The 72089-nt window shown below is 35.2% G+C and overlaps 1 protein-coding gene and 1 long non-coding RNA gene across 2 annotated transcripts; one reads left to right on the plus strand and one right to left on the minus strand.

Moving 5' to 3' along the window:
- Nucleotides 1-4945: 4945 nt before the first annotated feature.
- On the plus strand, nt 4946-5782 carry LOC149237480 (uncharacterized). The gene is made up of 3 exons (XR_016245275.1): nt 4946-5032; nt 5130-5327; nt 5430-5782. It is a non-coding gene; the product is annotated as an uncharacterized LOC149237480 (long non-coding RNA).
- A 22715-nt stretch (nt 5783-28497) lies between these two features.
- LOC149237481 (1-aminocyclopropane-1-carboxylate oxidase homolog 1-like) lies at nt 28498-29865 on the minus strand. Its single transcript, XM_089369291.1, has 3 exons — nt 29462-29865; nt 29029-29350; nt 28498-28719 (listed from the first exon to the last, which is right to left on the minus strand). The coding sequence occupies exons 1-3, from the start codon at nt 29860-29862 to the stop codon at nt 28498-28500; spliced, it is 945 nt and encodes a 314-aa protein (XP_089225417.1). The 5' UTR covers nt 29863-29865.
- Between the last annotated feature and the right edge of the window lie 42224 nt (nt 29866-72089).

Below are 72089 nucleotides of genomic sequence, written 5' to 3' on the forward strand. Positions count from 1 at the left end.
AATTTGTGTGCGACACATTGTTATGAGTTTCAAATAATTAGACATAGTTTCATTGTGGACATTATTAATTAGCTGATGTTGAAGTTGTTGAAAGTATCAAATTTAATAATGGATGAAGATTTTAAAATTTCAAATCTACGTATCATTAATATGTTCTGTCACCCCCTTTTTCTCACTTTTTAGGCCGATAGGTCTTTTTATTGAAAAAGACTTTCGTCGTCCTTTTCATTGTCAGGTTAACACCTGGCGCGACCCACTGACATACGATATTCGTTATTCGTCATGGTCCATTCAATTACTATGGCCTCAACCGAGAACCTCTGCAGCTAGCGCGAGTTGTATTGCCCAGGTCTCGCAAAACCTCTGCAGCTGGCGCGAGTTGTATTGCTCGAGTCTTGCTAAACCTCAACGGAAACCCTCTCAAGGTTGCACAATTGCAGTTCTTCTTATCGATTTTGGGGGAGTGCTTATTAGCTGACTCTGTATGTCTCAGGTTCAAAGGTATTTTGCAGATGAAATCGCAGCTGTAGGCGCTTGGGCGGGTTACCACCTACTCTGGCTCTCAAGAATGGGGAGGCGGTGGTTTTTGGGCACGGGGATGCCTCGCATGCTACCTATGTTTCTCTCAAAGACGAAGATGTCGACCTGGTGTTGAGTAACAAGCTTCAGCTCGGCCAATTCGTGTACGTCGACAGGCTCGAACCTGGGTCCCCTGTCCCGGTCTTGCACGGCGTCAGGCCTCTGCAAGGCAGGCACCCGTTCATCGGGAGTCCCCAGGATTTGATCGCCATTCACGAGAATGAAAAACAGGTAGCGGTGACGAATTCGGGGCCTAAACCGATCGAGAAGGGCTTGCAGAGGCGCGACCTGTGGGCGTCCGAGGTAGCTGCCAAGAAGTTGTCGGTTCGATCGTTGTCGTCGTCGTGTTGTGATGCTGTCAGTTCGAGCAAGGATTATCTGAGGTCTCTGTCGTTGTCCAGGGTCGGCAGGAGCTCTGTGGTTAGGACTTCTGTCAGCGGGCTCTTCAGAGCGGATTCGAAGGTTTTGAGAAACAGCAATGGTGAAGATGTTAAGGGCTGGGAATTTTCATCCTCCTACTTGATTATGATAAATATATGTTCAAACTTTCGAATCGGCAACACCAGCAAGGTTTCAAAGGCAGCTAAACAGGGTACTGTCATCCTCCTCCTCAGATAATGGTAAATTTCTGTTCGATACTTTTGTTATTGTTTTATTTCTTTATGATAAATTAGAAATGACATTACATTAATTAATTCCATTTTAGTGATTTCAGACACCAAGAAGGTGAGGTGAATTACACTCTCATCCTGATCCTGGTAAATAAATCTATGCTCATTGTCTTTTTAGGTCTTCTTTTATTTATTTTTTCTTTACTCTAAATAAATTGTAGATCAAAAAATAGTTTACCCAGTGAATGAGATCTGGGGTCTTCTTTTCTTTTTATCAGAAAGTATACGTCTCTTGAAGATGTGAAGACCGGCTTCCCCCAGTCTCAAAATCACTCAGAAGAGGACAACCATGCAGTTGATACGATGGGGAAAGAATTTTCTCTTTGAAAGATGGCTGTAGAGGAGGTGGACCTGTCATAGAACGAGAAAGTACGAAAAAATAGGCCTGCTAAGGCTCTGGTCGTGGTCGTACCAAGTTTTCTGTGACTGCTCATTCTGGAGAAGATGGAAAAGGGGATTGGGAAAGACGTTTGCGTGGAATCCGAAACAAAAAGATAAACAAATACCCGAGTAGAGGGTTGGCCTGCTCCAGAATATGGGTACGCAGGTAGAACGTTATATTTATGACCGTGGGTAACTTGTCTTCTACAGAAACAGAGATATAGGGTTCATTCTTTTTGCATTTTTTGTTGTTACAATGCATTTTGATTTCATTGTTGATCGTGATGGGGAGCAACTACTTCTCTCATTTAATCAAACTGGTACGTCTCTCCCCGGTTCAAATGAATTTATCTTTGGCAGTTTATTTTTGTTTCTTTGTATTCTTTGACAGTGTAGATGTTTATGGATTCTGGATACCCAGGTATATATAATGTTATATTTATCACAGTGGCTAACTTGTCTTCTACAGAAACAGAGATATAGGGTTCATTCTTTTTTCATTTTTTCTTGTTACGGTGTATTTGGATTTCATTGTTGATCATGATGGGGAGCAACTACTTCTCTCATTCAATGGAACTGGTACGTCTCTCCCCGGTTAAAATGAATTTATCTTTGGCAGTTTATTTTTATTTCTTTGAATTCTTTGACAGTGTAGATGTTTATGGATTCTGGATACCAGGTATACTGTTATATTTATGACTGTGGGTAACTTGTCTTCTACAGAAACAGAGATACATGGTTCATTCTTTTTTCATTTTTTGTTGTTACAGTGTATTTGAATTTCATTGTTGATCATGATGAGGAGCAACTACTTCTCTCATTCAATGGAACTGGTACGTCTCTCCCCGGTTCAAATGAATTTATCTTTAGCGGTTTATTTTCTTTTCTTTGTATTCTTTGACAGTGTAGATGTTTGTGGATTCTTTGAGAATTAAAGTATTTCAAATCATTTGAAAATAGCCACATAACAACTCTCTGAGTAGTGCCATCGAATTTGCTGCTCCCCTTCATATCTCTGAGTACGGCCATCAAATTTGCTGCTCCCTTTCATACCCAACTGGGCAAATTTCCTCTGCAACAGCCTTATAGAGTCATCCCAATAATTAACAAGCACTTTCCATTATTGTTGCTAACACTGGCAATAACTGTCTCACCACAGGAGGGCGTGCTCCAATAGTTTTAAGAGTGCAAAGGTAATTTTCTTCATCTTCTTATATCCCTGATAGTTGAAATACACCTCAAACGTCCTTAGACATTTATTAAATTTCTCTATGCTCACAAGCCCATTAAATAGCTGAATATCGAGCTTCACTTCTACCCTAGAAAAAAATTGGCAACATGCCAGCCTTACTTTTTTCGAATAAACATTCCAGACCTATGCCTGACTCTTTCAGGTCTGCTTTCTTCTCATTTTCACGAGTCCTCTGTTCCAGTAGGGTGGACACCAAATAAGAAACCACCCACTGTAAGGCTTAAATACTTGCTTCTATCTGGGAAAATCTGGCCTCGGGGGAGTCATCTTCTTCTTTATTGGAAAGTAGCTACCTAACTCTGCTTTGTTCTAATCCTTCCCGGGGCATCCCACCTTCCAATAGACACCAACGTTTGATTTTAACCATCTATCAAACACACTTTACAGCATGGGAACTAAACTGCTGATGCAATGGGAACTATATCACTGTAACAATGACGACTCTGTTCTGTTCTTTGTATCAATAATATTGTATTCTGTTCTGTTATCTGTATCAGCATTGCTTGATATTCCTCATGTCCAATTGAATTGATTTTGGTAGTTGTAATCCATATTTTTTTATGGTATTTATTTATCGGATGCTTGTAGCCATGGCCAGTACGAAATCGAATCTAGAGTTCGCTTTTCGTGATTTCTAAGGAACCAAAATTAACATTAATACAAGCGTCCTACATGTAAACGCAAAATCCCCCCCAAAAAATCCACCTATAAACTCCGAGACCGAGCATTGGGGATGTCTGCGTAGACCACAAATCCGTCGGTTTTATAAAAAGTTTATAAAGAAAAAAATAAAAATATTTAAACTGCTAACTTTAAACTGCTTTCTCAGTAATTTGTAACGGTTTGTTCAGGGATTACAGGAATACGTGCCCTTCTCTGTCACAGTGGACACCATTGAAGGCACATGGAGAATCGCTGCTAACTTTAAACTGCTTTCTCAGTAATTTGTAACGATTTGTTCAGGAATTACAGGAATTTGTAACAAATTTGCGGATATTTCTGCTGGCTTCATGCAGTGGGTGAAGATTCGAGCCCACCATCATTATGGAGAGAGGCGTTGGCATAACAGTTTTCCTTTGAGGTTTAGAACTCGCACCGGGTTTTTAGTAATTATTGAAGTGGGCGTAACGTTTTATATTTGGTATTGTAGGAAAATAATTCTGCAATTCATGCAAGACCATGCCTCGGACCTAACGAGAGATCAGGACGGAACAATGATGTTTCTGATCACAATGGAGACATGGCTGGGGAGGGTTTCAGCACAATTTTGCCGGAGAAGCTAGCAGCCCTAGGAAAGGTATGTGATTTTTTCTTTTAGGGTTGAGAAAATTTTAATATTTGACATGTTAGTAAGTATACTCGGGGATCCTTAACCGGGTTTTGGATTTATGGTTAAGCGGAGGGGATAATATTACTCACCGAGGTTTAAATTCTTTATAGACATATTTTACTCTGCATGACCTGTCTCAGCTGTGCAAGCTATGAGTGACAGTCTTAGAAGGAGTTTTCCTGGTAAGAAATCTTCTAAAAATCGCTGAGTTGATATTATGAGGAACACAAGATTTCTGATAGATTAGGGAGATTATTGGTTATGTATATGTTCAAAACTTTCTTCATTGCTAGGAAGATAAATTGCTTTACATTGAACAACATATTTCTGTCATGTATTTGAAATGAAATATGCTTTTGGATGATCTATGTTGTTGTATGTTTGTCCACTCGTCTGTGATTGGCATGCTGTTACCCAGTTTCAGTGAACTGAAATTGTATTCTTTCAGAGATTTTCTAGAAGGATCTAAAGTTTATGTTGTTTGAGGAAAACTTCTTAGAATGTTATGTTGGAGTCTGGACCATAGAATGCCTGTATAGAATCACAAGAGAAAAAATTGTATGAAAATGTTGAATGATTCCTGAATTATAGGAAGGACAGTAATTCATTGAAGAGGTTCTATAAAATCTGATAAACCTAACAACATTCAGCCAATATTAAGGTACTCTAAGTTTGATAACCGGCATAAAACTTTAGTAAGCTTTTGTCTCTGAAACTGAGTTCTGATGTTGTCTTCGTGCAGCTAGTATGTACATTGGTGGCCTTGCTTCAATGCCATTAGCAGAGCTTTTCTTTTTTCATATTACACTGATTAAAAAGGTTAGTTTTATTTAAAAATCCATATGGTTCTCAACAATCTTTTGTCGATATATATTCACTAAACTTAACATCCTTTCACAAGAGTACTGAATAGCAGGGAATTACGACATATGAATATGTAGTGGCAATGAGGTCACAAAGTGAGCTGCCAGGAGTTTCTGTTGAGGGTGATGCATGAAGTATACCTTCCTCTCCAAGTGGTTCAACTGCCACTGGTTTAAGTGGAGGAAGTTCTCTTGGTTTGCAGTATAAAGGTGCATGGTGTACACCACTTAGAATATTTGTTGAGCATCAGGTATCTAAATTTGTTATCCACAATTTCAAATCTTGGTTTAGGTCTGTAATTTGGTCAGACTATAGTAGTACAGGCTGACATGTATTGTGTGTTAAATGGCAGGATGAAGTTATTCCACACCCGTCCACTATTGATCCTGATGATATCGAGGTTGTAAATAGGATGGAAAACAGGATGCAGAAGCGTCTTGTTAGAATCAGTGCCTGGAGGCTAGCCAAATTGAATCCAGATGAAGCTATGCGAGCAGCGGCAAAGCCTAGGGAGTCTTCATCTGTTTTGTGTCCAGTTGGTGCTCGAGGAGTCCCTCATACTGATTATAGCTCAATTGTTGGTCTTCTTTACTTAGCTGTGTTCAATTTCAATCACTCTGCATAATGGCTGAAGCTGTGTTTGAAGTTGAGTGGAGTCCATGTAAAGTCCCTTGCCCACTTGATCTACTTGGAGCAAACTTTTAGAGAACAAGAACATGATAATAACAAACCTCGGGGAAAAACCTTTTGCTTTGCAAATTCCAGTTGGGGTCCTTAATAAATATAGTTAAAGTATATAAGCACTTTTTAAGGCATTTCAGCACACCTCAGTAACTAATTTAATCATTTGCACATCTCTTTTGTTTTGGTGAGCATTTATTGTCTTTTCTCTTGTGTTTCTTTACTTGTTTAAAACTTTTGAACAATTGATATCATTCAACTTTTTTGTGAATTAATTAAAGTCTGGCCAATTTTCACTGATGAATCCATTGCTACTGCGTTGTACCATTTCTTTTTGCATCCTGATCGGGTAAAGCAGTAAACCTTGATGCATGTTTAGCTATAATGGCCCTAGTGTCTTTTAACTCCTCAATTTATATTTTATGTGACAACCAAAGAACTGGTAGCTTGTTAATTGAAAAGAAAAACTTATTGTTGGATGATACAGCTTGACATTATTCTTGTGGTTGATCTATATTGGATGAGTTTATAATTACACTCCATTGGCTGACATTGGAATGATGGCCATTTTAATTACACTTCATTGGCTCACTGAAGAGTAAAATATGTAAACAACTTAATAGTGATTATTGATGAGAGGATGAGATTTACTGTTTTGTTCTTTATGTTATCTGCGAAACATAAAACACATATAGTTGAATAGAAAATATTGATTGTGAACCAAACAAGTTCGAATTGATCTAATAAAATTGAAACTTGAATGGCCACTGTAAATGCACATGATAACAAACACTACTTATGAGAACAATAGTGTTTGACCATAGATTTCTAATTAGCAACTTTGTATTTTCTTTCGATTGATACAATTGTGTCTCTTCTTGTGGTCACTCATTTTAGTGACCCACTGGTGCCTTTGGAGCAATTGTATGTATGTGGAAGGAAAAGCAAGTATGATATCACTATTGATTTGCCAGACCATTGTTATGTACTTTTTCAGGTCTAAAGATGTGTAACTTGTGGTTTAGCTTGATACATTCTCTTGTGTACCACTTTACTTTAACCTTGTCAATATCATAAGTCCAGTAGCGATTTAAGTGTATGCCTGCATGGCAGAACTGCATTGGGCTTGAACTTTTATAAAAAATTACATTGTATTTAAAGAAATATGATGTCCAGATAGCATAGAACTCCAAACATCAAATCTCGTTGCTCCTTGTAGGCTTCAATCAATATCTCTTTTAGAGAAATTCAACAACTCTAATTTAATAATCCTATCGGCCTCTCTTTGTACCTTTTGAGACAATTGCTAGTTTAAATACAATTGTCTATCCACTCGTCTAAAATAACATTTAATATTATCCTTTCAAATCCGATAACTTACATATTACGAGCCACAAGCAACGACATTGAATACTACCGGGGTAATTAAATAAATATAGAGAAAAAAAAAAGTTGTTAAACAGCCTGTTGAATTTTTCTGAAAAAAAATTCTACCATATCCAAGCCTTCAATCGCAGCATTTATAACTGACAACCTCCACATCTTCAACGTGTCATATTTATAAGAACATGCATGACCCGCAAACAATGTTATTAAAAAATTAAAACAAAAAGCAATTGACATGAGATGGGTTGACACTGGAACGTAACACATGTCATGGATTGTGATGACTTAACAATGCTTTTAATATATATATATGATTAAATATTTTTAATTTATTTTGTTTAAAATTTTATACAGTTTTTTCAAGAATCGTATTTATATTATTTATATATTATTTAAAGGTTGTACAGATATTTCATAACAAGTATATTTTAAATTAATTAATTAATTAATTATATATATATATATATATATATATATATATATATTTTTTGTAATTTATTTATTTATATATTTATATAGTTTTTATATTATTATTATTTTTAACATTATTTTTAATTTTAAATATGTTTTAAAAATGTACATTTTTAAATTATTATTTGTTATTTAGGAAAGGAAATGAATATTATAAAATTTTAAAATAATAGTCACATGTTCAAATATTTATCAACTTTAAATATCCTATTTTTATCAACTTTCATATTATATAAGGGTAGATGTGGATCATGAAAAATATTTAAAATTTGATCCTCTTTATTTTTGTGTAACTTACTCGAACAAAATCATTTCTAATCTAGTTAGTTTTCGACTATTTCTTAATATAATATACATTTTCATGACATAAACTCTATCAAAAACATATGCCTAAAGAATCCTATAATTGTAATCCATCATTTTAAGTGTTACTTAATGTATGACGCCTTATCCTTTTGAAACCCTAATTGAATTCATGTTTCAAATGCAGTTTATACTTGACCATATTATAATTAATATGTTGTTTAATATCTATATTTAATAAGTTTAATGCCTAAATCAACATAATGTAAATTCCTTTGTTATATTTGCATGGACTCTTAGGCTTTATAAAATACCAAAATTATTAGTCATAGATTATGGGTGTAAAGTGTAATGGTATTACAAATTTATATGTTAGATTCATTACAATCATATAGTTTAATGATAACTTGAAAAACTAAACATTAGACATCCTCTAAAACCTACAAAATAATTTCATCTCTCTTTCTTTGTGTCATATAATATTGACTCTCCATGCAAACATGTAACCTATTGATAAATCTAACATGTTTGTTGGAATGGTAATTCCAACTGCAGGCGGACAGGGACAGCGATGGCAGCCGACTCAGTCAGCACGATGCATCCAAAAACCACCGAACGAAACCATAAAACCGTCCAGATCATATCGGCATATCGGCAAGTCGGCATATCGGCGGGTTGGAGCATCGGAGGCAGGCAGTGGCAGCAATATGAAACATCGTCGATGAGCGATCGCCGATATCGCATCAGCACATCGCTATCGGCAATGTCATAGGGTCGGGGTCTTTGACATGAGTAAAGTTGCGATGCGATGAAGCGCGGACCCGATGGCTTCCCAAAACCAAATTGTATAATGTTTGTCCTTTTTGTTGACCGCCGAGAATGAAAGAATTAATGGAGTTGGTGGTTGTACGTACTTTTTGGTGGCCCTTTTAAATGATTATGGGCACACACGTTTTATATTTTTTTATGTGTACGTAGTTTAGTTGGGCCTTTAATATTAGTATGGGCCACGTTTTTTTATGTATGTTTTGTATTAAGTTTTTATATATATGAGCCATGTGAAAATGTGCTTGTGGTTGTAGTGTTGACTATTGTAAAAGAAACGACGGAGCAGTAAACAAAATGTGCTCTGTATTGTTTTCGTTACACATGGGAGATATGTAAAGTGCAGCAGCGAAAGAGTATAGAGCGAGCCAAATGAAAGGAGCTCGTGGGTTGAAATTTTTGTGTGGAGCATTGTAAAACGAAGGTGCAATAAAAGCGAAAACAATGTGTGGTATGTATTGAACACACAGCAGTGTGTAAAAAGATAAGAACCAGGTGATGTAATTTTTGGAGTTGTAAGAAAACCATGTGTGGTTTTTGCACAAGCAGTGCATAAAGAAAATGGTGAAGTTTTTTTTTGTAAGTCTGTGTGAATTTTGTTTACAGCAGTAAACTTATGTAAACTTTTATTACAGCAGTAAGTTGTTTTCACTGCAGTGAATGTAAAAAGGGATTTACAGCAGTTAACCCAGTAATTTCTCTGAAATATTTTATGGTGAAATACTCTGTTTCTCTGTGAAATTTTTTTCTTAAGTTTTCCTGTGCTTAAAAGATCTTGTGGAGGTAAAACAGAGCATTACCTCTGTGTGTTTGTTCATTTGGTTTTTGGTATTTTCTCCATGGAAAAATACCCAATAGTGGTATCAGAGCTAGTCCAGGCTCTTTGAAGACTCAAAGAAGCTGAAGGAAGGTGTGGTTGCAGCAGTCAAACTTCTCCAGCAGTGTGAAGCCACAGCCAAAAGGGGTAAGGTATTTGTCAAAGCTTTCCTTTGTGTTATTGTTATAGAAACAGTAAGTGATTAAAAAAACACAGTCAAGTATTTGAAGCCTAGTTAAAAATGGCAAGGTCAAAGAAGAAAGCCTCCAGGACTGTTAAAAATGTGTCTCCCTCTTCTACTAAACTAGAAGGCAATCCATTAGAATACATTCTATTTGAAACTCCAAAGTTTCATGGAAACTTTGATGTATGGGAAATAATGATGAGGGCTTTTCTAATGTCTGAGGGGATTGAAGTCTGGGAGTCAGTGATTGATGATAGTAAGATGGATGAAGAATCCATGGAGTATGATGCACAAGCAGTAAAACTAATCTTGGATGGACTCCCTGATTCTGTGAAGAAGAATCTAGGAAAATATTCATCAGCAAAGGATATATGGGACAGAATGCATGACCTTCATGCAAAGGGATCACTGACCATGAAAATGAGTCAATAAGAAAGTCATGAACCCATCATAGAAGCTGAGAATGAAAAGCTTGACCTCATCAAGCTTCAAGTAAAAGAAAGGGATGAAGAGCTAGCCAAGCTCAAGAAGGAACTTGATCAATGCAAGAGGAAACATCATGAAGAAGTCATGTCTATGACAAATCAGCTGAATGAAGCAAACAAGCAGGCAGATGCCTTGACAAGTCAACTTGAACAAAGACACAAGAGAGAGAATAAGCTTGTGGAAGAGATTGGACAGTACAAGGTAGAGGTCTCCTCCCTTAAGTCCGAACTACAAGAAGCCAAGAAGCAGGCACAAGGAGCTGAAAAGAAAATGAAGAGCAGTCAAGCAAATGATGAATAAATCTCCAAAATAAAGACAGAGATTATCTCCTTCAAAATAGTAGCAGCTGAAGCTACTCGTAGCAAGGAAGAAACTGAGGGACAACTAGCAAAGAAAAATAATGAATGTGAAAAGTTAGAAGAAGAGATTGTCCTCCTTAGGAAGAAGGTTGAAGGGATGAACAAAATGATGAAGAGCTCTCAAGCTTTGGAAGACATGCTCAGCTATCACAGATCTCCATTTGATAAATCAGGACTTGGGTATGTAGGTGAACCCTCAAACAAGGATGAGGATGTTTTAAGCAAAGGAGATGTGAAGAAGCCAGAAAGAGATGGTGATGCTCCTAGTTCCGGCAAAGGCAAGGAGAAAAATGAAGGCAACAATAGAAGGAATCCTGCTCCAAGTAGAAAATCAGCTCCAAGAAGAAATGTAGCTGATGGCAAGAAGGCAAGAGACAATGGTCATCATCAAAGGATCTCAAGGCAGCAAAGCTTCAGAAGTACATCAAGGAAACCTCCATCTCCCAGGTACCAAAGTTCATTTTATGGTTATTGTTACTCTTGTTCAAACTTTGGTCATATGGCAAGAGACTGTAGATCATTTCATGGAGATAGATGTTGTGGTCCTCGACAATCTCCAAGAAATAATTTCACAAGAAGAAATCATGAATTCTTATTCATGAATAAAGTTGAATGCTTTAAGTGTCATAACATAGGGCATATGGCACGAGACTGTAACTTAAGATGGGCTCCTATGCAAGCTAGACCCACAGAAAAGAAGAAAGTTACACAAGTATGGAGAAGAAAAGAAATACAGTGTGAAAGCCCCTTAAGCAACGTAGCTGATCTAAGTTTGTTTTGAGAAAAATTGTTAAAAGAAGACAAGCATACATTAAAGGGGAGCTTGTAATTTTTGTTACTGGACTGTATTAACAGTCATTTGTTGATGGAGGATGTATTGCAGCACAGCAGTTGCAAATGAAATCTTTGTTAATCCCTCTGAAAGGTAATATGCAGCAGTGATGAAATCAGCAATGTTTTTGCTTTGTGTTCATGCAATATGCACAGAAATGCGTAAGGAAGAAAAGATGGCAGCGCTGAAATGTAAAGAGCAGCAGCGAGGTAAGAGAAAAATTCAAAGCATGGAGACCCTCACAGCAGTGGGAAGATAGAACATGAACAACAGTTTGAAATTTTTTTTGTGGTGCACATGCATTGAAATGCATAGCAATCGAATGTAGTTTTCCTTTTATGCAAAGTGAGAGAATACACTCACAGCAGATTGAGTGTAATGCACAACAGATGAAATGCTTTGTATTGGAAGTGAAAATGCAAAGCAATGAGAATAAATGAGAAGAAGGCAAAACGCAGCAGAGCATAAATGCCCAGTGGCTGAGAATGCAATAAAATTCTTCCACACAACAGTAAAAAAAATGTAATGTTTTTTTTGTATGCAATGCAACATGCAAAGAAATGCATAAAGAAAAACAGGGACAACAGATTTTTAATGCACACTGGATGTATAAGAATGTGTGTGGCAGCAGAAAGCCAAAGGAATTGCACACTAGTGCATTGTGTAAAAAAAATGAAGACTAAGATTGTGTGAAGCAAGGGTGCATAAGAAAAGGCAGCAGCCTGTGTTATTTTTGTAGAGAATGAAGTGCCAAGAGTATGGGCACACAGCAGTATGATGAAACAAAAAGGCAGCGACAGTGCAAATTGCAGAGGCAACGCAGCAGCAAATAAAAACCCAGGGATGACAGTCTATGGTTATGGGTATGGACAGCAGTGAATATGAAAAAAATGCAGCAGCAGGAAGTTATGGACAGCAGCATGATGGCAAGAAGGAGAAGCACACAGCGATGCAAATAAGTGAAGTGCAGCAACACAACAGCAAGTGTAGACACAGCAGTGTGGGGTAGACGCAGTAAAGAAGATGGCACAACAATGCAGCAGAGAATATGCATCAGCATAAGAGAACATTGTAATGAGTTTGCACACACAACAGTGCAACGATTGTTTGTTTTGGAACTGCATGTAAAGCAGTGTCTGTTTGTAATCCCTCTATTAAAGAGGAAGGTGCTTTTCAGCACAGTGTCGTGGTGAATCCCTCTATCAAGAGGATGATGCTTTTCAGCATAGTCACAGGTGAATCCCTCTGTCAAGAGGAAGGTGCTTTTCAGCACATTGTTATGGTGAATCCCTCTGTCATAAGGAAGGTGCTCTTAAGCACAGTTTCAGGTTAATCCCTCTATTAAGAGGAAGACAACATTGTTTGTTTATGAACTGCATCAGAAGCAGTTAGTGAATCCCTCCATGTGAGGAAGTGCTTGGGTAAGATTGAATGCCCAGCAGTTGAAATTAAAGGGGAGTGTTGGAATGGTAATTCCAACTGCAGGCGGACAGGGACAGCGATGGCAGCCGACTCAGTCAGCACGCTGCATCCAAAAACCACCGAACGAAACCATAAAACCGTCCAGATCATATCGGCATATCGGCAAGTCGGCATATCGGCGGGTTGGAGCATCGAAGGCAGGCAGTGGCAGTAATATGAAACATCGCCGAGGGTCGGGGTCTTTGACATGAGTAAAGTTGCGATGCGATGAAGCGCGGACCCGATGGCTTCCCAAAACCAAATTGTATAATGTTTGTCCTTTTTGTTGACCGCCGAGAATGAAAGAATTAATGGAGTTGGTGGTTGTACGTACTTTTTGGTGGCCCTTTTAAATGATTATGGGCACACATGTTTTATATTTTTTTATGTGTATGTAGTTTAGGTGGGCCTTTAATATTAGTATGGGCCACGTTTTTTTATGTATGTTTTGTATTAAGTTTTTATATATATGAGCCATGTGAAAATGTGCTTGTGGTTGTAGTGCTGACTATTGTAAAAGAAACGACGGAGCAGTAAACAAAATGTGCTCTGTATTGTTTTCGTTACACATGGGAGATATGTAAAGTGCAGCAACGAAAGAGTATAGAGCGAGCCAAATGAAAGGAGCTCGTGGGTTGAAATTTTTGTGTGGAGCATTGTAAAACGAAGGTGCAGTAAAAGCGAAAACAATGTGTGGTATGTATTGAACACACAGCAGCGTGTAAAAAGATAAGAACCAGGTGATGTAATTTTTGGAGTTGTAAGAAAACCATGTGTGGTTTTTGCACAAGCAGTGCATAAAGAAAATGGTGAAGTTTTTTTTTGTAAGTCTGTGTGAATTTTGTTTACAGCAGTAAACTTATGTAAACTTTTATTACAGCAGTAAGTTGTTTTCACTGCAGTGAATGTAAAAAGGGATTTACAGCAGTTAACCCAGTAATTTCTCAGAAATATTTTATGGTGAAATACTCTGTTTCTCTGTGAATTTTTTTTTTTAAGTTTTCCTGTGCTTAAAAGATCCTGTGGAGGTAAAACAGAGCATTGCCTCTGTGTGTTTGTTCATTTGGTTTTTGGTATTTTCTCCATGGAAAAATACCCAACAGTGGTATCAGAGCTAGTCCAGGCTCTTTGAAGACTCAAAGAAGCTGAAGGAAGGTGTGGTTGCAGCAGTCAAACTTCTCCAGCAGTGTGAAGCCACAGCCAAAAGGGGTAAGGTATTTGTCAAAGCTTTCCTTTGTGTTATTGTTATAGAAACAGTCAGTGATTAAAAAAACACAGTCAAGTATTTGAAGCCTAGTTAAAAATGGCAAGGTCAAAGAAGAAAGCCTCCAGGACTGTTAAAAATGTGTCTCCCTCTTCTACTAAACTAGAAGGCAATCCATTAGAATACATTCTATTTGAAACCCCAAAGTTTCATGGAAACTTTGATGTATGGGAAATAATGATGAGGGCTTTTCTAATGTCTGAGGGGATTGAAGTCTGGGAGTCAGTGATTGATGACAGTAAGATGGATGAAGAATCCATGGAGTATGATGCACAAGCAGTAAAACTAATCTTGGATGGACTCCCTGATTCTGTGAAGAAGAATCTAGGAAAATATTCATCAGCAAAGGATATATGGGACAGACTGCATGACCTTCATGCAAAGGGAGCACTGACCATGAAAATGAGTCAAGAAGAAAGTCATGAACCCATCATAGAAGCTGAGAATGAAAAGCTTGACCTCATCAAGCTTCAAGTAAAAGAAAGGGATGAAGAGCTAGCCAAGCTCAAGAAGGAACTTGATCAATGCAAGAGGAAACATCATGAAGAAGTCATGTCTATGACAAATCAACTGAATGAAGCAAACAAGCAGCCAGATGCCTTGACAAGTCAACTTGAACAAAGACACAAGAGAGTGAATAAGCTTGTGGAAGAGATTGGACAGTACAAGGTAGAGGTCTCCTCCCTTAAGTCCGAACTACAAGAAGCCAAGAAGCAGGCACAAGGAGCTGAAAAGAAAATGAAGAGCAGTCAAGCAAATGATGAAGAAATCTCCAAAATAAAGACAGAGATTATCTCCTTCAAAATAGTAGCAGCTGAAGCCACTCGTAGCAAGGAAGAAACTGAGGGACAACTAGCAAAGAAAAATAATGAATGTGAAAAGTTAGAAGAAGAGATTGTCCTCCTCAGGAAGAAGGTTGAAGGGATGAACAAAATGATGAAGAGCTCTCAAGCTTTGGAAGACATGCTCAGCTATCACAGATCTCCATTTGATAAATCAGGACTTGGGTATGTAGGTGAACCCTCAAACAAGGATGAGGATGTTTTAAGCAAAGGAGATGTGAAGAAGCCAGAAAGAGATGGTGATGCTCCTAGTTCCGGCAAAGGTAAGGAGAAAAATGAAGGCAACAATAGAAGGAATCCTGCTCCAAGTAGAAAATCAGCTCCAAGAAGAAATGTAGCTGATGGCAAGAAGGCAAGAGACAATGGTCATCATCTAAGGATCTCAAGGCAGCAAAGCTTCAGAAGTACATCAAGGAAACCTCCATCTCCCAGGTACCAAAGTTCATTTTATGGTTATTGTTACTCTTGTTCAAACTTTGGTCATATGGCAAGAGACTGTAGATCATTTCATGGAGATAGATGTTGTGGTCCTCGACAATCTCCAAGAAATAATTTCACAAGAAGAAATCATGAATTCTTATTCATGAATAAAGTTGAATGCTTTAAGTGTCATAACATAGGGCATATGGCACGAGACTGTAACTTAAGATGGGCTCCTATGCAAGCTAGACCCACAGAAAAGAAGAAAGTTACACAAGTATGGAGAAGAAAAGAAATACAGTGTGAAAGCCCCTTAAGCAACGCAGCTGATCTAAGTTTGTTTTGAGAAAACTTGTTAAAAGAAGACAAGCATACATTAAAGGGGAGCTTGTAATTTTTGTTACTGGACTGTATTAACAGTCATTTGTTGATGGAGGATGTATTGCAGCACAGGAGTTGCAAATGAAATCTTTGTTAATCCCTCTGAAAGGTAATATGCAGCAGTGATGAAATCAGCAATGTTTTTGCTTTGTGTTCATGCAATATGCACAGAAATGCATAAGGAAGAAAAGATGGCAGCGCTGAAATGTAAAGAGCAGCAGCGAGATAAGAGAAAAATTCAAAGCATGGAGACCCTCACAGCAGTGGGAAGATAGAACATGAACATCAGTTTGAATTTTTTTTTGTGGTGCACATGCATTGAAATGCATAGCAATGGAATGTAGTTTTCCTTTTATGCAAAGTGAGAGAATACACTCACAGCAGATTGAGTGTAATGCACAACAGATGAAATGCTTTGTATTGGAAGTGAAAATGCAAAGCAATGAGAAGAAATGAGAAGAAGGCAAAATGCAGCAGAGCATAAATGCCCAGTGGCTGAGAATGCAATAAAATTCTTCCACACAACAGTAAAAAAAATGTAATGTTTTTTTTGTATGCAATGCAACATGCAAAGAAATGCATAAAGAAAAACAGGAACAAAAGATTTTTAATGCACACTGGATGTATAAGAATGTGTGTGGCAGCAGAAAGCCAAAGGAATTGCACACTAGTGCATTGTGTAAAAAATATGAAGACTAATATTGTGTGAAGCAAGGGTGCATAAGAAAAGGCAGCAGCCTGTGTTATTTTTGTAGAGAATGAAGTGCCAAGAGTATGGGCACACAGCAGTATGATGAAACAAAAAGGCAGCGACAGTGCAAATTGCAGAGGCAACGCAGCAGCAAATAAAAACCCAGGGATGACAGTCTATGGTTATGGGTATGGACAGCAGTGAATATGAAAAAAATGCAGCAGCAGGAAGTTATGGATAGCAGCATGATGGCAAGAAGGAGAAGCACACATCGATGCAAATAAGTGAAGTGCAGCAACACAACAGCAAGTGTAGACACAGCAGTGTGGGGTAGACGCAGTAAAGAAGATGGCACAACAGTGCAGCAGAGAATATGCATCAGCATAAGAGAACATTGTAATGAGTTTGCACACACAACAATGCAACGATTGTTTGTTTTGGAACTGCATGTAAAGCAGTGTCTGTTTGTAATCCCTCTATTAAAGAGGAAGGTGCTTTTCAGCACAGTGTCGTGGTGAATCCCTCTATCAAGAGGATGATGCTTTTCAGCATAGTCACAGGTGAATCCCTCTGTCAAGAGGAAGGTGCTTTTCAGCACATTGTTATGGTGAATCCCTCTGTCATAAGGAAGGTGCTCTTAAGCACAGTTTCAGGTTAATCCCTCTATTAAGAGGAAGACAACATTGTTTGTTTATGAACTGCATCAGAAGCAGTTAGTGAATCCCTCCATGTGAGGAAGTGCTTGGGTAAGATTGAATGCCCAGCAGTTGAAATTAAAGGGGAGTGTTGAAATGGTAATTCCAACTGCAGGCGGACAGGGACAGCGATGGCAGCCGACTCAGTCAGCACGCTGCATCCAAAAACCACCGAACGAAACCATAAAACCGTCCAGATCATATCGGCATATCGGCAAGTCGGCATATCGGCGGGTTGGAGCATCGGAGGCAGGCAGTGGCAGCAATATGAAACATCGCCGATGAGCGATCGCCGATATCGCATCACCACATCGCTATCGGCAATGTCATAGGGTCGGGGTCTTTGACATGAGTAAAGTTGCGATGCGATGAAGCACGGACCCGATGGCTTCCCAAAACCAAATTGTATAATGTTTGTCCTTTTTGTTGACCGCCGAGAATGAAAGAATTAATGGAGTTGGTGGTTGTACGTACTTTTTGGTGGCCCTTTTAAATGATTATGGGCACACACGTTTTATATTTTTTTATGTGTACGTAGTTTAGGTGGGCCTTTAATATTAGTATGGGCCACGTTTTTTTATGTATGTTTTGTATTAAGTTTTTATATATATGAGCCATGTGAAAATGTTCTTGTGGTTGTAGTGGTGACTATTGTAAAAGAAACGACGGAGCAGTAAACAAAATGTGCTCTGTATTGTTTTTGTTACACATGGGAGATATGTAAAGTGCAGCAGCGAAAGAGTATAGAGCGAGCCAAATGAAAGGAGCTCGTGGGTTGAAATTTTTGTGTGGAGCATTGTAAAACGAAGGTGCATTAAAAGCGAAAACAATGTGTGGTATGTATTGAACACACAACAGTGTGTAAAAAGATAAGAACCAGGTGATGTAATTTTTGGAGTTGTAAGAAAACCATGTGTGGTTTTTGCACAAGCAGTGCATAAAGAAAATGGTGAAGTTTTTTTTTGTAAGTCTGTGTGAATTTTGTTTACAGCAGTAAACTTATGTAAACTTTTATTACAGCAGTAAGTTGTTTTCACTGCAGTGAATGTAAAAAGGGATTTACAGCAGTTAACCCAGTAATTTCTCAGAAATATTTTATGGTGAAATACTCTGTTTCTCTGTGAATTTTTTTTTTTAAGTTTTCCTGTGCTTAAAAGATATTGTGGAGGTAAAACAGAGCATTACCTCTGTGTGTTTGTTCATTTGGTTTTTGGTATTTTCTCCATGGAAAAATACCCAATAGTGGTATCAGAGCTAGTCCAGGCTCTTTGAAGACTCAAAGAAGCTGAAGGAAGGTGTGGTTGCAGCAGTCAAACTTCTCCAGCAGTGTGAAGCCACAGCCAAAAGGGGTAAGGTATTTGTCAAAGCTTTCCTTTGTGTTATTGTTATAGAAACAGTCAGTGATTAAAAAAACACAGTCAAGTATTTGAAGCCTAGTTAAAAATGGCAAGGTCAAAGAAGAAAGCCTCCAGGACTGTTAAAAATGTGTCTCCCTCTTCTACTAAACTAGAAGGCAATCCATTAGAATACATTCTATTTGAAACTCCAAAGTTTCATGGAAACTTTGATGTATGGGAAATAATGATGAGGGCTTTTCTAATGTCTGAGGGGATTGAAGTCTGGGAGTCAGTGATTGATGACAGTAAGATGGATGAAGAATCCATGGAGTATGATGCACAAGCAGTAAAACTAATCTTGGATGGACTCCCTGATTCTGTGAAGAAGAATCTAGGAAAATATTCATCAGCAAAGGATATATGGGACAGACTGCATGACCTTCATGCAAAGGGAGCACTGACCATGAAAATGAGTCAAGAAGAAAGTCATGAACCCATCATAGAAGCTGAGAATGAAAAGCTTGACCTCATCAAGCTTCAAGTAAAAGAAAGGGATGAAGAGCTAGCCAAGCTCAAGAAGGAACTTGATCAATGCAAGAGGAAACATCATGAAGAAGTCATGTCTATGACAAATCAGCTGAATGAAGCAAACAAGCAACCAGATGCCTTGACAAGTCAACTTGAACAAAGACACAAGAGAGTGAATAAGCTTGTGGAAGAGATTGGACAGTACAAGGTAGAGGTCTCCTCCCTTAAGTCCGAACTACAAGAAGCCAAGAAGCAGGCACAAGGAGCTGAAAAGAAAATGAAGAGCAGTCAAGCAAATGATGAAGAAATCTCCAAAATAAAGACAGAGATTATCTCCTTCAAAATAGTAGCAGCTGAAGCCACTCGTAGCAAGGAAGATACTGAGGGACAACTAGCAAAGAAAAATAATGAATGTGAAAAGTTAGAAGAAGAGATTGTCCTCCTCAGGAAGAAGGTTGAAGGGATGAACAAAATGATGAAGAGCTCTCAAGCTTTGGAAGACATGCTCAGCTATCACAGATCTCCATTTGATAAATCAGGACTTGGGTATGTAGGTGAACCCTCAAACAAGGATGAGGATGTTTTAAGCAAAGGAGATGTGAAGAAGCCAGAAAGAGATGGTGATGCTCCTAGTTCCGGCAAAGGCAAGGAGAAAAATGAAGGCAACAATAGAACGAATCCTGCTCCAAGTAGAAAATCAGCTCCAAGAAGAAATGTAGCTGATGGCAAGAAGGCAAGAGACAATGGTCATCATCAAAGGATCTCAAGGCAGCAAAGCTTCAGAAGTACATCAAGGAAACCTCCATCTCCCAGGTACCAAAGTTCATTTTATGGTTATTGTTACTCTTGTTCAAACTTTGGTCATATGGCAAGAGACTGTAGATCATTTCATGGAGATAGATGTTGTGGTCCTCGACAATCTCCAAGAAATAATTTCACAAGAAGAAATCATGAATTCTTATTCATGAATAAAGTTGAATGCTTTAAGTGTCATAACATAGGGCATATGGCACGAGACTGTAACTTAAGATGGGCTCCTATGCAAGCTAGACCCACAGAAAAGAAGAAAGTTACACAAGTATGGAGAAGAAAAGAAATACAGTGTGAAAGCCCCTTAAGCAACGCAGCTGATCTAAGTTTGTTTTGAGAAAACTTGTTAAAAGAAGACAAGCATACATTAAAGGGGAGCTTGTAATTTTTGTTACTGGACTGTATTAACAGTCATTTGTTGATGGAGGATGTATTGCAGCACAGCAGTTGCAAATGAAATCTTTGTTAATCCCTCTGAAAGGTAATATGCAGCAGTGATGAAATCAGCAATGTTTTTGCTTTGTGTTCATGCAATATGCACAGAAATGCATAAGGAAGAAAAGATGGCAGCGCTGAAATGTAAAGAGCAGCAGCGAGATAAGAGAAAAATTCAAAGCATGGAGACCCTCACAGCAGTGGGAAGATAGAACATGAACAGCAGTTTGAATTTTTTTTTGTGGTGCACATGCATTGAAATGCATAGCAATGGAATGTAGTTTTCCTTTTATGCAAAGTGAGAGAATACACTCACACCAGATTGAGTGTAATGCACAACAGATGAAATGCTTTGTATTGGAAGTGAAAATGCAAAGCAATGAGAAGAAATGAGAAGAAGACAAAACACAACAGAGCATAAATGCCCAGTGGCTGAGAATGCAATAAAATTCTTCCACACAACAGTGAAAAAAATGTAATGTTTTTTTTGTATGCAATGCAACATGCAAAGAAATGCATAAAGAAAAACAGGGACAACAGATTTTTAATGCACACTGGATGTATAAGAATGTGTGTGGCAGCAGAAAGCCAAAGGAATTGCACACTAGTGCATTGTGTAAAAAATATGAAGACTAAGATTGTGTGAAGCAAGGGTGCATAAGAAAAGGCAGCAGCCTGTGTTATTTTTGTAGAGAATGAAGTGCCAAGAGTATGGGCACATAGCAGTATGATGAAACAAAAAGGCAGCGACAGTGCAAATTGCAGAGGCAACGCAGCAGCAAATAAAAACCCAGGGATGACAGTCTATGGTTATGGGTATGGACAGCAGTGAATATGAAAAAAATGCAGCAGCAAGAAGTTATGGACAGCAGCATGATGGCAAGAAGGAGAAGCACACAGCGATGCAAATAAGTGAAGTGCAGCAACACAACAGCAAGTGTAGACACAGCAGTGTGGGGTAGACGCAGTAAAGAAGATGGCACAACAGTGCAGCAGAGAATATGCATCAGCATAAGAGAACATTGTAATGAGTTTGCACACACAACAGTGCAACGATTGTTTGTTTTGGAACTGCATGTAAAGCAGTGTCTGTTTGTAATCCCTCTATTAAAGAGGAAGGTGCTTTTCAGCACAGTGTCGTGGTGAATCCCTCTATCAAGAGGATGATGCTTTTCAGCATAGTCACAGGTGAATCCCTCTGTCAAGAGGAAGGTGCTTTTCAGCACATTGTTATGGTGAATCCCTCTGTCATAAGGAAGGTGCTCTTAAGCACAGTTTCAGGTTAATCCCTCTATTAAGAGGAAGAAAACATTGTTTGTTTATGAACTGCATCAGAAGCAGTTAGTGAATCCCTCCATGTGAGGAAGTGCTTGGGTAAGATTGAATGCCCAACAGTTGAAATTAAAGGGGAGTGTTGGAATGGTAATTCCAACTGCAGGCGGACAGGGACAGCGATGGCAGCCGACTCAGTCAGCACGCTGCATCCAAAAACCACCGAACGAAACCATAAAACCGTCCAGATCATATCGGCATATCGGCAAGTCGGCATATCGGCGGGTTGGAGCATCGGAGGCAGGCAGTGGCAGCAATATGAAACATCGCCGATGAGCGATCGCCGATATCGCATCAGCACATCGCTATCGGCAATGTCATAGGGTCGGGGTCTTTGACATGAGTAAAGTTGCGATGCGATGAAGCGCGGACCCGATGGCTTCCCAAAACCAAATTGTATAATGTTTGCCCTTTTTGTTGACCGCCGAGAATGAAAGAATTAATGGAGTTGGTGGTTGTACGTACTTTTTGGTGGCCCTTTTAAATGATTATGGGCACACACGTTTTATATTTTTTTATGTGTACGTAGTTTAGGTGGGCCTTTAATATTAGTATGGGCCACGTTTTTTTATGTATGTTTTGTATTAAGTTTTTATATATATGAGCCATGTGAAAATGTGCTTGTGGTTGTAGTGTTGACTATTGTAAAAGAAACGACGGAGCAGTAAACAAAATGTGCTCTGTATTGTTTTCGTTACACATGGGAGATATGTAAAGTGCAGCAGCGAAAGAGTATAGAGCGAGCCAAATGAAAGGAGCTTGTGGGTTGAAATTTTTGTGTGGAGCATTGTAAAACGAAGGTGCAGTAAAAGCGAAAACAATGTGTGGTATGTATTGAACACACAGCAGTGTGTAAAAAGATAAGAACCAGGTGATGTAATTTTTGGAGTTGTAAGAAAACCATGTGTGGTTTTTGCACAAGCAGTGCATAAAGAAAATGGTGAAGTTTTTTTTTGTAAGTCTGTGTGAATTTTGTTTACAGCAATAAACTTATGTAAACTTTTATTACAGCAGTAAGTTGTTTTCACTGCAGTGAATGTAAAAAGGGATTTACAGCAGTTAACCCAGTAATTTCTCAGAAATATTTTATGGTGAAATACTCTGTTTCTCTGTGAATTTTTTTTTTTAAGTTTTCCTGTGCTTAAAAGATCTTGTGGAGGTAAAATAGAGCATTACCTCTGTGTTTTTGTTCATTTGGTTTTTGGTATTTTCTCCATGGAAAAATACCCAATAGTGGTATCAGAGCTAGTCCAGGCTCTTTGAAGACTCAAAGAAGCTGAAGGAAGGTGTGGTTGCAGCAGTCAAACTTCTCCAGCAGTGTGAAGCCACAGCCAAAAGGGGTAAGGTATTTGTCAAAGCTTTCCTTTGTGTTATTGTTATAGAAACAGTCAGTGATTAAAAAAACACAGTCAAGTATTTGAAGCCTAGTTAAAAATGGCAAGGTCAAAGAAGAAAGCCTCCAGGACTGTTAAAAATGTGTCTCCCTCTTCTACTAAACTAGAAGGCAATCCATTAGAATACATTCTATTTGAAACTCCAAAGTTTCATGGAAACTTTGATGTATGGGAAATAATGATGAGGGCTTTTCTAATGTCTGAGGGGATTGAAGTCTGGGAGTCAGTGATTGATGACAGTAAGATGGATGAAGAATCCATGGAGTATGATGCACAAGCAGTAAAACTAATCTTGGATGGACTCCCTGATTCTGTGAAGAAGAATCTAGGAAAATATTCATCAGCAAAGGATATATGGGACAGACTGCATGACCTTCATGCAAAGGGAGCACTGACCATGAAAATGAGTCAAGAAGAAAGTCATGAACCCATCATAGAAGCTGAGAATGAAAAGCTTGACCTCATCAAGCTTCAAGTAAAAGAAAGGGATGAAGAACTAGCCAAGCTCAAGAAGGAACTTGATCAATGCAAGAGGAAACATCATGAAGAAGTCATGTCTATGAAAAATCAACTGAATGAAGTAAACAAGCAGCCAGATGCCTTGACAAGTCAACTTGAACAAAGACACAAGAGAGTGAATAAGCTTGTGGAAGAGATTGGACAGTACAAGGCAGAGGTCTCCTCCCTTAAGTCCGAACTACAAGAAGCCAAGAAGCAGGCACAAGGAGCTGAAAAGAGAATGAAGAGCAGTCAAGCAAATGATGAAGAAATCTCCAAAATAAAGACAGAGATTATCTCCTTCAAAATAGTAGCAGCTGAAGCCACTCGTAGCAAGGAAGAAACTGAGGGACAACTAGCAAAGAAAAATAATGAATGTGAAAAGTTAGAAGAAGAGATTGTCCTCCTCAGGAAGAAGGTTGAAGGGATGAACAAAATGATGAAGAGCTCTCAAGCTTTGGAAGACATGCTCAGCTATCACAGATCTCCATTTGATAAATCAGGACTTGGGTATGTAGGTGAACCCTCAAACAAGGATGAGGATGTTTTAAGCAAATGAGATGTGAAGAAGCCAGAAAGAGATGGTGATGCTCCTAGTTCCGGCAAAGGCAAGGAGAAAAATGAAGGCAACAATAGAAGGAATCCTGCTCCAAGTAGAAAATCAGCTCCAAGAAGAAATGTAGCTGATGGCAAGAAGGCAAGAGACAATGGTCATCATCAAAGGATCTCAAGGCAACAAAGCTTCAGAAGTACATCAAGGAAACCTCCATCTCCCAGGTACCAAAGTTCATTTTATGGTTATTGTTACTCTTGTTCAAACTTTGGTCATATGGCAAGAGACTGTAGATCATTTCATGGAGATAGATGTTGTGGTCCTCGACAATCTCCAAGAAATAATTTCACAAGAAGAAATCATGAATTCTTATTCATGAATAAAGTTGAATGCTTTAAGTGTCATAACATAGGGCATATGGCACGAGACTGTAACTTAAGATGGGCTCCTATGCAAGCTAGACCCACAGAAAAGAAGAAAGTTACACAAGTATGGAGAAGAAAAGAAATACAGTGTGAAAGCCCCTTAAGGAACGCAGCTGATCTAAGTTTGTTTTGAGAAAACTTGTTAAAAGAAGACAAGCATACATTAAAGGGGAGCTTGTAATTTTTGTTACTGGACTGTATTAACAGTCATTTGTTGATGGAGGATGTATTGCAGCACAACAGTTGCAAATGAAATCTTTGTTAATCCCTCTGAAAGGTAATATGCAGCAGTGATGAAATCAGCAATGTTTTTGCTTTGTGTTCATGCAATATGCACAGAAATGCATAAGGAAGAAAAGATGGCAGCGCTGAAATGTAAAGAGCAGCAGCGAGATAAGAGAAAAATGCAAAGCATGGAGACCCTCACAGTAGTGGGAAGATAGAACATGAACAGCAGTTTGAAATTTTTTTTGTGGTGCACATGCATTGAAATGCATAGCAATGGAATGTAGTTTTCCTTTTATGCAAAGTGAGAGAATACACTCACAGCAGATTGAGTGTAATGCACAACAGATGAAATGCTTTGTATTGGAAGTGAAAATGCAAAGCAATGAGAAGAAATGAGAAGAAGGCAAAACGCAGCAGAGCATAAATGCCCAGTGGCTGAGAATGGAATAAAATTCTTCCACACAACAGTAAAAAAAATGTAATGTTTTTTTTGTATGCAATGCAACATGCAAAGAAATGCATAAAGAAAAACAGGGACAACAGATTTTTAATGCACACCGGATGTATAAGAATGTGTGTGGCAGCAGAAAGCCAAAGGAATTGCACACTAGTGCATTGTGTAAAAAAAATGAAGACTACGATTGTGTGAAGCAAGGGTGCATAAGAAAAGGCAGCAGCCTATGTTATTTTTGTAGAGAATGAAGTGCCAAGAGTATGGGCACACAGCAGTATGATGAAACAAAAAGGCAGCGACAGTGCAAATTGCAGAGGCAACGCAGCAGCAAATAAAAACCCAGGGATGACAGTCTATGGTTATGGGTATGGACAGCAGTGAATATGAAAAAAATGCAGCAGCAGGAAGTTATGGACAGCAGCATGATGGCAAGAAGGAGAAGCACACAGCGATGCAAATAAGTGAAGTGCAGTAACACAACAGCAAGTGTAGACACAGCAGTGTGGGGTAGACGCAGTAAAGAAGATGGCACAACAGTGCAGCAGAGAATATGCATCAGCATAAGAGAACATTGTAATGAGTTTGCACACACAACAGTGCAACGATTGTTTGTTTTGGAACTGCATGTAAAGCAGTGTCTGTTTGTAATCCCTCTATTAAAGAGGAAGGTGCTTTTCAGCACAGTGTCGTGGTGAATCCCTCTATCAAGAGGATGATGCTTTTCAGCATAGTCACAGGTGAATCCCTTTGTCAAGAGGAAGGTGCTTTTCAGCACATTGTTATGGTGAATCCCTCTGTCATAAGGAAGGTGCTCTTAAGCACAGTTTCAGGTTAATCCCTCTATTAAGAGGAAGACAACATTGTTTGTTTATGAACTGCATCAGAAGCAGTTAGTGAATCCCTCCATGTGAGGAAGTGCTTGGGTAAGATTGAATGCCCAACAGTTGAAATTAAAGGGGAGTGTTGGAATGGTAATTCCAACTGCAGGCGGATAGGGACAGCGATGGTAGCCGACTCAGTCAGGACGCTGCATCCAAAAACCACCGAACGAAACCATAAAACTGTCCAGATCATATCGGCATATCGGCAAGTCGGCATATCGGCGGGTTGGAGCATCGGAGGCAGGCAGTGGCAGCAATATGAAACATCGCCGATGAGCGATCGCCGATATCGCATCAGCACATCGCTATCGGCAATGTCATAGGGTCGGGGTCTTTGACATGAGTAAAGTTGTGATGCGATGAAGCGCGGACCCGATGGCTTCCCAAAACCAAATTGTATAATGTTTGTCCTTTTTGTTGACCGCCGAGAATGAAAGAATTAATGGAGTTGGTGGTTGTACGTACTTTTTGGTGGCCCTTTTAAATGATTATGGGCACACACGTTTTATATTTTTTTATGTGTACGTAGTTTAGGTGGGCCTTTAATATTAGTATGGGCCACGTTTTTTTATGTATGTTTTGTATTAAGTTTTTATATATATGAGCCATGTGAAAATGTGCTTGTGGTTGTAGTGTTGACTATTGTAAAAGAAACGATGGAGCAGTAAACAAAATGTGCTCTGTATTGTTTTCGTTACACATGGGAGATATGTAAAGTGCAGCAGCGAAAGAGTATAGAGCGAGCCAAATGAAAGGAGCTCGTGGGTTGAAATTTTTGTGTGGAGCATTGTAAAACGAAGGTGCAGTAAAAGCGAAAACAATGTGTGGTATGTATTGAACACACAACAGTGTGTAAAAAGATAAGAACCAGGTGATGTAATTTTTGGAGTTGTAAGAAAACCATGTGTGGTTTTTGCACAAGCAGTGCATAAAGAAAATGGTGAAGTTTTTTTTTGTAAGTCTGTGTGAATTTTGTTTACAGCAGTAAACTTATGTAAACTTTTATTACAGCAGTAAGTTGTTTTCACTGCAGTGAATGTAAAAAGGGATTTACAGCAGTTAACCCAGTAATTTCTCAGAAATATTTTATGGTGAAATACTCTGTTTCTCTGTGAATTTTTTCTTTTAAGTTTTCCTGTGCTTAAAAGATCTTGTGGAGGTAAAACAGAGCATTACCTCTGTGTGTTTGTTCATTTGGTTTTTGGTATTTTCTCCATGGAAAAATACCCAACAATGTTATATCATTGTTATCTTAATATTTTGTTATTATTTGAGAATATTGGTTGACCTCTTAATCACTTCTAGCATGTACTTCATGGCATGCATATTATGGTACTATATTTTTAGTGGAAAAACACATCATTAAGAATGGAATAAAAATATGTGAGCAATTTATTAATGTTGTATAAGTTTGATTAAATTAATAAGCATGGTGCATAATTTTTTTCGTTTCATAAAAAAATTTGTTAATGATTTTGTTTTTAATAAAAAAAACACTATTAAGATAAGATTAGTGGGAGTTCGATAGTTCTTCGGTTGGTTCCACCAACTAACCAACAAAGATTTAGCTTTAGCTATTTTCTATGAATTTCCCATTTGTCATCCAATGATGACACTTTGCTTTTTTTCCCAAACTCAAAGCTAAGAATTTTTTCGAAATTTTTAAAACCCATATTCAAAAAAGTGAAGAGACTCTTTTTCAATATATAAAAAACAAAATCTCATAGTTAATGTAACAAAAAGAATTATGATATTCTACCTATTTCATTTTTTATTATTTTTATTCTCTTTTAACTAATTTTATGCATCTTTATTCATTCTTCTTCTTTTTAGAAATATTCGTAATAATATTCAAGTGTAAAATATTTAAAAATGCTCCTTATACCATAATTTACATTTTCAAGAGAATGGTGTCACCGAAGACTATTGTCTAAACCTATTATTTTCTGTACTTTTTTAATCATTTTAAAGATAAGTGAAGTTTCAATGTTATATATATGAAGTTTATTTGAAGAATGACTTTTATGAGTTTAATAACAAAACTTAATTCTAAGGTTTAGAAAATTGAACTCATAACTTTTATTGAAAATAATAAAAGTGATCTGAAAACAAAAAAAATCCACCAAACTAACCTTTACACTTCAAAATTTATTTATTTAATATATAAATTCAAAATTTGTATTCAAGTTCGTGTGAAAAGAGCCCTCGAATGGAAGCAACGCTATCAATGTGATTCTGCTCGATCGACGTTGACAGGAGACCAAATATACGTCACTTGAATAGTAATGCATACTATCGAATCGTTTCAAACAGAACTGAAAAGCGCGTTAAAATTAACCTATAGGGATTCCATGCATTCAGGACGCACTAATTCATGTCGCCCTGTGGCAACTTATTACTCTTAGGCGAACATAGATTTAGGCGCAGGTGCCACGTAGAGCTTTTGTTCATGCAGCTACATTGCATTGTTGTTTAATATCAACTTTATCGATAGCGTAGACGGAGATGTTGACAAAATCTTGGCAGCTAGCAGGAGGGTGTGTCTTGTCATGGATTCTCTTGAGCATATAATCTTTGTACATGAATGCTGCGTAAGCAGCAGGGCAGTTGATGTCAGTGGTAAACTGAGGAAGAGGCCTCACTATCATACCCGGGTTTGGAATGCTGCCCTATGCAAACGAGCATCGTCTTCTTTCCTTACTATTCAATACACGATGCGCAGCACTTCTGAATCTGTTGTTGCTCCATACCTGCTATATGTAGAGCACACCACACCCATTAGAGGCTCAGGATTTAATTCCTTAGATTTAATGGTATGAATATATGTCGATTCGTAGGTAACGAAATAGTTTAATTTACCATTGCTATGCTATATGTTATAAAATATTATGCACAGCAAGTTCAAATTCAAATCACGGTGGATCAAACGAACACAAAAATAAATAAATAAATAATGATATGGTGATTCCTTGAGTTACCTGAAGAATATCGCCAATATTGATGACAAGGGCGCCCTTAGTAGGCTTGATATGCACCCATTTACCATCCTTGAGAACTTGGTACCCTCCACTCTCGTCTTGTCCCACCAGCGTGATGCAGCTGCTGTCCTGATGCTCCCATGCTCCTATCTCTTCCTGCTGCCTCGTGGCTCTCGGATAGCAGAGCACTTTTAAGGGCTCAATCCTGTCCCCATTGAGTTCCTTGAGAAAATTAGTAGGCAATCCGAGGGTTTGGGAGATGAGGCTCTCCATAAATTCCACCATCTTAGATAGGAATATCATCAGCTTCTCTATTACCATCCTGCATAAGCAAGTCATGATATCAAATTAATGACTTCCCTATCAATTGGCCTATACGAATACGAAGAACAATGTTTGAAATAATAATCGATAGCTATGCTGGTTTTGCTACCCTAACTGAGGCAATTCCTCCGGAAAAGCGTTGCACGCTGATCGGCCAGCGCCGTAGTATAGATTCTCGTATGAATCCCATCTACCCGGTGGATACAAATTGTAATCCATCACGGGAATCTCCGAGTTATCACCTCCGGGGGCCCGTGCTCTGGCCTTCATCTTCTCTTGTGCAGGATACTCGAAGAATATACGTGAACTAGCCAACACTTCTTCTATAAGATCTAAGGGAATTCCATGGTTTATGACTTGGAAAAATCCCCATTCTTCACATGCCTTACCGATCTGTCCAACAACAGCTAATTCCGCCGCTCGAGCTGCAGAAGGGTCATGGGGATCCAACAAAGGACCAACATCGATGATGGGAACTGCGAGCTCCTCGTCAACAACCGTAAAATCCATGCTGCGTAATTCCAATAATCAGACAGAAAAACACAAGGGCATAGTCGACAAAGAGGCCTCTAATACTTTAACAGAAAAACACAAATGCGTACTCGATAAAGGCGCCTCAGGTCGATTGCAGGAGATAGCACGGCTCTTTTTATAGAAGAAAATGGAAATGGGTTATTTAACGAGGGTACAATTTTTTCTAATGCCTGGAATTTAGTAAGAAATTTTTTGAAGATGCTGGAATTGGTGAGAAATTTCTTGAAAAATAGAATAATGGGAATGTTCGAATATTTTTTATGGCCTAAATAGATTTATCACCGTTAAAAACCTACATCACCTAAATCTTGGAACTTAATAATTATAACTAAAATTTCCAAAAAAAAAAAATCATAGAAATAAAACATATAGGACTTCTGATACTCTCTTCACGTATCAAATTTCAAACGGATGGACGCTGGGAGTATTCTTTTGGTCTGGTGATATAAAATAAACAATAGGTATGACCTCGGCGTTCAAGTTATTCATATCCATTGAATCCGAACAGGCCGATTTTGTTGACTAATCCATATTTATCAAATGCGAATGGGACCATATCATATCCTCGAATGGGACATTGAATTGAAAGTGAAAATAAATAGTTCAATGTTTTACAGACTACCGACATGTCAGGAGGCCGCTTTTACCATTGAGGATACAGATTAAATTATATCCCTTAGAAGCTTCAATAGCAGTAGAACTCGAAAATTCGTGGCTCTCAATTATTTGGCACAATAAAGTGAAACATAGGGATTGTGAAATGTGTTTCGAAGTTGTGTCTGTGACAGTGAGCTTAAATAGATACTGATTGGGGATAAACTTTATATTATTGGTGATAAATTTTCATCGATCTATGACAGAGTATATATATATGATTTACACATTCAAAATATGAAAGTTAGAAATAATTAAGATGGAAGTTTTTATATATATTTAAAAGATGAAAGGTGAAAATAAATTTATATAAATAATAAAAAAATATGATAAATGGAACTTTCTACTTTTTATTAAATGATATGATTTTGTTTATTTATATATAGAGTTGGTAGTGTTGTATTTTAATTTTATAATAATATGAACATTTGAATATAGGAATTTTATTATTGAGTGCATAGTTTCAACTAATATATTGCAAAAATCCTTGATAGTTGGGTATAGATTTTTTGTTATTATAGGTTATAACTTTAAATTTTATAATGAGTATAAATTCAAATCATAAGAAATAAGAAATATATAAATTTTTATTACCATGGATTTTTTATCACTCAAATAGTGCCTTAACAAAGCACAATCACCAGCGATCCAAACCCTGGTAAACACAAATAAATAAACTTTTAAATAAAATAAAATATTTTTATTTTATTTCAATGAGTATACTTATATTTAAATTTTTAAACAAAGAAATATATAATTAAATTTTGTATTTATAGTTTATTCTATTATAAATCTATTAAAAATGTGTGAATGGATATTAGTTACATCTAACATAGCCATATATATTAAATAATTGTTAAAATTTGATAGGCAGTAATACATGATAAACATCAAGACTCTTACTCTTTAAATCTCACATTGCACACATTAAAAAGAAAAAAGAGAAAAACATAAAAATAATTAAATTATAAATTTATAAAAATTATTATTAATTAAAAATAATTGATATATGATTTAAACATCTATATATCTTAAAAACATCTAATAATATTCTGAACTATAGGGATTCACATCACCTTATTATGGATATTTTTAACATGTAAATAGTTCTTCTTAGGATACTGTGGTCAATATTATGGCATTTCAATACCATATGCCCAATATAACATTTGTTGATAATTTTTATTTAATTAGATAATTTGATATAAAATAATTAAAAAATCATAATAACCTGTAGATAAATTTTAATTTTTGATTAATAAATATTAATATAAATATTCTAATATATATCATGATAGTTAAATCTCTAAACTCTACTTAATAATTACTCATAATTAAATTAAATTATAAAAAATCTTATTTTAAAATACAAAAACTTATATAATCATAACAAATATCATACTAGTTACAACTGAAATTTAACTATCGAACAAACAAAATTAAAATTTAATTATTCATTTGAACGAGCTTAATATTCTTTGCATATAGAATTTAATTATCTATTAAACAAACGGTTATATTTGATATTTAGGTAAACACGTAAAGAGATATCTCAAAGATATAATAATAAAATAGACATATCTCAAGGATATAATAATACATTTTATTTTAAGAACTTTTTTGGTTGTAGGTTAAAACCCATTTTTTAACTCTGAATTTCTTAATGTCCGTATACCTGAAATCCAGCGATAGAGTTAAAAAACATATTGAAATAGAATATAGGTGAGAGAATCTATTTTACTTCCTTGACTAATTTTACTATAAATAATATTGTATCAAACATTTAATTACTTACTAATATTAGTAATATGGTAACGTTTTATTGTTTGTGAATCTTTCCTTATGGCTCCTTTTATCTTCTCATTCTTATTATTTGTCTTTACATGCGACTCATCTTCCTCTTCTTCTTTGGTTTTGAATTTTTTCGTTAACTTCATCTTTGTCTTATGTGTACCTGAGAAATTTTCAAATCTTCAAAAATACTCTCACAAAATTGTTTATAATCAACTTCAAAAGATTAATATTAAACGTTTCTCAACTGGTTTTCGGGCTTTACCCAGTCATATCAGCATTCTGTCTATAAAATTTCCACCACTATATTCTCAATCTTGAATTTAGTACCAAATTCCATAGCTCCTTATTATTCAGAAGATATTTTGTGTGAAGGTGATTGCTTCTAATTACTACGGATAGATGGTGAAAATAATTTTATTTCCTTATTTTCCTTGAAACGCAGTAATATTTTGTTATTTTGGAGTTGTAAATTATTTTTAACAATGAGAATATTTTAATTAGGTGGTTATTTTGGAGTTGTAAATTATTTTTAACTTGAGAATATTTTAATTAGGTTGATATGTACGTTTATTTTGAAATAAAGATAGTAGAGATTTAGTATTTATGGAATATTGTAGAATATTCTTTGTAATATACAAAATCAAAGGTTGAGATTTATATATTTTGATTAGGTTGATATGTATGTTTATTTTCAAATAAGGATAGTAGGGATTTAATTTTATGGAATATTCTAGAATATTCTTTATAATATATAAAATCGAAGGTTGAGATTTATAGTCAAAGTGGTTACATATATTTTTCTCTTTTAATTAAATTGATTAATTAAAAAATGTTATATGAACAAATGTCATATGAAGTGAGTTATATTTTTTTGGGAATATGGTATTGATCAACCATGATATTGTAACATAGCCTATTTACAAATTAAGAATCTCCATTGTAAAATAAGGGTAAATATCTATATTTAATGATCATGTTCCATGTTTTTAAATTTATATATTTTTATCTTATATATTAATTATCTTTATCATGAATAATATTAATAATTTAAAATAAAGTTATATTCTACTTAATTTTTTTATTTTTTTTAATACTTTGTATTATAAAGTAAGTGTTTGCATGTTTATTATGGATTAATGTCTATCAACATTTACTAACTGTATAATTTGTATGGATGCGCTAATCTTTATTTATAAATAGATTTAAAAATATTGAATTATAATTTATTGGTGTTGGATAATGTTAATTTAGGATTCAAGGATTGTTTTCTCCCTAAACTCAGTTGAAGTAGCATGAGTATAGATCCATCTCAACCATCGATCTAGCAAGCGCCTAGAGGGATCAAATCTATCTTAAGATACAAAACTCTTTTAAAGTGTTAAACTTGGATTATAAATTTGCACCTCTAAATATTTGATCCCTCACGACACTTTTTAGATCTAGATCTGTGGTTAAGACACGCACATCATGTGTAATTATTCATTACTGAAATTACAATTTTGAATGTATAGATACACTCAACCTCTTGAAAATTTACTTTGCCACCTTGATTAGATAGATTGCATAGCTCAAATTTGCAATTCCATCAAATCTTTGCTAACTATAAACAAAATTTAACCCAAAAAATATACTTTAAAAAAGCCCTGAATAATTCTTCTATAATTTTTTTTTTCAAATGTTCTATATAATATAGACACATTTTTTTTCAACCATATATAATATATACATATTTGGTATCGAAATTTTCACTTAACATGAGCTTTGAATACTTTATGTTATTTTATTTATTAATTAATGTGTTCATGTTAAAATATATTTCTTTCATTTTATTAATATATTTTTAGTTACATGTAAATATTACTTAACCTATATATTGAAATATTTTGTTTATTACTCATATTATATTTTTTTATTAAAAATATTTGAAATGTCATATATTACATTCATATTAAATTACACATCTTTTTACTATTTAGAAGTTATTGATTTTTCTTTTGTTTCTTTCAATTACTCTTTTCATTGAACATTGAAATATTTTATTATGATCAACACACAAAGACATATATATAATATACATGTTCTCTCTACATGTGAAGTTGATATTCAAACAAATTAGCTAAATTAGCTAGCATTAATATTGAAATTGTTTATTTAAGTCTTATACTACAATAATTTTATAAAAGATAAGAATTATATAGCTTTCTCACACTCAAAAGTGTATATATATATATATTTCTTTTTAATGTTGATATAAAATTATGTTGCTTGATTTTTTATGGTTGAGAATAAAGTATTTTTACGATATATTTTTCTCTTTCATGCTTAGTCGTAACATCAACAATACTATATTATTTATGGCTAAAAATGAGAATGAAATATTTTTATGGCATCTGGAGTATGTATATTAATTAGAATATATATGTTAATGTTTTCTATTATATTTAATGAAAACTAGTCAAATATGTGTATTGGTTTTGTTTTTTTAATAATCAATAACATTATTTTGTTAATTATTTTTTTAACAATATTAAATTAAAAATAAACATAAATAAAATAACACATTTCCATTATAATTATAAAAGGCATCTCTTAACATAAAATATAATATAATGGTCTCTTTCCATTAAAACAAATATCAATTTCAAACAAATATCAATTTCAATGTTCAAATACATTGCACATAAAAAGTTGCATCGTCAAAATAAAACTAACTTGCATTTTCTATTAAAAAAATTTCACTCTTCCTTCTTTTTGTATATGCACACAAGGATAACAATCCACTTGGTTGCGCTCAGACAAACCATAACTGCGAAGTGTGTTACATGTAGAAACATTAATAATATATAAGCATAGTTTTGATACAATAACTATCAAGTGTGTTCCATGTAGAAACCTTAATAAATGATAAGCATGGTTTTCATCTAAAACAATAGATTGATCTTGAGTATTGAAATTATTTTTAAATATAAAATTTGTAATTAATATATATATATATTTAAATTGAGTTGTATTTTAATATTAATATTATTAATATTAATTCTAAGATTATATTAATATCACTTTATTTTAATATATGTTTTAATTATTTATATATATAATCACAAACAATATTAACTTGTGTATATATAGATATATTATAGTATATTAGTAATATAAATTAATATGAATAAGCTATTAATATAATAAAATAAAATTAAAATTTTTAATATTAATATATAAGATTATATATGTTATATAATTTTATATATTAATATTAAAATAGTAAATTAAATTAAATTAACACTTTATTAATATTTTTTACTAATAAAATAAAACAAAATAATATATAGAGATTAAGTTTCATAATTAGGTATGGGATTACATAATTTTTGAGATTTTTGAGTTAGTTATTTTTTTGATATTATGAACTTTACTGGATATGGTTATCAAATTATGTTAATTAAGTGATGGGTGATGCAGGAGCATCTAGCTCACCATGACCAGGTGAAGTCTCAGCTAGGTCAAAGAACAGTGAATTTACTTTTATGATTTTTTTTTATGATGGTCAACAGGAAATTAGGTAAAATTGTTAGTTTTATTTACTTTCATTTAGTTAAAGATAGTTAAATAGTTAGGATTTGGTGTTGTCTGTTGTTAGAAAACTAGGATTATCCTTTTTGTTTTAAAAGGAAAAGAAAAAAACAAATGTACTGGGAGACAAAATCTTGTCGTAATATAGGACAACTGACTAATAACCAAATAACTGTAAAAACCCAACTGAAAGAACAATCATACAGTTTCATTAACTAGAACTGAGTAGCTATAAATGTAACAGGACAAGACTATAGAGGGGTTCAGTTGAAGACCACTCACAGTCTAATAAAAATAATATCAACAGAGAAATCTAGACCGTTGTCCATCTGTATGTTTATTCCTATTTGTTAAAAAAATTTGACTGAGAATAATCTGAATATGTATAGCTATTAGTTACAGGTTCCGTAAAGTAAACCTTTTCGGTTGTGTTACCCGAGGGGAACAAACAGTTCGTTTAACTGTGCTAAGGAGCAGCACAAAACAAAGAGTTTGCAGGCATCGTAACAGAAAACACAGACACCAATCATAATCATTATTGGCTGAGAAAACAAGTTTGAGTAATCACTTCATCGACAACACATCTACAATGTTCAACAAAATAATTCCAAACAGTTTAATTAAATAAGTCGACGATATACAATAGTATTTCTAGTGACGGGACAGCGAATACAAGCCACGACAATTACAGGTAAATTTACATGTGCAACATTACATGTTTCAATATCGTTTTCATTTCCAGAGCCACAAAAAGAGTCACGGAAGAATAAAATACCGAGGGTTACATCCTTACAAGACCCTGAATTACAAACCCTGGAAGAGGGTTTCGATTTCGATAAACTAATACAACAGAGCAAGCACCGACCGAGAATGGTGAAACCCTAGGTGAGGGTTTGAAGGCGTGACAGACACAAACTAAGGAATGAGAACCTGAGTTGACAGAGCCATACAAGGAACCAACAAAAATATCGTAGAGTGGCAGAGCCTACCGGATAGGACCGAGAAGAGCCTTGGTTGAACCCTCCTACTGAAGCCCTCAATACCTATAGAGCCAGCATTCACCAAAGTCAGCCAAACATCAATTAAAAGGAAGGAAAATACAGAGCAAGAGCAAGGGACCGTGACCATACCTGAGAGCTCGTAGTAGCATCGTGGAGAAACATTCCCATAATAGCAACCATTGACTGTAGTGAACAAGGAACAAGCCAGATTAACAACTGAGGAAGGAAGCGTTGATGATTGAAGCAGGGACAGGACATTTACCTGAAGATTGCGCAGAAGCCGAAGGAAACCATAACGCCAACCTGAGAATAAGCCACCATTGGAAATGCCAACTAAAATGAGAATGCCACTACCAAAGTTTACATGCACAGCCTGAAGACATTGTGATAGAGAGGAGCCGAAGTTCGACAGAGAACTTACCAAGCCACCGTTGGGTGAAATAGAACAAGCCACGGACCAAGGAACAAGCACCCACATGCATGTAGAGACAGACAAGAAGAAATGCCCATACTTTAATGCATAACCACAACATTCTGAATTGCAGAGCTCGGTAGCAAACCCATAGCCAACAATGGAAAATGACCAAACAAGCAGACAAACCGAGGGAAGAGTCTAGGCTCGAGCGGGAAACACACTTACCTAGGCAAGGACTGTTTTAATGAACTCATTAAATGTAATACCAACCATAAGTTACATCCTGTGCGATTCATACATGTGTCTGTTTTTTTTAATCAACTGCATAACTATTGCATAAATCATTCCACACACGTTCGTAGAACAAACCAAATCATTTCATATATCATAGTGTTATACGGGAGTTTGGGTTGGGTGCCATTAAATTGGTATCAGAGCAGGCAAAGTTGATTGAAGATATGGAAGTGGGGCGACAAGTTCGTGACCGAGGTGGCAGAGGTGCTCGCAGATTGGCAAATGAAGGATTGAGAGAGGAGATTCAAATTCTCACTGCCCATTTGGAGGCAGTAGAGGCAAGTAGACAACGAGACCCAGAGATTGGTGACGAGAGTGAGGAAGAACCTAAAGGAGCAGTAGATGGATAGGAAAGTGAGTCTGCAGAAGTGAGATTGTTGAAGTCTGTTCTAGTGGTAAGCAGTAAACTTGAACCGGAACTCCCGACGTATGACGGCAACCTGTCTATTAAAGTCTTACTGGATTGGATTAGTGAGATGGATAAGTACTTCGAGTGTGAGGAAGTCAGCGAAGACTGCAAAGTTCGGTTCGCTGCGAGGAAATTGAAAGGAGATGCAGCCCTATGGTGGGACAACGTCGAAAATGAGAGGAAAAGAATGACCAAACTGCCGATCAAGACCTGGTCAAGGATGGTGGCCAAGTTAAAAGGCAGATTTCTGCCAAGGGACTATCAGATTGCGCTACACAGGCAGGTGCAGAATCTGAGGCAGAAAGGATTGACGGTAAGGGAATATACAGAGGAGTTCTATCGAGTGAATTTGTGGGCCGGATATACAGAGGATACAATGGAAAGGACAGATAGGTATGTTAATGGATTAAGGTTGGATATTTTGGATGAAATCAACATTTTGTCACCGAATAACACTAAGGAAGCGTATCAAAGTGCGATGAAGGCTGAGGAGAAAATCACCAGAAGACAGAATGCCTGAAGAGGACGAGGAGCCAGCAGAGGGAAAGGCCAGTCCTGTGGTAGAGGGCAAACTACTAGCAGCAATGAAGAACGCAGCAGTTCCAGAGCTTCTAGATCAGCAGACAGAGGTGATAGTACAAGGGGTGGAAGGTCATCCCAGCGGGGTAGAGGTAATGGCCGAGGAAGAGGGGCTGGTTACCAATGTTATCGGTGTCATAAATGGGGACATAGATCATTTGAGTGTTCGAAAGCAGAACAAGCTGGACAGCGGGGTGCATACGTGGCACAACCGGAAGAAGCGGCAGCACCTCCCCAAGAAGCGGAGAATGTTCCAAAGACAGGGGAAGCTTTAGTGCTGCATAAAGTGTTGTTAAAACCAGTTAAATAGGTCACTGACCAGACACAGTAGAAGGCTTTTTTCAGAACAGTTTGTAAATCGCGAGGTAATTGCTGTGTACTGACAATTTAGTGTCTACAGAGATGGTAGAAAAGCTGGAATTGAAATGTTTGAAGAATCCGAGTCCTTAGAGGGTTTCGTGGCTGCAAAAAGGCCATCAGTTACTGGTGGATGAATAGAGCGAGGTGGAATTTCAAATAGGTAGATACAAGGACAAACGTGTCTGTGACATCATGCCAATGGATGTCTATCACATACTGTTGGGCCAACCTTCGCAATACAATAGGAAAGTGACACACGACAGAGTGACGAATTGTTATAAATTCGTGAAGGATGGAATCAAGCATACGCTTTTGCCCATCAAAGAAGAAGAAGGGGCAGCTGAGACAAGTGAAACTAGAGCATTGCTGGTGAGTGGAAAACAATCTTTAAGACAAGTTGAGGACAGTGTGATAGGTTACGTAGTGGTGAAGAAGGCCAGGACAGTGTTATTGCATATAGAGATAACAGATTTACCTATGGAGATCCAGCAAATGTTGCAGGAGTTTACGGACATAGTTGTAGATGACTTTCCAGACAAGTTACCCCCCAAAAGGAGCACAAGTCATCACATTGACTTCATACCCGGAGCCAGTTTGCCGAACAAAGCAGCATACCGAATGAGCCCCAAGGACAATGAAGAAATCAGGAAGCAGGTGCAAGAACTGTTGGACAAGGGATTGATAAGAGAGAGCTTAAGCCTTTGCGCTGTTTTGATAGTCCTCGCCCCCTAGAAGGGAGGAGAGTGGCGGATGTGCACCGGCTCAAGGGCCATCAACAAGATCACCATTCAGTACAGGTTTCTGCTACCACGAATGGACGATATGATGGACTGTTTAAGCGGGACAACATATTTCTCCAAGATAGATTTGAAGAGCGGGTACCATCAAATACGAATACGTGAGGGGGATGAATGGAAGACAGCCTTTAATATGAATGAGGGGCTATACAAATGGCTGGTCATGCCATTTGGGCTGAGCAATGTGCCCAACACATTCATGAGACTAATGAATGAGATGTTGAAGGAGTATATTGGGAAGTTTGTGATAGTTTATTTGGATGACATACTTATCTTTAGCAGGACAAGAGCAGAACATCTTCAACATGTGCGTAAGGTGCTGGAGAAATTACAGCAGAACAAACTGCTAATAAACTTGAAGAAATGTACTTTTCTGCAGAAGGAATTGATTTATCTGGGGTTTGTAATAGCAGAGAATGAATTGAATATGGATCCAGAGAAAGTGGCAGCGATAGTGAATTGGCCATCTCCGAAAAAATTGTTTGAGGTACGTAGCTTCCATGGATTAGCAAGATTTTATAGGAAGTTCATAAGGAATTTCAGCGAGATTTGTGTGCCAATGCTGGATACTATTAAGAAGGCCAGCCAACCTTTTCAATGGATAGAAGCAGCGGAGAGAAGTTTCCAGTTGTTAAAGAAAAGGATTACTGAAAGGTCTATCCTGAGGTTACCATATTTCAAGAAGTTATTTCAGGTTCACTATGATGCTAGCGGGACAAAAATTGGAGCTGTTCTCAGTCAAGAGGATAAGCCCGTAGCATTTTTCAGCAAGAAGCTGAATGAGAGTAGGCAGAAATACTCATCGTATGATAAAGAGTTTTATGCAGTTATACAGGCACTAAAACACTGAAGGCATTATCTATTAGGAAATGAGTTCGTGTTGTTTTCAGATAACTCTGCATTATAGTGCATAATGCAGCAGCACAAACTGAACCACAAACATGCCAAATGGGTGGAGTATCTACAGAGCTTTAATTTTGTATTGAAACATATTAGCGGGAAAGATAATAAAGTAGCGGATGCACTGAGTAGAAAAGCTCTACTATTGCAGGAAAGCATTGTGCAAGTGCTAGGATTTGAGCACTTACGATATTTGTACCAGACGGATGCAGACTTTAAGGAGGCCTATGAGGCATGCTAGAACCCCTTGGTGAGGAATAACAACCCTTGGTTAGACTACAATTTGCAGGAGAAGTTGTTGCTCAAGGGCAGACAACTGTGCATACCAAACTTCTCAATGAGGGAAAACCTTATTCAAGAAAAGCATAGTGGAGGCCTGGCCGGACATTTCGGTGTGGATAAAACACTCGAGCAGCTCAGAAACTTTTACTTTTGGCCAAGGATGTAGAGGGATGTGCGACGATTCGTAGCCAGATGAAAAGTGTGCCAATTAGCAAAGGGTCACAGTGAAAATGCAGGACTATATACACCGTTACCTGTTCCAGGCAGACCATGGGACTCAGTCAGCTTGGATTTCATCTTAGGCCTACCTAAGACACAGTGAGGGTACAACTCGGTAATGGTACTGGTGGATAGATTTTCGAAAATGGCACATTTATTCCTTGTAGGAAAACTAGTGATGCCACTCACGTGGCCCACTTGTTTTTTAACGAGATTTTCAGGTTACACGGATTACCCAAATCCATCCTGTCAGACAGGGACGTGAAATTCATGGGACATTTTTGGCGTATCCTGTGGAAAAATATGAATGCTTAGCTAAGTTGCAGTTCTGCTTACCATCCGTAGATGGACGAACAGACAGAAGTTGTAAACATGAGCTTAGAGAATCTGCTGCGAAGTCTAGTGGGAGAGAACTCGAAGAAGTGGGATCGAGTGCTGGCGCAAGCAGAATTCACTTACAACGATTCACCTAACTGCAACACAGGCTTGAGCCCTTTCCAAATCCTCTATGGCATGCATCCTCGCAGAGTGCATGAACTGCGGGATCTTGGACTGCAAGAAAGGCGAAGCGCGGACGGAGAAGATTTCGCTAACGCGATGAGGGATTTGCATGAACAGGTGAAACTTAAATATCAGGACAGCAGCTTAAAGTAAAAACAGCAAGCAGATTTGTAGAGAAGGGAGGTACAATATGATGTAGGAGACGAAGTCCTCACACATTTGCGCAAGGAATGTTTTCCTAAATGTATGTACAATAAGTTGAAGTACAAGAAAATACGACCCTGCAAAATTCTTCAAAAGTTTTCAGCAAATGCCTATGAGATCCAGTTGCCACCAGGAATAGGCATTTCGCCTATTTTTAATGTAGCAGACTTGTTTCCCTACACAACCGTCCCAGAGGAGAAGGAAGATGAAGGAACCACGTGACCCACACGAGACACTCAGGACGAAGGAGAAGCTTGGAAGAGACAAATGCCTTACGTTGCACCTCCCGAGATTGAGAGAATTCTCGACACTCAGGTGGTGAAACGAACTCGACGGAAGGAGTAATTACAGTACCTGGTCAAGTGGAAGAACCGTCCAATTGAGGACAATTCGTGGCTTGATGCCAGGCAGATCGAACAGATAGGTACTTCTGTCGAGAAGCTCATGGACCGAAGCCATGATTTCTTTTTGCCCCGGGAGCCTGATGCAGGAGCACCTAGCTCACCATGACCGGGTGAAGTCTCAGCCAGGTCAAAGAACAGTGAATTTACTTTTATGAGTTTTTTTTATGATGGTCAATAGGAAATTAGGTAGGATTGTTACTTTTATTTACTTTCACTTAGCTAAAGACCGTTACATAGTTAGGATTTGGTGTTGTTTGTTGTTAGCAAACCAAGATTATCCTTTTTGTTTTGAAAGGAAAAGAAAAAAACAAATGTACTGGGAGAAAAAATCTTGTCATAATATAGGACAATTGATTAATAACCAAATAACTATAAAAACCCAACTGAAAGAACAATCATACAGTTTCATTAACTGGAACTGAGTAGCTATAAATGTAACAGGACAAGACTATAGAGGGGTTCAGTTGAAGACCACTCACACTCTAATAAAAATAATATCAACAGAGAAATCCAGACTGTTGTCCATCTGTATGTTTATTCCTATTTGTTAAAAAAAACTGACTAAGAATAATCTGAATATGTATAGCTATTAGTTACAGGTTCCGTAAAGTAAACCTTTTTGGTTGTGTTACCTGAGGGGAACAAATAGTTTTTTTAACTATGCTAAGGAGCAGCACAAAACAAAGAGTTTGCAGGCATCGTAACAGAAAATGCAGACACCAATCAGAATCATTACTGGCTGAGAAAACAAGTTTGAGTAATCACTTCATCGACAACACATCTACAGCGTTCAGCAAAATAATTCCAAACAGTTTAATTAAATAAGTCGACGATATACAACAGTAGTTCCAGCGACGGGACAACGAATACAAGCCACGACAATTACAGGTAAATTTACATGTGCAACATTACATCTTTCAATATTGTTTTCATTTCCAGAGCCACAAAAAGAGTCACGGAAGAATAAAATACTGAGGGTTACATCCTTATAAGACCCTGAATTACAAACCCTGGAAGAGGGTTTTGCTTTTGATAAACTAATACAATAGAGTAGGCACCGACTGAGAATGGTGAAGCCCTAGATGAGGGTTTGAAGGCGTGATAGACACAAACTAAGGAACGAGAACCTGAGTTGACAGAGCCATACAAGGAACCAACAAAAATATCGTAGAGTGGCGGAGCCTACCAGATAGGACCGAGAAGAACCTTGGTTGAACCCTCCTACTGAAGCCCTCAATACCTGTAGAGCCCGCATTCGCCAGAGTCAACCAAACATCAATTAAAAGGAAAATACAGAGCAAGAGCAAGGGACCATGACCAAACCAGAGAGCTCGTAGTAGCATCATGGAGAAACATTCCCAGAACAGCAACCATTGACTGTAGAAAACAAGGAACAAGCTAGATTAACGACTGAGGAAGGAAGCGTTGATGATTGAAGTAGGGACAAGACATTTACCTAAAGATTGCACAAAAGCCAAAGGAAACCATAACGTCAACCTGACAACAAGCCACCGTTGGAAATGCCAACTGAAATGAGAATGCCACTGCCAAAGTTTACATGCACAGCCTGAAGACATTGTGACAGAGAGGAGTCGAAGTTCGACAGAGAACTTACCAAGCCACTGTTGGGTGAATGAGAATAAGCCACGGGCTGAGGAACAAGCACCTGCATGCATGCAGAGACAGACAAGCAGAAACACCCACAGTTTAACGCATAACCACAACATTCCGACTTGCAGAGCTCGGTAGCAAACCCACAACCAACAATGGAAAATGACCAAATGAGCAGACAAACCAGGCAAAGAGTCTAGGCGTGAGCCCGAAACACACTTACCCAGGCAAGGACTGTTTTAATGAACTCATTAAATGTCATACCAACCGTAAGTTACATCCTGTGCGATTCATACATGTGTCCGTTCTATTGTTTGTTTTAATCAACCGCATAACTATTGCATAAATCATTCCACACACATTCGTTGAAAAAACCAAATCATTTCATATATCATAGTGTTATAAGGGTGTTTGGGCTGGGCACCATCAATGGGTATGTTTGATTAACAATTCTAACCATGCATTATTCGTCATTAGTGAAGAAATAGCTGCTATGTTCCCTTAATCTGACTAGTATGAGCTCTCATTTATCACTCGCCCAAACAAAGTTGCATCCAATCTCCAAGTAGTGATTGAGATAAAAAATAAGAATCAACCATATGTAAGCTTGTAAGCTCTTAATAGGTGAGATGAATTTATTGCTTGCTCAAACATGGGAGCGCATGAAGGGGAAGAAAGCTCATATTTTTAACAGAATTAGGTGATTAAATAACATGTCTTTTCTTATGATTAATCAAATGCAATCTCTATTCGTGCATCTAGGATGATAAAATATCATTCCCAATATGTGACATTGTTCTAAATCTCCACAGAATGAATACATAGGGATAATACTAGAATTCTCTCTCTATATGAGTAGTTTAAATGGTCAATATCAAATCCAATGGAAAAGCATTCAACCACTTTAATAGAAAATTAGAATCAATATTATTGTAAAAATTAAATAAGAAGTGCTTAATAGATTTCCCTAGAATATACATTCCATTATATATATTTATATATGTAAGATTTGTCAATAGGGTTTGCCTAGAGTAGTAGGGATGAATGATTAGAATCTACTCTACTTAAATTCAATTCTCACAAATAACATAAAACAAATATATTTTTTATATTAAAAAAAAAATTCAATTATATATATATATAGACACATACACATATATATGTTACTATCCTGAATGCATAGAACGCATGCCTGTAGTATAAGAAAAAAACAAATGCAAGAATTATACAAATATTGTCATTACCTAAACCTTTTTAAATTTGGTATTCAATTTTTCATCACTAAATGTACAAATATTGTCATTGCCTAAACCTTTTTAAATTTAATATTCAATTTTTCAAAATTCAATTCTCAAAAATAAAATAAAACATGTATATTTACACAAACAAAACAAATGTAAGCATTACATAAACATTGTCATTATTAACAAGGTCCCTTTAGTTTTGTTATTCAATTTTTCATCACGGAATGAAATTACTTGTCTAAGCTAAATACATGATGTGGAATAATAAAAATACATTATGTGGAAGAGTTGCTATTGGTACTAAGTGTTGTGTTGTGAAGTATTATTTAAAATAAATATGTAATTTCTCAAATAATAATAACCTCTAATCCAGCCCATCAATTCCTCTGATAAAAAATAAAAACAAAAAATTTGAATAACGACGCGCATCAACTAATTCATTTAATCTTATGGTATCTCCTTACCTTTATACTCTTCTCTAATGAAGTACAGATTTTCATTTTCCTGAGAACAGCTTGCGGAAACATATGCCTGTGAAGATCTTTCTTGAACGGAGTAGTTATAACAGAAGGGAAGCCATATCGTTGCAAAGCTTCTAAGAGAGCATAAAATGTAAGCGAAGATCCTCCATCGTCAGAAAAATAATACGATATCAGCGGTATCAGCAGTGCATGTAAATATATTCCCATAAAAATATTGCATGAAATCTTAATTATTTGCAGTTGTGCTACATAATGGATGAGAAAATTATTACCTCTCATAAAGCTTAAAAGCATATTTAATAAAATTCAATTTATTTTTAATGATAAATATATTAATGAGTGGGAGCCTTTCCAGCTGACTAGTTATAAAGCGTATTTAGTAAAATTCAATTTATTTTTAATGATAAATATATTAATGAATGGCAGCCTTTCCAGCTGATTAGTTATTCATGGAATGTTTATTATTTTATTTTAATTAATATTTTCAAATCAATTTTTCAAAAAGTTTATACCTGATTCTGAAATCAATATAAACTCCTAATACAGACGTATAATTATAATTATTTTTTAATATTAATTAGAAATTAAATCTCCATTGTTCACCTATTTTTTTTACATAAATAAATTAAAATTTCATAACTTCAATTCTGAAATAAAGAAAACTATAATAAACTTAAACCACAAAATAGAACATAAATATTTAACTTGGAAATTGATATGGGAACGACGCCATTAACTTAATGGAAGTGCATTATATCCTTTTATATTATGGATGTTGCAAATAAATGATTGAGTTGTCTAAATTTATTGTGAAGCTCGGAGACACTCTCGTTTTCTCAATCATTTACAATTTGTTTTCTCCAATATATTACTAACCCCTCTGCACTCCCACTTATAGCATGAAATAATGACCGACTCTTGAAAATGTAAATTATTTCCCGCTATTCAAGTAGATTTTTGATATTTAGAGTTGGTATTGGGTTTAATGTTTCAAAACTCCCTTGAAACCTTCATGATGATTTCAAAGCCTTCGATGTTTTCTTCCATGTAACTAACTCAGTATATTAAAATTTGTGAGTTAGTTATGGTGAAACCTTCATGATGATTTCAAAGCCTTCCATGTTTTCTTCCATGTTACTAACTTAGTATATTAAAATTTGTGAGTTAGTTATGGTTGTAAATTGGATATGTGGGAAATATTTAGATCATTTTTATTTTGGATATAAATTTTGCATGTTTTATTTTTCAGTGTGTAATAATTCATTAGTTTTAAAGTACTTAGGAAAGAATTCCTCAACATTTTACTTGGAAATCTGTTTGGTCTTCATGTGTACTTATGCCTTTAGTCCCACCTACAAGAATTCTTATTAACCCTTCCTAGTAATTTTTATATTTGTTGGATAGGTGTTATATTCTCTCCAGAAATATCTCCATGCAATGTATGTTACCTCAAGTGCAGCGGCATCTCACGGGAGGCAAAGCCCCGGCCACTTTCTTTGAGGGTTCAAAGCCCTGGCCACTTTCTTTGAGGGTTCAGGGCCAAGGGCCCAAATTCTGTATTTTGAGGGGATTTGTTGCAACCATTTTTGGTGGTTTTTAGCACATAATTTTCACCTTTAGTGATTTTGTGGTGAATGGTATTTTTTCCAATGGTTTTTTAGTTTCATTTAAGGAACTATGATCGTATTCTTATTGATGGTAAATGGATGCTAGAAATTTATCGATATCACTAGAAGCTCAAAACGAAAGAATTTTTCGTTGACAAAGATCAATGGATCTTTGTAGATGCAAGAACTTCACTAATAGCGATGTCTATAAAAATTGGCCAAGTTGGACCTAAAGGAAAATATCTCAACACAATTGCTTCTCTTATCACTATAACAGAACCCTGTGATTAGCATCCCTTTTTGCTTCCTTTTTTGCATCTACAACCCATTTTTGGTGTTATTTGTGTCCATTTATCAAATATGGTGCAAAAATTGATGGAAATTTTGTACCGAGTTTTGCACCAAGTCTTACACCAAGTTTAGCTCTAAGTATTGTCATAGGTTTCACAACATATTTTACACCAGGTTTTACTCCGGGTTTTATGCCAAGTTTTGTGCAATCCTTTGCACCATGTTTTGCATCAAGTTTGGCACCTAATTTTATTTCACCAACTTTTTCATCCTCTATTGCATCCGCTTTTTGCGCCTACACTTGCATCAACTTTTGCATCATCTCTTGCATCCTCTTTTGCATCATTTTTTAAATCATTTTTTTCATTCATTTTCGCATCATTTTTTACATCCCCTTTGCACCAAGTTTTGCATCAAGATTTGTGTCTAGTTTTACATCTAATTTTGCATCTAATTTTGCTGCATCCACTTTTCCATCTTCTTTTCCATCCATATTTACATCATCTTTTTCGTCTGTTATTGCGTCCACTATTGCATCCAATTTTCTTATGCCATAATTTGCACATAGTTTGCCACCTCCATTTGCACCCATTTTTTCTTCTAAATTTTCATCCATGATTGCATATTCATATACATCTAGGTTTCTATCGACTTTTACATCTATTTTTGCATCCATTTTTGCATCCACTTTTGCATCAAGATTTGCATCATGTTTTGTGTCACATATTGCATCTACTTTTGCATCGAATTTTGTTGCATCAACTTTTGCATCCTATTTTGTTTCCATTGTTGCACCGATGTTTGTGTCCTTTTGCATCCCTTTTCGCATCTTATTTTGCATCTTCATTTTCTTCTTTTTTGCCTCTATCATTACATCAACTATTTTTGTGACACAATTTGTGCCATGTTTTGTACTTACTGTTGTACCCATGTTTTCTGTCAATTTTGCATCCATCTTTCTATCCTCTTTTGCATCAAATATTGCATCTATTTTTTTTCATCCACTTTTATGTTGAGTTTTGCAACTCATTTTGTATCTTCTTTTGCATCTACTTTCATTACATCCATAATTTGCATCCAATTTTGTTTCTCCTATTGCGCCCATGCTTCCATCCACTTTTACATATTGCATCTTGTCTTGCATATAAGTTTGCATCAATTTTTGTGTCTGTTATTACATCCACTTTCTCATCCATTTTTGTTGTGCCACAAATTGTGCCATACCTTGTGTCTATCATTGCAACCCACATTTCTTTCACTTTTGCATCCACATTTGCATTCTATTTTGTTCCAAGTTTGCATCAAATATTGTTTATGTTTTTTGCATCCCATTTTGCATCTACTTTTTCATCCACTTCTAATGCATCCTATTTTGCATCTAATTTTGTGTCCACTATTGCACCCATGTTTGGTCCATGTTTACATCCATTTTTGCATCCAAGTTTCTCTCCTTTATTGAGTTAATTGTTATATCCACATTTGTTTCACCACAATTCATGCTAAGTTTTATGCCTACTATTACACCCACATTTTCTTCCACTTTTTCATCCATATTCGCATCCTATTTTGTGTGCAAGTTTGCATTAAAAATTGCATCTACTTTTTCATCCAATTTTTTGTCTTGTTTTGCATCTACTTATGTTTTGTCCACTCTTCATCCAATTTCACGTCTATTGTTGCCCTGATTTTTTTGTTCAGTTTTGCATCCCTTTTCCAATACTCATCATACTTTTTGCATTGATGATATTTCTTAATACGTTGACAATTATGGATAAATGATGACAATGCCAATAATTATGATGATGATGATAATGAAGATGATGACGAGGACATGAATTGTGATTATTATGATAATGACAATGATGATAAAGGTGATGGGGGTTACAATGACAATGATGACGACGATGCTAATGACCTTGGTAAATCTTCCCATTTTTTAAATGTTGTCATGGTCATAATCATTATCTTTGGCATCATCTTCCAAGTTGTCATCATCTGATCATCATTATCATTATTTTCATATTGGTCATCATCAACAAGAATAATGGCAATAATGATTATTAAGATTTTCCTGACGAAAATGACAACAATGATGATATAAATTACATTAATTATGATGATGGGTATGATGAAAATTATAATGACAATGATAATGGTAATGATGATGATGACCATCAATCATCTCTCAAAAATAAAGTTGTTATTTCTCTTGCATATATCATGTGTCCTAACAACCCTTTTCGAGCACTTCTAACATTTTTTGGGTTGATGATATTTCTTACGATGCTTATAATTATGAAAAATGACAATGTCCATAATCATGATGATTATGATGATGATGATGATGACATGAATGGTTATTATGAAGATAATGCAATGATGACAATAATGATGACGATGATGGTGGTGATGATGACGATAATGAAGATGATGACACTCCCTCTAAACTAGGGAGGTACTCATAATGAGACAAAAATGTACTCTCAAGTTGAAGTAATCATATATGAAGGGATTTGGATTGATAAGCATCAACAATAATTTACATCATCATAGCCAACATTGTCAAAATAGTAAGGCCTTGACTAACAAGTTCTATTTCTCCATTAGATTAAAGAACAATGTTTGGAGGCATAAATTTGGACACCACTGCTTCTCTAGGAACTTACCCCACCAGGATCTTCACTAGGTATGTCCTCACATGATCATTTCCTAATCCACGGTCATAAAATTTGAGACTAGGAAATGTCGATCCTCATCACTATTATTATCTTGGATTAATATACTTGACTTATGATGTTTAGTCCTAGTCAAAGTACAAATTCACAAAGAATATTGGTCCCAAATGTTTATCCAATCCACCATTCTCTGTACTGGTGTCTTTACTAGGCTTATGACTATTATTCGTGACCATAGTAAATTACACATGGATAACATGATGGCCACCCTCCCTCTCAACCAGGGAGGAGACATCCAGAAGCATAAGATTTTCTCAAAAATACCCATCATTTTCATAGAGAATAACATCATTAATTTTTTTCATTGCATGATGCCTTTATGATTAAGAATTCATATACTTGTGGCAAAATATTTCCCCTTTTCTCATTTTTGATGAAAGAAAATCAAAAAGTGAAAGCCAAAATCATTAATGATACACTATAATGATTTATCTAAGTCTAAACTCTAGGTTGAAGTGAAAATTCATGTAAATGTTATATCTATGAGTTGTGAAAAACTTACGACAACTTATTCCCTAAGTCCTATATATAAGAAAAAACAGAAAAAAGAAAATAAGGATCAATGAATGGTAACTCGTGTATTCACTCCCTCTTTGGAAAAAATATCAATATATACACCCCTAGTCACACTTGATCACATGTTTGTGATGGTTAAATCACCCAGTCCTCTTTTCCCCTTTCATTTTAACTTCACCATTTAAGCACCTAATTGAGGATCTAGGGAATGTTTGTTTCCTAAGGGTTTCATGTCTACTCTTGGTTTACTTATGTCACACTACAATCCATTTATGTGACTGAGTGAAACACTTAAGTTTGTGCAGTTATTGCAATAGTGTATTAAGTTAGTCACCACACACGCATGTATTACATCTCATTCATACACATGTGTGGGTTGGAGACTTATTGCTTGAGAATTTTAATGGAGACTACTTTAGGGCTTTGATGGTATAGCTTACAAAATCTCTTGGTAAACATTGTGATTTATCCTTTCTTTTCCTCAAGACACTTGATAATATTGAAGTCACTCCTAATAATCCATGGAGATGGGTAGTATAAATTACTTGTGCGGGAAATAGAATTGAGAAATAGAGGTTTTCCATTTGTGATATTGGAGTCATATACATTGGATACATGGTAGTAGTCCTCGATGTCAATTAACTAAAATTGTGTTGTCATAATGTGAAAAGAGGGAAACATATTGGTAACCTTGATGTCTTGATCATTCCCACTAATATCCATTCCACCCAAGTATCTCTAAGCATCAATAACTACTACATGGAAATTCCTCCCACATTTGCTAATTATATGAGGTAGAACCTCACCTAATATTTTTGTTTCTTATATCAACATTATTGATGGGTGCTTTGTGTACCATTTTTCTTTTAGGAGTATTTGATTTCTGTTACTATTGAGGACCCTCATGTTCCATGAGACTATTTTCATGGAGAATTTACATAGAAAGGAAGTATAATGTGACTAAAAAAAACATGTTCCAAGATTTAATTGCTTGCACAATGCCACTTCATGATTCCTATATTTCCTTAACCTGGGACCGAATGGTGAACTTGATGGCCTTAAGGGAAATTGACCAATGAAAATCTCAAAAAGGTGTGACTTTTGACTTTATCACATAAAAATTAATATACTAAAAAAATATCCATAACAATTTCATCAATCAAGGAATCATTAGAAAAAATATCCAAAACAATTTCATCAAGAAATTAGTCAGTACATTATAAAATACAATCTATATTTTAGGACCTTTTTCTAAACAATGCTGGAAACCAACATATTTAATATTAATATTTAACAATAATATGGACAATAACACATTTTCATAAATTAAATTACTTGCTATCAAGGCTAAGAAATGCCACTAGCAGAAAACTAAAAAGCATGCAACTAATGGGAGTGACCACTCAAGGCCACCGTAAGAAAATTAATCTATTAAGACTAAGATTAATGGGAACAAAGATCGACAAAGGACAAAGGCAAACTTATTTTAACTTTAATGTTTTATTATTTGCAAGTTGAACACCTCAAGATATAATGAAGAGCTGAAGTAATTTTATTGCTTTAAGAAAACCCAAGCATATTCTATAAATTAGCAAGGAAGAAATGTATAATACCCATCTCAGCGGCATAACACATGGCATTAAGTTACTTTTTTAATATATAATTTAAAATTCTATCATAAAATCACAAATTTAGCATGAATGGAATGTTTAAGATTCATTTTTATAAGAAAAAAATGTAATTTTTGTTTTAAAAGATATACCAAAAACTAAATATATTTTTTTCGAAAATAAAAAAATACTAAAACTAAATATATATTTAAAAAAGAACTAAAACATAAGAAAATATTTTTTTTTTTGTTTTTAATTTAAAATAATTTTTTGAATTTTTTTAGACACTTCCCTCCATTCTAAGAAGAAAAGCTAATAATAGAAATAAGGATGACCAAAAATCATCCTTTCTCTGGTAAGTGTTTCCCACCATTCATTCCACTCACTCGAGTTATTTCATAAAACAGAGGTAAGTGTTATTCCACACTCTTTTGGCAAATCCTATTGAGCTTTGCCTTTGATATATCTATTCCTTGGTGGAGTCCTTGATATATTGATCAAATTTTGATTCCTTGGAGATTAATTAGAGAAAATAAAACATGAGCACTCTTATTTCCAAGTTCGATGTCTCTCATGGTGGACACAAGGCAAGGGAGGGGTTTCTATCATGGTCATAACTCCAAGTTCATTGTCTCTGATGGCAGATGAGGCAAGGCAGGAGGTTGTAGTCGTGGTCATGGATTTTTCTCTTTTATATTATATTTAGGGAGTTCAAAGCAATTTGAGTGGAATCACTGTCGTCACTAGGTATAATGGATTAAGCATGATAATGATAAAATAAAATAATTATTTGTGAGAATTTGTTCTTGAATGAACATTAGGATCCATTTCATCATAGATAAAAGTACATCCATTAAAAACAACTCAATATTTCATGTGACATTCATATTGTATACAACCTGTTTTTCATTAAAAACAATTTAATATTTCATGTGACATTCTTTTTTTGTTAAAATTTCTTCTATTTCTAATTTGAATTACAATTGTAATTTGAAATAAATCTTCCAATAACTCTTAATTTACCAATCGTACATGGAAATCATAAGGAAAATTCACAATGTAATATGAAAAACAAATGGGTACCTACTTGATATGCATTAAAAATTCTTCTACTAGTTAATGTGAATTAAAAGTGTAATCTTAGTTGGATCTCCAGTATATCTTAAACCATATTTTCATTTTATTTTTTAGTACTATTAAATTTTATTATGGCCTACCTCATTTTATGGTTAACATCATAATAAAAATATGCATTTTACTATAGAATTAGTACTAACATGTAATATTGATTTTTTTTCCAGAACGCTACAGGTAATGACCATGAAGATGATGATATAGACTATGTTTAGATTACATCATATATAAGAGAGGATTATGATGACGATAAGTATGACATTGGTGATGATTATTTGGATGATATTATCAGGATGGTTAGGATGATGATCATCAAAATCATCATGAGGATGATATTGACTATGATTTTCGTCGTGCTAGCTAGCCATGCGTTATTTTTTATATTTAGTTAGGATGACTTAATATGGTAATCATACTTTTGAATTTTAGTTGAGTCAAATAATGATGATTATACTATTGGTACTATTTTGTTGCCTTATGAATATGTTGCAAATTGTTTATATTTTTTTATGAAGAATTATTGTGTATGATGAGATTCCTATTTTTTTATGGATGTTGTGAATTTACCTTAGAATAATGATATCTATGAAACATTTTTATTTGGTAATAATACATTGAACTTTTTTTGATTTCATCAAATATGATGATGATATTATCATTTTTATCTTGTTATTTTATGTATATATTGAAAATTACCAACATTATTTTGATGGAGAATTATTATATTACTATCTTTTGATGGATGTTGTGAATTTACCTTAGGATAATGGTGTTCACGAAAGATTTTGATTTCAAAATCACACATTTGAATCATAGTTGATTTTATTAAAGATGATGATGACATTATTAGTATTATCGTGTTACTTTATATTTATGTTGAAAATTGCCAATGTTTTTTGATGGAGAATCATTATGTATGATGATATTACTATTTATGGATGTAATGTTGTGAATCTAACTTGGAATAGTGATATCTACGATAAGTGTTGATTTAGTAGTCATATATGTATATTGAAAATTGTCATTGATTTTTTGATGGAGAATTGTTATGTATGAGGATACTACTATCTTTTTTATGAATGTTGTCAATTACCCTTAAATTTGTTTACAAATATTAAGTTAGAAATTTGAATTGTGATATCTTCTTAAATATGTTGTAGAAGAAAATACCTCCTCATCATCTTGAAGGAGAATACTATGTTGTTTGTTGAAATACCCCTTTCTCCTAGACTATATAAGAGTATAATACAAGTTATGTACCATGAGGACTGTGTTATCCTAGTCTATAACAAGTTGTGCCCTTCATCTAACTTTTGGTACCAAAACTCTCACTCGAGGAAAAAAGCTCCAGTTAACTAGAATTTGACACTCTTGTTCACTTTCAGAAACTCATATGGTGGAATGTCATCTATTTATCCTTATCTTCAGCTTTTTCCTAAAAAAAGGATACAAAAGTGGGAAAGAGCCATAAAGCATGGAGAATATTTTTCCTAAGTACAAAAACATCTAAAAAGTGGAAAAGGCCATTTTTATATGAGGAAACATTATTCACCCAAAATATTTTGCCCAAATTGAACTAATGAGGAATTTGGGATATATTCATAACCTTCACTTTCCTATATATTGGAGCTTTGGCCATTGAGAAAGCATGGGAATCCTTGTATTGTCATGCTACTGAGATCTATATTGAGAGGGAGAGTTTTGGAGCTAGGAGTTAGGGGAGGCGTTGTTGCAACTGCATCTGATGGTTGTAACTTTCCTCCAACTCCTTTATTAATATAGATCAATTTGTCTTCCTTCCATATGTTGTTATTCATTATTTAATTATTCTATTTAACTAATCAATGTATGTGATTTTGGTTTATATTTATTTATTCAACAATATTTAAATGTTTCTTATAGTTTTGATTATCAAGATATTATGTTGTGAAGGTTGCTTTGTTCTCTCTCTTATGTGTATGACCAAGCTTTGGAGATAGCTAGGAGTGTTTCCCAACTACACTAAAAACTCCAACAAGACCTGTATGCGAGGACTCACAAGAATTGCTTCTGTTTTTCTTAATCTATACTCTACATCTTGATCTACTAGGAATCCCGAGCCTTAGAAAAGCCTTTCTCTTAATTGATTTGTCCTAGGTTTCCAGGATAAATTGAGAGGGTTTTATGTTCATCTAATCGTCCATTAAATTCTACAGAAAAATGATATTTATAAACTGTAATATATTTCAATATGTAATTGAAATTAGTAAAATGAACCCATAAATGGGGTCCTAAATAGAAATAAAAGTAAAACTCTAAACAAGAAGCCAAAATTGGATGTGACCATGGATGAAAAATTGGTAGTAGTATTGGATGTTAAAATAGCCATCAAAACAAGATGCAAACAATGACACAAAAATGGTTTTAAAGTAGAATTAAAAAAGGCTGCAACACTAGACACAAAGAAGGGAACGAAATTGAGCATACAAAAGGATACCGAATTGGGCGCAAACAAGGATGAAAAAATGGACACCAAAATGAGGATGCAAATAATGGTGTAAAATTAGGATGCAAAATTGGGTGCAAAAAGGATGTAAGAAAATACACAAAACAAGATGCAAATTGGGACTAAATGAAACCAATGATGGAAAAAATGATGCATAACTAGATGAAAATTCAAACTAAAATTTAGGTGCAAAATGAGATGAATATGTGGACACAAAATTTGGTAGAAAAAAGGATGAAAATTTGGATGCAAAAAAGGATGCAAAATTAGACACCAAAAAGGATGCAAAATTGGACATAAAAAATGACGGAAAAATGGACACAAAAGTAGAAAATGGTGCAAAAATGGGCATAAAAATGGGTCAAATTTGTATGTAAATTGAGATGAAACATTGGAGGTGCAAGACTTGATTCAAAACTTGGTGGAAAAAAATGCAAAAGTAAATGAACAAAATGGCTCAAAATTGAGCGTGACATCAGACACAAAATGGGATGCAAAGGTGGACACAACACATGGTTCAACATAGGATGAAAATTTAGATGCTCAAAAGCATGAAAAAATTGGCACTAAACCAAACTCAACATATGGTGCAAAATGTGATGCAAAAAGTGGTTTAAAGAAAGGTAGAAAAACTGGCACAAAAATAGATGTAAAAATAAGTACAAAATCAGAGGCAAAAAGGGATAAGGCTAGATGAAAAAACAGGCACAAACTGGATGCAAAAAAATGCTCTAAATCAAATCCAAAAGATGGTGTAAAAATTGATGCAAATAATGGCACAAAAATAGAATAAAAGAATGACATGAAACAGGAAGAAAAAAATGATGCAAAATTAGATGCAAAAAATGGCACAAAACTAGAAGCAAAACCTGTTGTGAAACCAAATGCAAATCTTGGTGCAAAATATGATGCAAAAAATGATACAAATTTGGCGTAAAAAAGGATGCAAAATTTGGCACAAAAAAAGATGCTTTAAAAATTGTAGGATAAAGTCAAATTTAGCTCTAGGCTACTCATCCCCATTGAGAAAAAAATGCACCAAAATCTGGTGCTAAATCTGGCATAAATTGCCTGTTTTGTTGTAGTATTAAGTATTATTGAATGTTTCAAGAGAAGCTACAATGAAAACATTGTGGAACACGTTAGGGACATTGTATCAATCTAAGTCCTGAGTGAAGAAATTTATCCTCCAAATTTTTTTGGATAACCTAATGATGAAGGAAGAATACTGAATAATACATCATCTAAATGCCTTCAATACTACATAAATTAACTATTATCTATTGATATTAAAATTCTAGAAGAAGATAAGTGCATAAGTTTTTTTATTTTCTTTACCAAACTCATGGGATTGTATGGTTTTTTCCATAGGTAGTATTTCCACTGTAGTCCCATCCTTCTTATAGAAGGAGATGAGACTAAAAAATATCTAAAGTTAGAACACATACACCTTGTTTATAATAATACACTCCCATAGTAGAAATGAAAATAAGTTTTGCGGTGGAATATCTAAGTCTAGAGGAAGATATAAATGTTTAGGAAAATTTGTTAAGGTCTAATGTAGATGTTGAAAAGAACTAGAAATTAAAATAGGTTCTTCGGTGGAAGATCCAAGTCTAGAGGAAGATATAAATGTTTAGGAAAAATTGTAAAGGTCTAATGTATATGTTGAAAAGAACACCCTTACAAGTAAGATTGTAAATTCAAAATTGCTGAAAAAGGGAAGGTATCTGATGATGCTCCTTATACTCAAGAAAAAATTGCCTCTAGTGAAGGAGGGGATGTGTATTTGTCTTCTTCAAGAACACATGTGAATCATGCGGCATGGATGGCCAAATCCGTTGCATCATTTCATATGACTCCTTCAATAGAGTGGTTCAACGAGTATGAAGGATAAGATGGTATGCTATTTTTATAGGATATGACTCGACAACCAAAATCATAGGATGAATAAAATTGAGGTTGAAGCTCATGGGTGGAATGATTACAACACTCCCTAGTTTTTTTTACATCTCAAGATTCACTAGAAATTTTATTTTTGTAAGCAAGATGAATGATGTAGGTGTTAAAATGGTGCCTGAAAAGGATACATGAAGAATCATTTGAGGAGAAATGATATTATTGAAAGTAATTTGGATTTGAAATATTTTTAAACTAATAGGAAGAACCATTAGTGATGGGTGAAATATTTCTATTGTTCCTTAGAGGGGAAAAGAAGAATGAATAGCCCCTACAATATGTAGAGAGAGGACTATGTTGTGGCATCAAATATTGCCACATATCATAGGGGAAGAACTTTGAGTAATACAGAATAATGGTACGGTAGAAGTTATGTATAACTATGTTATGGACTTTGTTCTTTTTTATGAGGTAACAAGGAATATCATAGTTAGTGCACATTGATATGTTTGGGCTAGCATTATTTCCATAATTGGGTAAATATATGTATTATGTCTCATTTATAGATTATTTATTGAGGAATACATGGATTTATTTTCTAAGAAACAAAAATTAAGTCTTCCAAAAATTCAAATAGCTAACACTCTTGTGGAAAATAGATAGATAAGGAAATTAAGGTGTTGAGGGCAAATAATTGTGGAGAATTATGTGGTAACAAATTTGAATAATTCGATATGTTTTACAAGAAGATATCCTTTAACCAATAATGAATATATTTTAATTCAAATTTTTTTCCAAGCAAGTATTGTCTTCAAATTTTTAATGCATGAACAATATGTGCCATTTCGAAAGCATGTGTTGAATAATTATCCTCAAGTAGTCATAGTTTTCTTGATGCATTCACTATCACTCTTTTAGGTTTCATAACTACACATCCTAAACCTTATTTTTATGCACCATTACATGCCAAAAATACCTACACCATGTCAGGGAATTTCAAATTTGTTGTAATTGTTAACAATTCCTTTAGTTACCTCTATTGTTATGAGGTAACAAGGAATATCATAGTTAGTGCACATTGATATGTTTGGACTAGCATTATTTCCATAAATGGGTAAATATATGTATTATGTCTCATTTATAGATTATTTATTGAGGAATACATGGATTTATTTTCTAAGAAACAAAAATTAAGTCTTCCAAAAATTCAAATAGCTAACACTCTTGTGGAAAATAGATAGAGAAGGAAATTAAGGTGTTGAGGGCAAATAATTGTGGAGAATTATGTGGTAACAAATTTAAATAATTCGATATGTTTTACATGAAGATATCCTTTAACCAATAATGAATATATTTTAATTCAAATTTTGTTCCAAGCAAGTATAGTCTTCAAATATTTAATGCATGAACAATATGTGCCATTTCCAAAGCATGTGTTGAATAATTATCCTCAAGTAGTAATAATTTTCTTGATGCATTCACTATCACTCTTTTAGGTTGCATAACTACACATCCTAAACCTTATTTTTATGCACCATTACATGCCAAAAATACCTACACCATGTCAGGGAATTTCAAATTTTTTGTAATTGTTAACAATTCCTTTAGTTACCTCTATTGTTATGAGGTAACAAGGAATATCATAGTTAGTGCACATTGATATGTTTGGACTAGCATTATTTCCATAATTGGGTAAATATATGTATTATGTCTCATTTATAGATTATTTATTGAGGAATACATGGATTTATTTTCTAAGAAACAAAAATTAAGTCTTCCAAAAATTCAAATAGCTAACACTCTTGTGGAAAATAGATAGAGAAGGAAATTAAGGTGTTGAGGGCAAATAATTGTGGAGAATTATGTGGTAAAAAATTTGAATAATTCAATATGTTTTACATGAAGATATCCTTTAACCAATAATGAATATATTTTAATTCAAATTTTGTTCCAAGCAAGTATTGTCTTCAAATTTTTAATGCATGAACAATATGTGCCATTTCCAAAGCATTTGTTGAATAATTATCCACAAGTAGTCATAGTTTTCTTGATGCATTCACTATCACTCTTTTAGGTTGCATAACTACACATCCTAAACCTTATTTTTATGCACCATTACATACCAAAAATACCTACACCATGTCAGGGAATTCCAAATTTGTTGTAATTGTTAACAATTCCTTTAGTTTCTCAAAATTGTTTTCAACATTCTCTACCCAAACAAACTTCTTGTTGTTCCTTAAAATTTTACTGAGGGGATTTTTTGTTATCAATAATACCTCAATGAATATAAAATAATATTTTGACATCGCACGTGGGTTAATTCCACATGTAAATAGTATAAATAATTCCTTGTAATTATCTAACTATACAATTAAAAAGGCTAAGGGAAAGGGACACATATTCCAGAGTTTGAGGAAGGGAGATTGCTTCAGAAACTTCGTGTTATAAATTCCAATGGAGGCTTCACTTAATCAAACTCTAACATATCATGTGAATTCATGACATACCAAACAATAACCTTATTTTGACCACATATTGTAAAATACTTCTAGAAATCACATTATTTAACCCCCTACCAATACAAACTTGATACACCTTTGCAATTTAAAAAACACCTGCTTGCACTAAATATTGTAAGTATCCATTTTTTTATGAACATTTTTTATACATCTTCATTTATGTTCATTATCTTTGAGTTACATTTTTTATAACTTCCAATTTAAAACCCCTTTAGCCGCATTATATGCTTAATATAGTATGTAATTTTATGCCTCAATGGATCTTTTCCAGTGGATCCCCATGTGTAACTTCCAGCCATGGGCTCACTAATATGTTTTTAATCTGGTTTTTTATCTATCAAATTTAACTAAAAAGAAGGACATGTCCATGTTCCTGTTGGGAAAAATTGCAAGCCAAGAAAGGAAGAAACTTAATTAAGAGGATGGATTGTGTTATCCAATGGGATGGGCTGCATAGATCCTTATAAAGACAAATGGTCATTTTGTGGAAAATGATTAGGATATACTGTAGGAGGAAGCTAGAATGACCATGAGAGGTGGAGATAAAAAGGTGAGGTGAATCTTACAAGATTAATACGCATAGGAAAATGAGGGAAATAAGGAGGCTTGTGTTGGAAAAGAAATAATGTGCCATTTGTATATGCAGAAGAAGAAAAGAAGGAAACAAAGGAAAAGTTAAGGCTAAGAGGATTTTTATGATCAAGCTAATTTGTTGAGATGGCGTATAAGGTTATGAGAACTGGGAGAATTTAGGGAGAGAGAAGCTTAGATGATAGTCTAGTTGAGAAACCCAAATGGTTTTTTGGTCGATAATCACTAAGAAGTTATTGTGCATTATAGGTCTAATAAATCAATTTGAGACTATGTTGGTTGATGTCTTCAAAGAGGTAGAGGAACCCAAGGCTACTAGACCAATAAAATATGATGGTAGTTTCATGGGGTTGGGATGAGAAAATAAGTTGAAGTTACATCGAGAACCTACTATAGACTGCACACCTATTCCTTTAGAGGTAACATAGCCTATAAAACCTCCTTATCATTAACTATATAGCTCTCTCCAAATATGAATTGAGACTCTCTATGTCAAAATACCTAGAGATGTTGGGATGCTCTGTTATAAGTCCCTCTATATAAAATAAAGTTTCCCCTACCTGAGGTGAAATGGTTGAATAGTTGGTGGTAGAGGAAGTGTATCCCTGGGACACCATATTTCAACTGATGATATTGTATTAATTTCTTGAGTAGAGAAAACATTTAGTTGAGCATTGGTAGGTGGAAGAGTATCTCTCAAGTGAGGATAGTAGTCTTTGGATTCCATTAAGAACTTGGGTGGTGGCATGTTCCTTGGATTATTGGTAAGGATATTTCTTTGGCTCCCTCTACTTATTTCTAGATTTGATAATGTTTCTAGATTCCTTAGATTGGGTAGAACCACTATGTGAAAGAATTGTTGAGGGCGGGGGTGTTCAACATATGGATTCCCTCACTCGATTTCGGCTGGAGGTGGTGAGCCTTTTTATTCCCTATTTTAGACTATGATTGTATATTTATAGTTATTATTAAAGTAGCTAAAAGGTGGAGGTAGAGGACCTCTATATTCCTTGTGAGAACTGAACTGCATGAAGTAAATAGTGGATGGAGGTGGATGGTCCTCTAGAGTCCATTGCATGTTCGTCAATGTCCCACATGGCTTGTAATATTTTCAAGACATGGTGTGTTAGAGAATTTACTTATATACTGGTACTCTACCAGTTGGATGACCACCAACTAGCATGCTAACAATCAACCCTTGGCCTGACAGATGAATGGCAAGTGAGATGTCAATAGGCATCACTTAGTAAGCCGAAAAGAACCACTACAAATGCTTAATGGGAACCACTTGGAAAGTTGATGTATGGAACCATTCAGCCCACTAATGATTATTACATGAAAAATCAATTAGTCTATAAGTGTCACATTTTTATTCTAAAACCTATTGTTTGGATTTAGAATCCATCAGATGGTTCGCATACATAAGTGTCATTTATTATGTTTTAGAGTACTCTATCAATAGATGTATACCAAAATCAATGCATTGATTTCAATTCACATGTCAATAATTAGATCCATTGATCTATAAATCATGTAAAATGTACACTAAAATTAAGTTTTCCTAGAATTATAAAGATTCGCTAACATGTAAATATATTTATACATTTTGATTTTCAAATATATAAAATGATATTTTGATATGTTAATAGACTAATTTGTATTCATACGTTTTGATGAGATTGTAACTAAAAAAAATGTATGCCTTCTTTTTCACTCTCCCTATGTCTATATTTTAATGTTTCATATCAGTGAAACCCTATCAATGTTACTAGTTGATTATGTTTAGAAGATAGTAATTTTTTTCATATAGTAATTATTATTTTCAAGATTTAGACTTCATTACATTATTTGGATATATATATTTCACATATTCGTCTTCAATGCATAGATATTAAAATAAATACTCATAAAACAATTAAATTTTATTTTCTATAGAAACAAGCTATCATCTTACCATGATGTTGGCTCAAAATATTAGTTTTGACATTTAGATATAAACCTTGTTATTCTCCTCTACATTAACTATTATTCCAGTACACCAACATCTTCGTTTTCATCCAAAGATTTTTTTTTATATCCAATCATGATATGTAAACCTTCTCTCTCTCTCTCTCTCTCTCTCTGAGATATCCATTTTTTCCCAACAATAAAAAACTAACAATTTTATATATTTATATAAAAGTGTTTACAACAACAATTTTTTCATATTTCAAATATTTTCTTTCATCCATATATAAAAATATCATCCACCCATCTCATATCTATCAAAATAAAGACATATCACCATATATATCAACGATCAGAAACAACTAGTACAAAATGGCTAACTAGTAACTAAAAGAATGGCTAAAATTTGTACATAAATGACCATTTTTTAGTCGATGACCAATAATTGCTAATTTACAGTATCTTATAATGCGACCAATTTTTAGTTCTATTTGGATTAATCATTAATTGCTTGTCTCAATTTTAATATATAGGAGTATATTTGATCATAAATTTGCTCAATTTAGTCACCGATTTAGTTACTAATTGCCACAATTGATGATTAAATATTCAAAAAAAATACACTACTACATGATCACTCGAGAAAAGTAATTAATGACCAAAGAAATGTGACCAGAATGTTGGTCGCATTATAAGATACTATAAATTAGCTACTAATAGTCATATACATGCAAATTTAAGTCATCGTTTGAAACTATTTAATGACCAAGGAAATAGAACTAAATTTCTATTGTGTTATAAGATACTGTAAGTTAGCTACTAATAGTTGTAGATATGCAAAATTTAGTCATCATTTGTAATCACAAATTTATCCTTTACAGTAGTTATTTATCCTTTTTTTCGTAGTCTCATATTCATTATATAAGCGATTGATTTAGTAGTTTATATTCATTTCATTTTCTTTCATTAATAATAATATAAATGACTAATTTATTCATCGTATATTCGTTTTATTTCTATTCATTATTGATCAATATAATCTACAAATTTAGTAGTTTTAGATTGATTTTATATGTTCATTATTAATCAACAAAACTTAATTATCATGATTTTGTGACTAAATTAAAAAAATGCCATACAATGTTCATGTTCATCTAATATGAAAACACTACATATGTTAATTACAATAATAAATAATGCGAAGTTCAACTATAAATAATTTCAACCATATAAATTTAATTATCTAAAATGTCGAGTATTACAATATTAGTTTCCAACTTAATATTGATTGGACTACAATTTACACATGAAATATTGTTTCATCACTTCAAAAAGTTATCATTGTGTTGATAATAAATTATAGATGAATGCACCAACTATAAAAACTTCACCATCAATCTATATATGTGTGTCTCATGCAGAATATTGGCATCAAACATATCAGTAGATTTATTATATTATCTCTCTCTTTCTACATTTCTCGCTCTAGTGTTATTGTTCTCCTATTTCTTCAATTCCTGCTTCTTACAATCGATACTGATTTCCTCTTCTAAAAATGAAAGAAGATACAATTTAGAGTATAAGACATGAAATATGATGAAAACTAGAGTATAAAATAAAGTAGACTATAAAAGATCTATATGACATATACCTCAACAATAGCAATGTTAATGCAATTTTCCCCCAAAAACATAAGAAACTCAAGCAAGTTTTCATTGGTTGGTTGATAATAGCCAAAATGTGGCTAGATGACTTGTATAAACAATGCAAATAAAATGTCACCATAGAAAAGAATGCCTTAGGAACTTAGTATTTTCCATCATAATCAAAATCTTAGGTACAATCACATAAACTAAGTTACATGTTAAAAAGCTAAGGTTGTAAATAACTTGTGAAAATAAATGGAAAGAAAAAAAGAACATATAATAAATAATGTATGACAATTGACTGGTAAATTGCATCATGGAAGAAAAAAATTCTCCTCTAGTGCACACAATGATGCTACAATCATGGATTCCCATTACTATATTATATGGTTATGAATCCTTTGCAACCAAATTCATTGCACCATTAACACGCCCACTTTTGTCAACTTGTTCATGTCCCACTATCCCTGATCCATTGAGTTGATATTTTCGAAACATAAAATTGTTGAACTTCACAACTACAATAGGAGCATTATGGCCCAAAAAATACAAAGTGGCAGACCAATCTCCTCTCTCTAACACTAATACAAAATGGCTTGGAATTTGGCATCCATCTATTGTTATAATAAAATTCCCACAAGGTGACCATCTAACGTGCCTAAATAATGTTGAACCTACCTATAGGTTTAACAAAAAATAGAATCAGTTAAACAAAAAATAAAATTAAATAACATTTTCACATGCATTATTACTAATACATGTAACTGATTCAATGCCTTACTAATTTCCTCCAATGGCATACAGTGATGTGTTCTAGACTCTAGTCACTTGTGCAACAAATAATGACACTTTTTTCATCTAATTGGCCTACATGAAAAGAACCAATTGGATCCCACAAAATAACTTTAACAAGGCTAGTGTGACCTCTTCAAACCATAATACAATATGCATCACTCATATTCCAATTTAGATTGTATTATATAAAATAAAAGTGGCTAAATTGAATCATCTAGAGACTCGTGGAGATCCACCCACTTCAATTAGTACAGACATATAAACCATCTTAGTTAGAAACAGACAATTCATATATTACATTAAAATACAATAACATAGGTTTGCAAGAAAGGAAATAGGATATTTAATATTGAATATTAGACACACAACAATTAGTTTTGATCTTAGTCCTAATGAGTAAGAGGGTTGAATCATTATTTTGTTGAGAAATGGTAACAATAAATTCCAACTTAATTTGTCCTTGAATTAAACTGAGAATTAAAATCGAAATCTATTCTCATAGCAACTTGTAAATAGTTAATTAAGTTTAATTAACTTAATTAACTTAGGAATTTCAAGTTGGAAGTCTTTCTGTAGTCATGTAGATGTTCTCCCTAGATTTTAGGGGTACAATATGAGTTTAAATTGAGTTGTAAACTAGATCACTCGTTTTACTGAGTTATGTTCAGTTAAATTAGTTCTTAACTGTTTGTGGAACTAATAGAGAGTTAATAGTCAGCTCGTCCACTAGTATCCACAAGTGTTACTCTAGCTAACAGAAGATTCCATTATCAGAAACTCATGCATGTTGATTTTGAGAAAGGCCCAATTGAGACTAGAGTGCAGGAATGGTCTACTATTGGTTTTATTATTTAATGTAGTGTAAATATCATTCATGCATCAAATGTTGATCCTATTTTTGGATTGCGTAATTTTGGAAGCATGAATTCCCTTTAATTATGGGCTATTCATCTTAGGAATTAGGCACAAGATTAGGGTCTTAGAGAGCTGCTGAACAGGCTAAGGTTTTGGCTTGAGCTAGCTTGTGAGCTAAGATAGTGGAGCATAATTGTGCATAATTGTTCTAGTGAGAACAAGCTTTGTATCTTCACTCATATTTCTGATATATGCAATATAGATAATGAGGTTTTTAGCAGTGGCTTTCCCCAGATACATCTTGTGTTATATGCCATTGATTTACCTTCTTCTTTTTCATATTGTTTTCATCGATCTACTGGCTTCTGCTGGTTGAAAGTAGAAGTAGATTTTTGTCCTGTATTTTAGTACATTACATGAGCTGATGAATCTACCAGAAAATCTACATAGTATCGGAGTTGAGAATATTATACTAGAGGAGATTTCATATTTTTGAGTTTTGGGTTTTAGGTGAAATTCAAATTTCTAATATGTACTTCACAGTCGGTAGATGACATTATGTGGTTTTTGGCTTGAGTATGCCTTGGAAGGAAACTCAGATTTCATAGCCAGGAGGGATAGAATGGAGGTTGTGCTAGAGGATAATTTCTTGAAGAAATTCATTGATTAATAAATTCCTAAGCCAACAACATCAGATTCTTACAATGTAGTGGAATGGAAGAAGTGTGTGGTGAAGGTGAGGCAGATAATCCTTGAGGGAGTTTGATACCACATTTCTTGAGTCTCCATGGCAAGGAAACTTTGTATGGTATGTGGAAAACATTGACATAATTGTATTAGAACAACAGTGACCAAACGAAATTGGCACTGAAGGACAAAATTCGAAAAATCAAAGGCGAGACAATTCCAAAATACTCTACCAAGTTCACTCAATGTCGTGATGATCTTGGAAGTACTTGAAACATGGTTGTCAAGGATGATATGGTGAGTCTTGCTTTTCTAGGACTCCCAAAGAGATGGCATAGTTATCAGGACTTTGTCAATGATCAGGACAAGCTTCCAGATCGGGAATGATTGTGGTAAGATTTGATGTACGAGGAGATCAGGAGAAACACTAGGGATGGCTCTTCATCAAAGACTTATGATAAAGAGAAATGTTCCTTAGTGATTAAGGTGAAGAAGGGGAAAGGGAAGGCTTCCCATTCCAAATCACATTCTTATCATGGAGGTATGAAGAAAGACATGATGAAAGTTAAATGCTTTCATTGTCATGAGCTAGGCCATTTTGCTACAAATTTTCCACTCAAGAAATCCAAGAAGTCCTCAAGGGGAGTAGCAGGTGAGGATTTGGCCTCTCAATTTGAATTGGACTTTTCCCTCATTGCATGCATGATGTCATCAATGATGGGAAGCATATGGTACTTAGAAAATGGAGCTTCATTCCACATGACTCGTGATAAAGAGTTATTCAATGACCTGGAGGAGAGAGATCTCCATATGCATATCGAGATGGGTGATGACGAGAAGTATAGTGTTACTGGATTGGGCACAATTACTTTTCCCAAGGAGCATGGGGCTTCACTCACCTTGAATAATGTTATGTATCTTCCCGGGCTAAAGAATAACTTGGTATCCATTTCCATGCTTGAGGATAAAGGCTATGATGTGATCTTCTCGAAAGGAAAGGTGTTTCTTTGACACATAGCCACGCATCAAGTAAGGAAGACAAGGATTTGAGTGAAGAATATCTCTAAGATGGAGGTAGATGAGTGTGCTACTTTGAGCAAAAAATCATAAAGGGTGAAGAAATAAGATGTTAGCGAGTTGTGGCACGGGTGATTGGGCCACTTGCAACAGGAGGTTTTGAAGATATTGCAGTAGATCTCTACTGGTCTTCCCAAACGTACATATGAGAAAGTGGATACATGAAAGGGGTGTAATTTTGGGAAAATACATTGAGTATTTCTTTCATGACAGAGATAGTTTAGAAAAGGATATTCTATAGTTAGTCCATTTAGATGTGTGTGTACCATTCTCAATAGCATCCATGGCTAAACATAGGTCTTATGTTATATTTTTTGATGACTTTTGTCAAAAATGTTGGATATTTTTCATGCAGAAAAAGGATCAAACCTTCACAATGTTTTGTGAGTTTAGATCATTGGTGGAGAAAGAGTTGTGAAATAAGGTTAAATCTCTACAGGTTGATAATGGTGGTGAGTATGTCTCAAATGAGTTTAAGAAATTTTTTGCAGTGGAAGTGATTAAATGGGAGTTGACGACACCACTTAACCCTTAGCAGAATCGGGTGGCTGAGAGGAAGAATAGAAGCATAGTAGGGGAAATGAGGGAGATGCTTCATGATCAAGGCCTACCATTACACTTATGGGATAAGGCATTCAGCACAACAGTTTATTTTCAGAACCACATCCCACATCAGATACTTGAGAGAAGACACTAGAGGAGGCTTATTCTCGTAAGGGGACAGATGTTGATCACTCTAGGATTTTTGGGTCATCGATATATTACCATGTCACCAGAGATGCATGGAAGAATCTTGAGACAACAACAGAGTTGGGGATGTTTATGGGGTGAATTGATACACCTCACAACTATTGGGTGTATTTGATGACAAATAGTATTACAGTGGTTCATAGGGATGTCATATTCAAGGAGGAGAAGGCCATGTGAGTTTCCCTTTACAGGGAGCTTGGGCTACATGCGGATGAGGAGCTTTTATCTCCTAAGGTTGAGGAGCCTCAGATTGATGTGGAGAAGCCACATGCAGAGGATCTGGAAGTGGAGACATCCACTCACACAAAGTCTTCTTGAGAGGGAAGAAAGTGCACTAGAGAGGCTAACAGATTTTTGGATGATGCACGGGAGAATGTGGGAGCACCTACTTCTCAGTGCAAGTAGAGGACGTCACTTGAGAGCTACACTGGATACATGGATCTTATGGGCGAATGTGTTATGACAGAGCCATTTTCCTTTATGGAAGCAGTGTAGCAGTCGGTTTGGTTTTATGCCATGGTGGAGGAGTATGACTCCATAGTTCATAATAGTGTTTGGGATGTGGTCCAGAGACTGGAGGACAAGTTAGTGGTGAGCTCCCATTGGATTTACAATGTAAAGCAAGATATGGTAGTGTGGAGAAGGATAAGGTTATATTTGTAGCCCGTGGCTTTTCACTGGTAGAGGGGTTTGACTATGATGAGACCTTTGCTCTTGTTGCAAGGTGCTCAACAATTAGATCATATTGGCACTATCAACATAGATGGCTTGAAATATACATCATATGGATCTGAAGACAACCTTCCTTAAAGGCACGATTGAGGAAGAAGTGTACATAGAGAACCCTGAAGGTTTTGAGACGTTTGATCGTGAGTCACATGTGTGTCGGCTCAAGAGAGCGTTGTATAGGTCGAGGAAAGCACCTCATGCTTGGTACACTAGGATAGATAGCTACTTCACTTGGTTGGGCTTCATGAAGAGTGAAGCGGATGAAAACCTATACCGCATAGTGGTGGAAGGTAAATTCTTGATTATTGTACTTTATGGTGATGATCTCATACTAACAGGTGATGATAAACTCATCAAGTATTGCGAGGAGAACCTTGCAAGAGAGTTTGAGATGAAGGACATGGGGCTCATGAATTACATTCTTGGCATGCAAGTATGGTAGGCAGATGGGGAGTTGTTTGTGTCTCATGGAAAGTATGCCAACGAGATACTCGAGAGATTCCACATGGAGAGCAGGAAACCCATGGAGGCTCCTCTAGCAGGTAACTAGGGGAAGGAGGATGCTACATTAGGGGAAGTAGTGGAAGTTACTGTTTATAGGCATCTTGTGGGTTCACTCATGTACTTGGTGAAAAAATGAATAGATATATGTAGTTAATCAACTTAGTCAAGCGATGCTTAGGCCTACCAAGTTGTATTTGAAGGAAAAAAAGCATGTGTTGAGATACCTCAAGGGAACTTCTCAATATGGATTATGGTACAAATGGATAGAGGGAGTGAAGCTTCAAGGCTTCACTAATGCAGATCGAGAAGGGAGTCTATTCGATCAGAAGAGAACATCAGGAGTGATCTTCGGTATTGGGTCAGTGACAGTTTCTTACTACAACAGGAAACAAAGATTGATTGCACTCAGTTCGGTAGAAGCATAGTACGTGGCTATGATTCAGGTAGCATGTGAGGCCATATGGATGAGGAAGATCTTGGTTGGTTTTTTTGGTCAGTGGATGGATCCAACTGTGATTTAATAAGATAATAAAACTTGTGTCAAACTCTTTGGAAATCCAATTTTTCATGATCAATCCAAGCATATTGATATCCAATATCATCATCTCAGATATTTTATGTTGAGGTGGATTATGTTGTTAGAGTACATTCCCACGAAGGAGTAAAGTGATGACATTTTGACATAGGCATTGTCAAGATGTAAATTTGAGTTTCGTAGAAACAAGATCGGGGTAGCTCATAATCCATTTCTTGTTGAGAGGGAGTGTTCATAATTGGCAATAATAAATTCAAGTTTAATTTGTCCTTCAATTAAACTAAGAATTAAAATAGAATTCTATTCACATAGAAACTTGTAAACAGTTAATTAAGTTTAGTTAACTTAATTAGATTAGGAATTTCGAGTTGTAAGTCTTTCTGTAGTCACATAGATTTTCTCCCTAAATTTTAGGGGTCCAGTATGAGTTTAAATTGAGTTGTAAATTATTTCACTTAGTTTACTGAGCTATGTTCAATTAAATTAGTTCCTAAATGTTTTTGCAATTAATAGATTGTTAACAGTCAGTTGGTGCATGAGTGCATCCACAAGTGTCACCCTAATTATTGAATATTCCCTATTCAGAAACTCACACATGTCAATTCTGAGAAAGACCGAGTTGAGACTAGAGTGTAGGGACAATGTACTATGAGCTGTATTATTTACTAGAATGTAAATATGATACCTGAATTAGAGATTGATCCTATGTTTGGATTGCGTAATTTTGGAAGCATGAATTCCCTTTAAATATGAGATATTCATCCTATAAATTACACGAGAGATGAGGGGTTAGGAAAGTTTTTGAATAGGCTAAGGATTTGTCTTAAGATAGCTTCTAAACTAAAACATTTGAGCATTCTTGCGCGAAATTGTTCTAGTGAGAACAAGCTTTGTATATTCACTCATATTTCTGATATATGGAATACAGATAGCGGTGTTGTTAGCAGTGGCTTCCCCATATACATATTGTGTTATGTGCCATTGATTTATCTTCTTCTTGTTCATATTGTTTTCATTGATATACTAGCTTCTGCTAGTTGAAAGTAGTAGTAGATTAATGTCCCGTGATTTAGTACATTGCAGGAGCTTGTGAATCTACATAATTTTCTACATATTTTTTATGAATTAAATCTCTCACACACTCCAATCAAAAATAGTAAATGAAAATGATGAGAATGCATGGTGTAAATTCATAAGGATGGCAGTGTCTTTATATTAAGAGTAAATTCTTTGTTTCATTTTCTTATCATAATTTAATGTTTTATGGTTTGCAGGTCTTATTGGCCATTTGTAGGGCCCAATAGTGGTGCAGTGTTCAAACAACAACTTAAAACACATGCGTTTGGCATTTTTGGGGCCCATGCTATCAGGAATGTACAAGGGTGCCAAGGCTGTCAATAATGTCTACAGCTCCCTTACTGCAATGTATAGGGTGGGATTGCCCTAGGAAGTTGCTCAAACCTAACCCCAAAGCTCTTGGAATGCTCCCCAAATTCCTACATGCACTACTACCTAATCTGGAATGTTTCATTCCATCTCTAATTACCCAGGTATAGGAAATGTTCGGA

Source organism: Pinus tabuliformis, chromosome 8 (genome assembly GCF_031772625.1).
Source record: "Pinus tabuliformis cultivar Carrire ecotype Pingquan chromosome 8, CPIR1, whole genome shotgun sequence".
NCBI lineage: Eukaryota > Viridiplantae > Streptophyta > Pinopsida > Pinales > Pinaceae > Pinus > Pinus tabuliformis.

Coding starts and splice junctions, on each gene's coding strand:
- LOC149237481 (XM_089369291.1), bottom strand. CDS start 29,862: ATGGATTTTACGGTTGTTGACGAGGAGCTCGCAGTTCCCATCATCGAT. Junction 29,351..29,461: donor GAGGAATTGCCTCAGTTAGG/GTAGCAAAACCA, acceptor TTGCTTATGCAG/GATGGTAATAGAGAAGCTGA. Junction 28,720..29,028: donor ATATTGGCGATATTCTTCAG/GTAACTCAAGGA, acceptor TCGTTTGCATAG/GGCAGCATTCCAAACCCGGG.